The 60948-nt window shown below is 39.6% G+C and overlaps 4 long non-coding RNA genes, 3 other non-coding genes and 3 pseudogenes across 8 annotated transcripts; 9 read left to right on the top strand and 1 right to left on the bottom strand.

Moving 5' to 3' along the window:
• Window positions 1-12893: 12893 nt before the first annotated feature.
• LOC125185188 (uncharacterized) lies at window positions 12894-15433 on the top strand. 2 transcript variants are annotated; one of them, XR_016134421.1, is made up of 4 exons: window positions 12894-13068; window positions 13149-13214; window positions 14543-14604; window positions 15062-15433. It is a non-coding gene; the product is annotated as an uncharacterized LOC125185188 (long non-coding RNA). The 2 variants fall into 2 exon arrangements; XR_016134422.1 differs by lacking the exon at window positions 14543-14604 and having other exon boundaries at window positions 12899-13068.
• A 1619-nt stretch (window positions 15434-17052) lies between these two features.
• Window positions 17053-21085, top strand: LOC148934247 (uncharacterized; annotated as a pseudogene).
• Window positions 21086-21233: 148 nt separating this feature from the next.
• LOC148934248 (uncharacterized) lies at window positions 21234-23631 on the top strand. The gene is made up of 3 exons (XR_016135332.1): window positions 21234-21440; window positions 21521-21586; window positions 23400-23631. It is a non-coding gene; the product is annotated as an uncharacterized LOC148934248 (long non-coding RNA).
• Window positions 23632-40670: 17039 nt separating this feature from the next.
• Window positions 40671-40876, top strand: LOC125185844 (U2 spliceosomal RNA; annotated as a pseudogene).
• Window positions 40877-41172: 296 nt separating this feature from the next.
• Window positions 41173-41359, top strand: LOC125185849 (U2 spliceosomal RNA). The gene has a single exon (XR_007170335.1). It is a non-coding gene; the product is annotated as a U2 spliceosomal RNA (small nuclear RNA).
• Window positions 41360-41805: 446 nt separating this feature from the next.
• On the top strand, window positions 41806-41982 carry LOC125185855 (U2 spliceosomal RNA; annotated as a pseudogene).
• Window positions 41983-43158: 1176 nt separating this feature from the next.
• LOC125185856 (U2 spliceosomal RNA) lies at window positions 43159-43347 on the top strand. The gene has a single exon (XR_007170339.2). It is a non-coding gene; the product is annotated as a U2 spliceosomal RNA (small nuclear RNA).
• Window positions 43348-43779: 432 nt separating this feature from the next.
• LOC148934249 (uncharacterized) lies at window positions 43780-46631 on the bottom strand. The gene is made up of 3 exons (XR_016136705.1): window positions 46315-46631; window positions 45687-46228; window positions 43780-44028 (listed from the first exon to the last, which is right to left on the bottom strand). It is a non-coding gene; the product is annotated as an uncharacterized LOC148934249 (long non-coding RNA).
• LOC148934250 (U2 spliceosomal RNA) lies at window positions 43845-44042 on the top strand. Its single transcript, XR_016134765.1, has one exon. It is a non-coding gene; the product is annotated as a U2 spliceosomal RNA (small nuclear RNA).
• A 58-nt stretch (window positions 46632-46689) lies between the features above and the next one.
• LOC148934251 (uncharacterized) lies at window positions 46690-49901 on the top strand. Its single transcript, XR_016136708.1, has 3 exons — window positions 46690-48721; window positions 48803-49209; window positions 49610-49901. It is a non-coding gene; the product is annotated as an uncharacterized LOC148934251 (long non-coding RNA).
• The last annotated feature ends 11047 nt before the right edge of the window (window positions 49902-60948 follow it).

The following is a 60948-nucleotide window of genomic DNA, read 5'->3' on the forward strand; positions in this document are numbered from 1 at the left end:
TGATGTAGGTGACGGGAACGGCCTCCGGTACATGTTTGAGAGGAAGTGGCCGTCGTTTAGGAAGTATACTCTCGAGTTCCTAAGCTCGTTGAAGGTCACAAAGGATCGCCGGCAAAACATCCCGCTTAGCACCCATTTTCGCCTAGGCAACCGATGGCACTCGCTTACCATGGAGGAGCTTTGCTGAATCTTCCATTGCTTCGACCCAAACCCCAAGACCGATAATGATTACGACTTTGATGAGGTTTGGGGTGCGATGACGAATGAGCACGAACACGCCGCGGGCTACGCCAAGTCCTCTTCAATTCGCAACCCGGTTTTGCGATATCTACACCGAGCTATGACCCAACTTATGTTTGCTAGGGTCGATGGGGGGAGTGTCTCCCAAACAGAGTTGAATGTGATTTGGTGCCTCCTTAACAAGAAGGGATTCGATTATGAAACCCTTTTTACTATCTACGTGGATCGGATCACGAAGAAGGATGGCAGCGTTATGTGTTGTGGTGGTTTGATCACGACAATCGCCGAACATTTGGAGGTTTCTTTCGTCGGTTTGACGGAAGATGGCAGTGAGCGCTTTATCACCTATGAGGTGCTCTTTTCAGTGGGGATTTTGAAGACCGACTATTGGGGTCATGGATTTTTCCTACAAGTGGCGGGGGATCACTTCTCCGTTCCCATCCCGTAGTTGACGAAGGTCGACGTTTGGGCGAACCAAGCCAATTGGAAGCTCAACATCTCGGCACACTGGAGAGCCATTGAGGCTAACCACATCAATGGGGAATTTAGGAAGAGGAATATACCGAGTTGCATCCACATCTTAGAGGGCGATGAGGATTCCCTTTCAATGCTATCGATCACTATACCGAAGAAGGGGAGCACTTGCACGCCCAAGAGAATCAAGTGCCGCCGCCACCGCCGCCCCAACGCCGCCAAGAAGGAGAAGAAGAGGTGGAAGAAGTAGAGGGACATCGCCGCCGGACTAGAGCAAACCGCCGCCGCGGAAGGCCGAACCCCGATGAGGAGTTTCAAGCAAACACCTCCGCCCAACTAGGAGATATCTACTCCTACATGCAAAACTTGTCCAACACTTGGGACACCCGTTGGGCGGAGCAACAAAGGGAGAACGCTTACAACCGCCAAGGATGGACGGCTCAACGAGATTGGCGCACGACGAAGCAACAATTTTGGGAGCAACAAAGTCTAGAAGACGTGCATCGCCGTCAACAAATTGAAGAGCTCCAAAGGATGGCCACCGAGGCTCGACAAGAGCGCCAAACCATGAGTGGCGATATCGTTTATCTTATTGGCGCATTCGACGAACTCAATGCCCGTTTCCCTCCTCCTCCTCAAGATTGAAGATGTCAAGCTCAATGACTTTAAATGAGCATTTGTATCATGTTTTTGGATGTTTTTAAGACAATTTATTTTCTTGTTTTTGACAATTTTTGCCTTAGGTTAAGTATTTTTTGGTTTTAGTTTAAATTTGTGCGTTGAAATTTTTTTCGCAGGCTCGGACCTCTACGTGGCGACCGCCGCATGTGCTGCGGCGGTCCGCCACCTGCTTGCTGGAACATTCAGTTGTTGCGCGGCGACCGCCGGACATGCCGCGGCGGCCCGCCACCTGGGCGCAATTTCCAGCGCGATTTTTCGAACTTTTTCGACATATCGCCCCGTCAAGCCTCGACTAGAAATTTTTCAAGGTACATTTTTTTTTCTGTAGTTCACTCACGTCCCTACCGACTCTACAAACTTATTTTACACTTTGTTGTAAATAAGTTTGGGGGGGATGAAGTGGTGGACCGTGAGTTTAGGATTGTTGTTTTTGCTTTAAGTTTTTGTTTTTGTTTTTTTTCAAAACCCAGTAGGAGAATTTTGTTTTCTAAAAATATTTTCTTGAATCCATGTCGTGAACTTAACATGAAGAACTTAGAAACACGCATGCTTAGGGACACACTTTAGATCGAGTTGCCGATGATATTACATTCCATCTATGTTTAAGTGTGGCTTAACGTTTTGATTTGACGGTTTGGTGAAAAGGTGCATAATTAGTGAATTGCTTGTTCGCCTTGATTCATGCTTATACCTTGTGAGGATTTGAGCCTATTATTTTATTCTTGTGTGATTTATCTGCATGCATGTATATGTTTCCAGAACTTGCTCCTAGTCTTGCCTAAGTTTACATAGTGTTTAAGTCGATTTAGGAGGATGATTGGCCATCTTTTCTTAGCCTACTTTTGTCCAAAATTTTGACCTTCTCGAATTTTAAAATTTTTTTCCCTTTGGAGCCAAGTTTGATGAGCCTTTAAGCCTTTTCTTTGGAAGCCATAATAATGGGGACAATTCCTTGGGTTAGTTAGTTTTTGCTATCTTATTTTGTAAAGGAATTGGAGAGATAAGGAGGAAAGTGTAAAAGTAGTATGCTAAATGTAAAGAAATTACAAGTTGTGAAATTAAGAAATAATTCTAAATATGTGCTTAATCTTAGAAAAGATGTGTATGAAAAAAAAATAAAAAAAAAAAAGAAAAAGTGTGAAAGGTTGTGAAAAGAAAAAGAAAATCAAAGGATTGGAAAGTGAGTTGAAGGAGAAAAATAAATAAAGTGTTAAGCCAGGTGTGTGACAGAATCGCTAGATCCAGGAGATGCTGGAGGAAACGGACTAGCGAAGGAATGAAGGAAAAGTGAGTAGAATTGAAGGAAAAAGTGGCTAGAAGAAGGGAGTCAATAGCTGACGGCAACAAAGTCTATCTATACTTCGCTGGGCCCCACTTCAACGCCTATAAATAGAGGAACATGCAACACACAACATATACGATTGATTCCGCTCTTAGCTCACACACAACACACACACTTGGGAAATGGGAGTTCTGGGGTAGTTTAAGGTTTTAAGGGGTCTCATCTTCAGAGGAAGTCCATCGTAACACCGTCCGCGTGAGGGCGAAGATACAATCTATTTACTTTCGGTTCGTTTGCACTTTATTTCGTTCGAACTTCACTTTCGGAAGTCGATTCGGTCGTTGCTGTTACTGATTATCTATGCATTTCCTTTAGTTTCTGTTATATTTGTGTTATCTCGTGTTGATCTACGTTGATCCTGTTGTTTGAAGTTTTATTTCGGCAAGTTGCATGTTAATCTCTATTTTTGTCACTTTGGTGCTTGATCTGGGGAATTTGGCGGTAGATCTGTGGTGTTGTTGTTGATCGGAGGTTGTTTGGCGATTTTGTAGTTATGGAATGTTTTTGGCTGGAGTTTGTGTCGGATGCTTGGATCCGGAGTGGATTTAGCATCCGAGGTTGGATCTGAACAGGGGAAGTCGAGTTGTGAATCAAGGGCAACAACCATCAAGGAAATCAAGGGAACTATCGGCAGAACCAGGGGCAGAACCAAGGTTAAGGACCGAATTTTAATAAATTCAACTCCAGGCCTCAAAGGAGTTTGGATGACATGGTCTACGACCTGGTGAATTCACAGCAGTTCATGCAAAATAACTTGCATTCCAACAACGACGTGGTGCACAAGTTGCAAGACGCCCAGACAGAACATAAAGCCGCCATGGATATGATGGCGAAGCAACTGTCCCAGATTGCAGTTTCTTTGAATGAGATGAGGGGAAATGAAGGGAAACTTCCTGCCACAGTCAAACCACCGGACCGAGCGAACAATAGTTAAATCACCTTGAGATTCCGGAAAGGCTATGAAGGACCGACCCTGGAGATTGACGAGGAGGTACCCATACAGCCTAGTAAAGGGAAAGAAGGTCAAGTGTTTCAAGGGGATAGCCCTAGACCCAGAGAAGTCCTTGTTCAGGATGACCTCCAGAAGGGAGATTTAGGGAGATCTCTGCCTCGACCAAGTGACCCATTTTTCCTAGATCCAGAACCTAAGGTAGTAAGCAAAGAAGGAAGCAGGGAAGTTGGTGAAACCCAGGTTGGGAGTTCCACAAATGCAGTGAAGCGAGCAAAACCATTTCCATACCGGGGGGAAGCAAAGAAAAAGAAGGATGATATAGAGGATCTCATGGAGATTTTTAGCAAACTGGAAATCAACCTGCCATTCTTGCAAGCCCTGAAAATGCTTGCCTTCAGTAAGTTCATCAAGGAATTCATTGCAGGGAAGACCAAACCAGATGGGAAGATTGTGATCGGGGAAAATGTGTCTGCTGTTATACAAAAGAGAAGGATGCCCTCGAAATGCACAGACCCAGGTATGTTCACATTACCCATTTCTCTAGGGGACATCAAGGTCAAGCATGCTATGTGTGATCTAGGGGCATCTATCAATGTTTTACCGCTTTCGATCTACAAGAAATTGACAGGGGCAAGGATGGCCGCTACCAAAGTGGTAATCCAGTTAGCAGATAGAACTTGCATTTGTCCTGAAGGTGTGTTGGAAAATGTCATAGTTAATGTGCATAATTTTCTATATCCTGTTGATTTCTATGTGATCAAGATGAATGATAATGAGTGATGTGGATCCATGTATTTTGTGATCCATTTCCAAAGGATTTACCCATTTGTGATGCTTGATCTAGGTATTTTTGTGAGACTTGGTTTTCTATTTTATCAATAAAGGCAACCCAACATGAATTAAGGAAACTAAGATGATCAAAACAAGAAGTAACATTGGATAGAGTGGAAATTGTGATACATAGTCATTGATGAGGCAAGCTAAGACACTTACAACATACTAACATGCATCCATGGCTAGATCTTCAAAGGAAACCACAAACCTTGAAGCATACCTCTACTTGATCCATACTTCACTAAGAATTGATGAACCAAGCAACCTAAATCTAGGAATTGGATAGGAAACCCTCTTCAAGAGAAACAAATCTCTCAAGTATATAATTCAGCAAAAACCTAAGGAAATGAAATAACATTAAGAGGTATTTATACTATGGGTCCAAAAATAGAAAGTTGGCCCACAAAATCTAAAAACGGCAGAATCGCCCGGTCGGGCATTTTTCACAGGCAAAAATGCCCGGCCCGGGCGTTTTCCCTGTCCCCGGGCGAATTCCCACACAGAGCCGGGCGCGCGCAACGCCTGGCCGGGCGTCCTCCTCGCGCCTTAATCAAATCGCCCGGTCGGGCGATTTTCACATGTGAAAACGCCCGACCCGGGCGTTTCCTCTAGAACTTTCGGTCGGCCCTCGTTCTTCAGCACGATCCTCAACTTTGGCTCATCCGTCCACCTAGGCTCCTCCCGCTTAGACTTTTGAATGAAAGTTGCGAGTCCATCCCGAAGCCGCCTCGTCATGGGTCCACCACGTGAGGTCGTATCAATGAGTCTGCTGAGTCTAGTGGCGTACTTTTAGGGAGACCATTTTTGCGTACGGCTAAGACCATTATTGATGTCTTCGATGGAACAATTTGTTTAGATTATAATGGGGAAAAATATACATTTAGCATAGATGAAGGAATGAAAAGGCCATTAGATGTTGAGAATCTGTATGCTATTGATGTTATTAACCCCCTGGTCCAAGAATATCTTGAGACGGAATTGACAACTCGGAGTTGAGCCATTTAATTAACAGAGAAGTTGTAGGGTGGTGTGTAGCAATGAACACAACGGAGTTAACAGATGAGGAACTCACCGAAGCCATCATGGAGTTTTGCAGGAATCCTGAGTCAGCTAGACCAAGGGGATCGGCTCACGTGGTTAGTCTGGAGAATTCTCCTGGGTCTGGGAAGGAGGCATTACCGAATCATGGAGTATGTCAGATAATACATGCATTTCACGACATACTGACCAGTAACCAAGGCATAGAATACGACTTATCAAACTGCTCACACTTACCACACGCTTTTCCTCAAGCGTGAAGACAAACAAAAAGAAATAAGTCGAATTCGAGCCTGGTTACTCCCCCTGACCGACTCTACCTAACTAGACTCAAGACTCTGACGCGAAGGAAAAGAAAACAAACAACGACACAAACACATAACACATATAATTAAGTTAAACACATAGAACAGGCTATATTTTCAACCACCCTTATATTTTCAACCACCCTTCCCCTCGAGATCAGGTGCAATCCGGCCTTAGGCAGCCTTGAACTTCCGCCGCCCCCCTTTTCCTCCCTAGTCAGTATATCTGCTTGTCAGGATCACCCATTCCTAGGCCAAAAACTGGGTTCACTCAGTCACTCATTCCTCACAAGGGACGTTAGGACTGTTTTCTCTCAATGCTAAACCACAGATGTTTCGGACTCAGATCTCACGTTCAGCTCCTGTAGGTCTTATAGGCTTGTAACGGGGCTATTGGTTTGTAATTTTTGGGGTAGTTGTCCCTAAGGCTCTAAGGTTCAAAAACTAACTATTTATTTTGATGAGGGAGAACTATGTGCATTTGGGCTTCTGGCTAGGGCTTCTTCTTCGGCTGGACAATTTCTGACATTGGCTTCCAATTGGTCAGTAGCTTCCTTGTGGCTTCGCCACCCTTATTCCTTCTTCCTCCTTTCTCTTTTTGTGGTCAAGTATCTGCGACCATTTTCTTCAATTTTCTTTTCTGTGGCTTTGCCACCCTTATACCTTCTTCTATTTTTGGATCTGGAATTTTTTTCCAGATCGATTTTCTCCTTCTTTCTTTGCTTTTCTTTTCTTCAGCTGGTTCCTTTTGTATGTCCTCCTGGGCAGTTGCCTCCTTGCCTTATGCCTTGCTACACGCGGTCACCTTGCCCTAGACATTGTGTGGTAGCCACTCTTTTTTTTTTTTTTTTCCAGTGTTTAGTGGAAAGCAGTTCCACTTTGGGGCTTCTAACTCACCTTTTAAGAGGGCTTTCGTGTCTGACCTAAGGGATGGGTTTTTCTTCATACTTGCTTCATCTATACTGACTAGGGGTTACTGGAGGGGGTGGTTTCTGTTTTCCGGCATGCGTTATCTCCCTCAATTCCCCTCACCGTCAGTTCGAGGCAGTTGAGTTTTAAGCCCATTCATAAAAAAAAACATAACACATAATTCCTAGACCTAAACAAATCTAAAAACTTGGGAATGGCCATTTGCCCCCCCCACTTCACAAGTGTCTGCCCCAGATACGGGCTGTGAAGTGAAAATTGGGAATGGCTAGTATGACAGACACACATTTATAACAAACACATATTATATCTAAAAACTTCTCACACTTAGACTATGCAATAGGCTAAGTGGGAGAGTTTCAGATATATACCTAGATTTATAAAACAAAGCAGAATGTTTTACAAACATGTTATATAAACATATAAACTCCTCACACTTAGACTACGCAGTAGGCTAACTGTGAGTTAACATGCTTATGGCAGAACACAAAAACATAATAAAAACACATGTACCGAAGTAGCAAACCCTTTACTTCTCACACTTAGACTATTAAATAGGCTAAGTGTTATGAATGGGGTTTGCTCACAATTAATACACATAATTCTACCTATTTAACAAAAGTAAGAAAACAGAACTAAAAGAAAACTAACTGGTCAGTTTGGGGGGGGTCGATCAGACGTTCCTCCTGCTCCTCCTTGGCGCAGGGGTCTGTGCAGGTGGGTCCTTTGGTTCTTCTTCAGTGGGTTCCGGTTGGTTGTCATCTTCCTCCTCTTGTTCATCACCTTCTTTTTCCTCAGGTCCGGTAGTTTCTTCTTCCTGTCCTCCATGTCCACTTGTTCCAGCTCCAGTGCTTGCATTTCCTCTTGCCAATTCCTTTAGGATGCTCTCCATTAGGGTTGTCAGCTTCGCCATCTCTGCCCGTGATTGTCTATTCTCCTCTGCCAGCTCAGTAACTACCCTCTCCAGATTTTCTTGCCTCAGCCTTTGCGCTTGGTCGATCTGCCCAGCTTGCCCCTCCTGGCCTTGTTGTGCCCTTCCACCAGGGGCTTCTCCCATTGGGTAGAACTGGGGTACTCCTTCTCTGCAGTATACCAAGTTGGTGCGGACGAAGAAGGGTATATCGAATAGGCCAGGAGCGTCGACCATTTACATCAGAGATAGGTCTTCTGGCTCTTTGATGATGATGTTGTTGCGCACGAAAGCTCCTAGTATGTGGCAAAGGGACAAGTTCCTAGCTGGGTGGGTGGCTATTAGGTGGCATTGGTAGGCTGTCCAAAATCCCAAATGCAGCTTCCTACCGCGATTAGCGCACCATACCATGTGTAATTCAGTCATGGACGTCCTGGCAGCTGAATTACTCTGTCCCAGTAGGTTATATCCCAAGTAGAGTTGCACCAATCTCAGCATGGAATTGTTGAAGTGGGTGGATCTGGATGTAGTAGAGGCGAACTGACCAGCATCGGGGTGGGTTAGCTCCTCCCAGGCTTCCTGGGGCTCAAAGTCTATGTGTCTCCTAGGTACCCCCCTCTCACGGCTCCTCTATTCTGGTCCTATAGCCTCCTCCAGGCTACACATACCCAGTCGCACAGTCCACTCTATAAGACTCATGGACAGTTCTCCACCGAATATTCTAAAGGAAATTGACACCTCGTCTAGGTCCGTGGTAACTTGGAACCTAAACGTGGTGAAGAACTACTTTGCTAATCTCACAGATATCTCCGGGTCCCTATTTTCTAACAGCCATTCAAAACCCAATGCTTCCATACTGGCCAGGAAGGAATCACGAACAGATAATTCATCCAAAGAGGGCATGTGGAGTACCTTTCCGCATTTGACCTGCTTGCTGCTATCTTCCTTGTCGTCAAATGAGTCTTGAAGCTTTTTGGTGTCGTAGTGCTTCATGTCCTCCATAAGCTCATCAGTGAGCTCTACCCTCCACTGTCGGTACACGATCCTCTCTATCGGAGGGTGGACTAATTCGTGGTGGTTGTCGGGGAGCTGCTGCTCATGGTATTCTTCCCCTTCTATAGAGATATCACTCTCCGAATCAGACTCCTCGCTGGAAGTGTAGTCGCTGTCGCTTAATCTCCCTCTCTCTTCCGGCTCTCTGATCACTATGCTGGCATTCGCAGTGCGTTGTTTCTTCACGGCTTGTTTCTTCTTGACAGGGGATTTCCCCTTTCTCTTCCTTTCCTGGATGTACTTAGATTCTTCGATTTCCATTGCCTCTTCTTCTTCGTCGGCTTGTGTTGAAACGTCCTCCTGGGTGGTAGGTTCGGTCACCGCACGGGTGCTAGTATCACTTCTTGTTGCCTCCTCCCGACCTACTGTCTCTGATGCGAGGTCCAGACCCTCAGCCACCTTGTCAGTATTCTCCTTCTGGTCAGTCGGCGTTGATGATACTTTCCCTGTTGCCATTTGGGTGTCCTCCTGGCTAGCTTTCGAGGGCTCCTCCCCAGGTTTTGTAGGAGTAGTCTTCTCGTCTTTGCTCGAAACCTCCACTGCATCTGCTGCTGTGTTTGCTCCTGCCTTGTTGGACTTCCACTTTTCTAAGCATCTACACTCTTTGGGGTTTCTGCCTCTCTGCCTTGGGGTCGTTTTTCAACACTAGCGTCCTCTTTACTGGCTTGGGTTTAGTTACCACTGAGGCTTCCTCTTGATGTGTGTCTGGCTCTTGCCTCTCCTCCTCAAGTTATTCAGCTTTTTCCGGTTGTTCTTCTGTCCTCTCCTCCACTGATTGGTGGACTACGCCTTCCGACTCTTCTGCTTCCGTGGTTGTTTCCCCTCTCCCTACTACCTGGGATGCGAGGTCCAGTACCTCCGGCACCCCTTCAGGGTTTACCACGATCCTATCTCCCTTGCTTGGAACTCATCATCCATCATTAACACTTGCTTCCTGGCCATTTCGTTCAGGTCTATCTCCTCCCTCTCTGCTTCATTGGTTGTGGCTTCAGTGGCCATTATCTCCTCTGCTTCACCCTATCGCCCTCGCTTGCTCCCCCTCCGCTCTCATTTTCCTCCGTTTCTCCCCAGTTGGGATCTTGATAGGCGGAAAGAGGGCTAACGTCGAGCGGTTCTGTTTGTGCAGTTACTGTTGGGGAGGTTTTTTCGGATGTCGGTTGTGAGGGTTTTGGGGTGGTGGTGGGTGGGGTTACTGTGGTTGCTGAAGGGGGAGGGTTTGGTGTCGCCGGCATTCCTCCGGTCAGGCTAAATTCGGCCAGGGTCGCTGTCCAATCTTTGTTGGGGTCTTGTTGCCTTAGATACGCTGCCAGTGCATCTAAAGGAACCATTGCCGAAATTTGTGTCGTCGGCGTTGGTTGTGATCGTTGTGGACTTGGCAGCTGCGATTCGGCTGTCGCTCGGACTTCTGGCGGGACTTCGCCAGTGGTAGATGCTGGGTTGTTGGTTGCCTTTCTCCTTGCCATGGCTGTATCGGTGGTGGTTCTCTTTTTCCGGTAGTGATTCACGGTGGTTTTCGTAGTGGGTGGTAGTTTTCGGAGTGGGATGGTGGTTGTGGGTGAGAGAATGCAGGTAAGGGTTTGTAAAGTGAAGGGGAGTAGGCGGTGGGGTGTTTTATAGAGGGGTGGGTAGTTGAGGGTTTTGACCGGTTGTAGGCGGTCGACAGGTTGCGACGCTTCGCGTGGAAGGCGGTTGGGCGTTCTCGCAGCTGATTGGACGTCTCCTGTCACGTCCCTGCTCCACGCGCCCTCCCAGTCTCTGCACTCGCCTGCAAAGCAGCAACACGCACCAAAATTCAAATTTTACTCATCTCTCTCTCAACTAGCTAAAAATAGAAATAAAGCAAATAAATGGCTCTTAAATATAATTCAGAGTTTCGCCCAAGTGGTATCCTCGTGGTCAGTACGGACTCTAAATTAATATTTAAGATCCGAAAATCTTTTTGGGGGTTTTCTTTCTTAACTTAAGTTAAATTACCAAATATTCACAATATTTACATCATTACTAAGGGTATTTAAAGTTTTACCTGGTCAATAAGCACAAATCATATTACGTTGACGAGGTGGAACTTTAAACCCCTTTTCTACTGGTCATTTACATGCTATTAAAGTGTAGTGGAACTTCTTCCACTACACACATCTCTTCATTTTTCCTATATATTTTTAATCTATGTCCATTAACGACAAAAGGTTCGGAGTTAGGGATACTCCATGAAATCTTGACCGCTCCATTAGCACGTAGTGCAGTGATAATGTAAGGTCCTGCCCATTTTGACTTGAGTTTCCCAGGCATTAGCTTCAATCTTGACCGGAAGAGTAGTACTTTCTGACCAACTTGGAGATCCTTGGTTCTCAGATTTTTGTCGTGCCACATCTTTGTTTTCTCCTTGTACCACATGGCTGAGTCGAATGACTCCAATCTGAGCTCTTCCAGCTCTTGTAGTTGTAGCTTCCTTTCCTCTTCACAGGCCTTAGCATCTACGTTAACCTGCTGAACTGTCCAATATGCTCGGTGTTTAATTCCTACTGGCAAGTGACACATCTTCCCAAAGACGATGCGATAGGGGGACATCCCGATAGGAGTTTTGTAGGCTGTGCGATATGCCCACAGAGCATCTTCCAACCTTGTGCTCCAATCTTTTTTGGAGGGGTTGACTGTCTTCTCTAAAATGCTCTTTATTTCCCTGTTTGAGATCTCTGCTTGCTCGTTGGCTTGAGGGTGGTAAGGACTAGATAGGCGGTGATGAATTCCGTACTTCTTCATCAATGTTTCGACCGTTCGGTTGCAGAAGTGAGTCCCTTGATCGGAGATGATTGCCCTTGGTATCCCAAATCGGCTGAATATATGACTCTTGAGGAACTTGGTGACTTCCTTAGATTCACAAGTGCTTGTGGCTTTGGCTTCTATCCACTTCGATACATAGTCAACTGCCACCAGGATGTAGGAGTTCCCATAAGATGAGGGAAAAGGCCCCATGAAGTCCATACCCCAGATGTCGAACACCTCACAAACAATTACTGGAACTTGCGGCATTTCATCCCTCGCGGAGATCCCACCGGTCAGTTGGCAACGGTCACAGCCCTTGCAGAACTCGTATGCATCTCTGTTCAGGGTTGGCCAGTAGAATCCGCTATCAAGCACTTTCCTGACAGTCTTCCTTGGTCCGAAATGTCCTCCACATGCCAAGGAGTGGCAGTGCGTTAGTACATCCCGTTGCTCCCAGTCAGGAACACATCTCCTAATGACCTGGTCAGTTTCTGCTTTCCACAAGTATGGGTCGTCCCAGAAATAATACTTTGCTTCGCTCTTGATCTTCATCCTCTGAGCCTTTGTCACGTTTGGCACCATTGGTAGCTCTCCCGTCACTAGGTAGTTGGCCAGGTCCGCATACCAGGGTTCCTGTCCTACTTTCTCCTTGCCCTTGGTTGTTGCGTCCTACCCAGTAAGTCTCATCACTTCTTCCCAATCGATCTTCCTTGCGGAGAAAATCACTTCACATAAATGCTCTTCCGGGAATCGATCTCTCACATCCTCACTGTTCCCTTCTTGTATTGTTCTGCTCAAGTGGTCCACCACTTTGTTTTCAACCCCCTTTTTGTCTTCTACCTCCCAATCGAATTCTTGTAAAAGCAGCACCCATCTGATCAGTCGGGGTTTTGACTCCTTCTTCGCAATGAGATACTTAATCGCCGCATGATCAGTATAGACGATGACTCGGGATCCCAGTAGGTACTGCCTTGTAACACCCGTCTTTTTAGTACCTTTTTCGATTAGTTTTGTTTTGAGAACGAGCGAGTGATAGACCTTAATTAAAATACTGTCTTCATTTTGTTTAGTTGCGAATGGAATTTCCGGATGCTTGTTTTATTGTTGATTAATTGTGTGGTGAAAATAGTCGACGAGATTATTGTGAGAGTCATCGGTGGAAAAGTTGGGCGTTCGTCTAAGTACTTGGAAGAACACCAAAGTACTAAAATAATAAAACACCACAAGTAAATCTAAGCACTAAATTTCATATATTTTTGGGCCTATCACTTTTGTCTATTTTTATTCTTTTCTAGCTCATTTAACCTTATTCAATTAGACTATTGTTAATATAGCCATTTATTCCTAATTCTTATTAAATTACCGCTCAAACTAAATTTCTTCTCCTAAATCCTTTCTATACGTTTTCTTCTCTTCATCAATATCTCCACTCCCTACAATCTCTCCAACTACCAAATCCATGAATATCTCTATCAGTTTTGCCTATAAGATCCCACATTCACGTCCTTTTCAAACTCTACTGCAGTTCTTTCTTCTCTTTCATACGAAGGTAAATTCCCCTCAATTTCTTAAATGTTAAACCTTCGTACAATCATATTGATTTTGTGTAGCCAATTCTTGATATCACAGCGTTGAAAGGGGAAGACCGAGAGAGCTGTGGATTTAATTCATCTTGTCATTCTCTTCTTCCTAAAGGTATCTTTTTCTTCAAATCCATGCCATAGATTCATACATTCACTTTAGTTCACTGGCCGAATCTGGAATAATTTATTTTGAAATTTTCTGCAACTTGTTGAATGATAATCCCTTTGAAAGCTTCGATCTTTAAAGCTGTAGAAGTAACCTCTTGTTTCTCTTGAATTCTAATTCATAAATTCAATTCCTGCCCATAAATATTTGAGACGAACCACTAAAATTTATAATGGGGATTTGAGAATCAGAGAGGGGAGGGAAAGAGTTGTTGTTCGTTGTGGAGAGAAAGATGTATAGTGATTAGGAGTAATTTAATATGTTTTGTTTAGTTTTTGTGGCAGAGATATAAGCGTAATTCATAGGAGTATACCTTTTAAGTTCTCCTCTTTTCTGTTCTTGCTAATGTGCTGAGTTGGAAATATTATATGTATACTGGTTTGTGAAAGGAGTTTATACGCGGTGGCTGGGAGACTTTATGTCAAATTCTTTTTTTTTTTAAATGGTGGTCTTTTTCACTCTGTGATGGATAGGAGTAGACGTGTAGAGTGATGGGAGAGAAATTTATCAGTTTAGGCTCTAGAAAAGGGAGTTTATAATTCTTTTCATTCCATTCCCTTTATTAAATTGTGTCTATTTTAGTTAGAGAAATAATAGTAGTACAGCAGGGTTCATATTTGGGAAGGAGCCTTCTTGATTTTTGTTTAACACAATTACGTGTGTTAAGTTGTGTGTTAAGTTGGGAGTATATATATATATATATTGCTGACTCCTTTTCCTTTTCTATTTCTAAGTTTAATTGTGGAACACTACTAATCATTTATTAGATGGACCAATTAGTTTTAGTGTATAATAGTTTTTAAAATAGGAAATTCTTATTAATCTGTGTACATGTTCTGTGAAAGGGGTATGTATACGGAAGTGACTGGGGGTGTATTTCTTAATCCTTTTATTAATGATTTGTGATAGGGAGTGTTGACGTGGGACGTTTGGGAGTATATAGATAAGTATATAGATTTAAAACTATTTTTCTTAGTTGTATGTTTCTGTCCTTTTAAATGTTGAATGCTGGACTGACAGAGGGAGCAGTGTAGACGTAGAGCAAATTTGTGTCGTTATGTATTTTTATTTTGGATTAGTTTAATACAGATTTGGTGGGGATTTAATTAATTGATTTCGGTCAGTTTGGATGATTTAAATCTGGAAGATATAAAGACTTTATATTTATGTTCTTTTTATAAATGATGAGTTGAGCACGCACTTAGGATGCATGCATTGTCAAATTAATTTATTTTGCAAAGTTTGATTTTTGCATATTATGTTATTTCAAAAAGGGTGAGCTTGTACACGTGGGTTGCGGTTGGAAAAGGAAGTGATTGAGGAGTAACCTGGTGAGGTGGGCTTTCGTTTTAAATAAGGACTATGTCCTAAAAACTATTTTTTTTTTTGTGAAAGGAGGTGAAAATTGTTTGTCTTGCATGTTTTGTGTTTGAATGAACCTATCTGAAGTGGCTATGCCATGTATGTTTAATCGAATTCGGGTCCCAGTAGGGCCGCAAACCCTGCTCGGACTAGTGTACACCCAGTAGATCGTGTGCTATCTCTTTGGAGTTGGCCGGTCTAGTGACTTGGTTCGTGGCCACGTTCCTTGTCATGTATGTTCAGATATGGTGATGTTGATGTGGATGGAAAATGGTTGCAACCGAATTTTATGTGAAAATGCTTTTAGTGACTTGGGTTCTTTTCAATTAAAACCCCAGGATCACTCGTTATGGCTTGACAAACTGATTTGGCATGTATCCATTGAGTGCATCAAGTACTCAGCCTTGCATATTTGTTTTCTTAATGTGCAGATTGAGCGACGACGGGCGTGGAGGATGTTGAGCAGAATTCATGGATTATTTATGTTTGGCTTAATATTGTTGGATATGTCGTGTCTTCATACTCGGCATTTTCCGTGTCTTGAACGCTTCCGCTAGGTGTCTTTTCTTTAAAATTGTTTTAGTATTGAGAACCTAACTCTTTTCAAAATTGTCTACTTTCTAGTCTTTATTTCCGTCGCCGCTCAACCTGAAATGAGGTAAATGTTTTGGTAATGGAAATGATTAGTTGTGCATGGTGAGATTCGATTGGCAAAAATATTCATGTTGTGGGAAAAAAAAAATTGGTGAAAATTTTGGAATATTTGAACTTTAAGTGAGAGCATGCTAGTTCTTTTTTTTTGAGATTTGAGGAGTATAATATTGTTATATGTTGAGATATCTAGTGATAATATTTGTTTACGCTTCATTATGCGGTCTATATTTGATGATTTGAGTCATGACTCGTGGATATTGAAGGATAATAGTATGAACTCTTTGTGTGGTTGTTGACTATTTTCGATGAACGTTAGATTTGATAAAATCGATTCTAGTTGTATGTAACAACTCAATTAGTGCCCCCTCGAGAAATTAAATGAACGTGGAATATCGAACCACAGTGAATCTCTAATACCAAAGGATATAAAAAAATAAAAAATAAAAAAATAAAAAATAAAAAAAAAGAAGGAAAAAAAAAAGTAAATATAAATGTTCGGAAATTGTGATTGGAAGTTGAGTGACGATAATTAGCGTTACCTTGGCATATATACCGTATTCTTTTTCCCTCTTTTGTACTCACCTCAAATTTACGTTGGTACCCTTACCCTTCGCATAGATGGCGCGTAGAACTCGAACCCCACGAAGGAGTGACCCACCGGAGGCACAACAAAAACTTAAAGCATATCGAGTCTATCAAAAGAAAGACAACGTACCATTGCTAGAGTTTGTCGCACATTTCGACACCCTTTGGAAGGGTGCTCACGAGTTTGGGGTGACGGAGCATGATGGTATAGAGAAGTTGATTGAGCTGCTCCCCAATAGTTGGAAGGAATGGGCCACAACGACATCAAAGCGTTACACATGGTACCAGGACGCAAGTGATGACATGAAGGGAGACTTGAAAGGCTTCCGAAAGGCAATATATTGCGCCTTAGTTGACTCCGAAAATGATCTACCCCCACAACCTGCTGATGAGGAATTTGAGGATAAGCAAATGATAGAACCTGAGGCCGAAGCGGAGAATAGAGATGAAAGGGGATTAGGGATGGTCCCGGGTTACGAGGAGGACTACGAAGAGGACCCCGAAGAGGAACCCGAGGAGGACCTTGGAGGGAACCCCATAGAAGATTCCGATGAAGACCCAGAGGAAGGACCCATGGAGGAAGATGATTAAGTAGTTGCGTTAGATTTTTTTTAAGTAGTTTAATGTTATCTTTTTCTTTATCGAACTTGGTAGTAATCTTCTTTATTTCTATTGGTTTTTGACGCGAAGTCCTCAGTGAGACAATTGTTTATTCTTTGATCCCAGTTATGAGAAGTTAGAATTTGATACCTCTTATACGTGCTACTTAACTGTTATACATGAAAATACATGAAGAGATTTATGAGAAAGTGGTGACTTATGGATAAAAGAATTGTAATAATTATGTGTCTTGAAGCAGAATGCCGCCGAGACGTGGTCCACGAACAAGGCGCTGCGTTGGGGAACAACCGAAGAGAGTGTTGGGGACCAACCCCCACCACCACCACCACCGCCGCCGCCACCACCACCACCGCCACCACCACCCCCACCTCAGCCAAAACGATACATCGAGACTTTCATGAGCCAAAAACCCCCACAGTTTGATGGACTGGGAGAGCCATCAACGGTAGAGACTTAGATACGCGCTCTCGAGCGTATGTTCGAGTTTATGGAGAGCACTAATAAGGAACGACTCGCTTGTGTGAAATTTCAATTAACTGGGCCCGCCGATTATTGCTGGGATACCAAGCTAAGGACCATGGACCCTGCACGCCGTGAAGCGCTGACATTGGAAGGATTCAAGGAGGAGTTGAACAATAAGTACGTCCCCATGAGTTATAGGCGAGCAAAAGTAGAGGAATTTCACACCCTCAAGCAAGGACGCATGACTGTGACAGAGTACGACGGGGCCCTTTGTGAATTGACCCGATATGCGCCTGAGTTAGTAGACACGGATGCGAAGATGGCGGAAAAATTTCGTGCTGGGCTCAGACACGATATAAGAGCAGCTGTGGCTAGCCGTAGAGGAATCACATACACGGAGGTTTTGAGTTGCGCCTTAGACGTTGAAGAGGCCCTGCCCAAGGATAGGACAATCATGAAAACTACATCACCTCCACCACCTCAGCAACAACATTTCAGAGACAAGAGGAAGTGGGAGGGAGATCGAGCTCCATACGATAATAAGAGACAACAATATATGAGAAACCCACCACATATGGAAGTAGGAATGCTCCCTATCAGAGGGGTGACTTTCGGCCTAGGCCCCTCACTGTGTTAATTGTCTCAAGAACCATTTTGGGGTATGCAGAGAGAAGAGCAATAAATGCTACACTTGCGGTGGAAATGGTCATTTTTCTAGAGAGTGCCCGAATAGGAATGTGGGAATGGGAGCAAGGCATAATAATCAAGGGTTCCGTCTGCAACAGAGGGCACTACAAGTCGAGCCAAGGGGATATTTACCCGGCCCGCAGCAGCAGCAGCAACAACGTCGTCAAGGACTTCCCACTCAAGCAAGGGCATATGCTTTAAAGGGAAAACAACCGATAATTGGGCAAGGAAGTAAGGAGCAAGGAAACTTGGCAGGTATGGGCACACTCCTCAACATGCCTATTATTGTTTTGTTCGATACGGGTGCATCGCATTCTTTTATTTCAGCGTCATGTGTGGATACATTAGAACTGCCTACCAATAAAACTGAACATAGAAGTGTGACTTCACCAGTAGGAGGAACTGTAGATATTTCACAAACTTGCTCGAATGTTGAACTTACTATGGGAGAACTTAAGTTAGTTGCACATAATTTGCAAGTTATGTCGATGGGAAGTATAGATATAATTTCCAAACCCCGGGAAATGAGCCTACTATATTTTATGGGATTTCAATGAATCAACGCAAGTCCATAATTTCTGCGCTTCAAGCAACTACTATGATGAGGAAAGAATGTCCAGCGTATCTCGTCTATCTTAATGGAGAGGAGGGGCAAGAAAGAAGAATAGAAGATGTGGCGGTAGTGAAAGAGTTTCCAGACGTTTTCCCTAATGCTTTGCCAGGACCACCTCCCGATAGACAGTTGGAGTTTACAATTGATTTGGAGCCGGGATCAGCACCGATATCTAAGGCACCATACCGGATGGCGCCTAAGGAATTGGAAGAGCTTAAGATACAACTGCAAGAGTTGCTCGACTTGGGTTTCATTAGACCCAGTGTGTCGCCGTGGGGAGCGCCAGTGTTGTTCGTGAAGAAGAAGGACGAAACATTGAGGATGTGCATTGATTATCGAGAGTTGAACAAGTTGACACTCAAGAATAAGTACTCGCTGCCGAGGATAGATGATTTGTTCGATCAACTTCGTGGAGCTGGAGTTTTCTCGAAAATGGATTTGAGATCGAGATACCATCAACTGAGAGTCCGACGAGAAGACGTACCCAAGACTGCTTTCCGAACTAGATACGGCCATTATGAGTTTATAGTGATGCCTTTCGGATTAACAAATGCCTCGGCTGTATTTATGGATCTCATGAATCGTGTGTTCCATCCATATTTGGACAAGTTCGTCCTAGTTTTCATAGATGATGTACTTATCTACTCAAAGAACGAGGAAGAACATGAAGAACATTTGAGGACCACCTTGGAGGCGCTAAGGGCCGAGAAACTCTATGCTAAGTTCAGCAAGTGCGAGTTTTGGCTTAAGGAAGTAAATTTCCTTGGACACATAGTGACCGCGGATGGAATTCGAGTGGATCCTACAAAGGTGGAAGCGGTACAACAATGGAAGTCACCGACTACACCAAATGAGATTCGAAGTTTCTTAGGACTGGCGGGATATTATCGGAGATTCATTGAAGGATTTTCAAAGATAGCAAGACCAATGACTCAACAATTGAAGAAGGGAGTCAAGTGAATTGGACACCGGAATGTGAGGCGAGTTTCCAGTTGTTGAAGAAAAAGTTGACCACCGCACCGATTCTCGCTGTGACAGAGCCCGACACTAACTATGTGGTGTATACTGATGCATCGAAGGTTGGACTTGGGTGTGTACTTATGCAGAATGGGAAAGTGATTGCATATGCATCAAGACAGTTGAGGCCACATGAGTTGAACTACCCGACGCATGACTTGGAGTTGGCAGCAGTTATACATGCCTTGAAGATTTGGAGACATCATCTTTATGGAGTTCGTTGCGAGATATACACGGACCACAAAAGTCTCAAGTACTTCTTCGAACAGAAGGATTTGAACATGCGCCAATGTAGATGGCTCGAGTTGGTGAAGGATTACGATTGTAGCATAAACTACCACCCAGGAAAGGCGAACGTAGTGGCTGATGCTCTAAGTAGAAAGTCTCAACCTCAATTAGCCACTTTTCTCACAAATGAAGAGCACTTGATACGAGAGTTCAGTAGGATGCGATTGGAAGTCGTGAAGGCGCCCGAGACAGTGCAAGGAAGGATCGCCACCTTGGTGATGGAACCTGACTTAAGAGCTAGAATTGTCGAGGCTCAAAGACGCGATACTTTACTAGAGAAAATCCGTTCGGGAACGAGGGCAGGAGAGCAAGAAAATTTTCACGAGGAGGCGGATAATGCCCTCACCTACAAGGAAGGTTGTGTGTTCCTAAAGACGAAGGACTTAGAAATGAAATCATGAGGGAAGCGCATGAAACACCATATACTACGCATCCGGGGAGTACCAAGATGTATCAAGTTGAAGAAACAGTTTTGGTGGGATGGCATGAAAAAGCATGTTGCGGCATTTGTGGAGAGGTGTCTAGCATGTCAACAAGTGAAAGCCCTACATCAACGACCCTATGGAAGGAGTACCAAGATGACAGGATTACCGAGATCTCAACGAGGAAACACGGTTATTTGGGTGATTATTGATCGTCTCACCAAATCTGCCCACTTTGTGCTGGTTCGTGATACTATTGAGCTAATAAGTTGTCTAAGATGTATGTGCGAGAGATCATACGCTTACATGGAGTACCGATGACTATTACATGTGATCGTGATTCGAAATTTACATCTAGATTTTGGATGAGCCTGCAGCGGGAGTTAGACACCAAGTTGAATTTCAGTACTGCATTCCACCCGCAGACTGATGGACAAACAGAGAGGACGATACAGACTTTTGAGGACATGTTGAGAGCTGTAGTGCTAGATCGGGGAGTAGGTTGGGAGGAAGTATTGCCACTAATAGAGTTCGCTTACAACAATAGTTATCAGGCAACTATTAACATGGCACCGTATGAGGCATTGTATGGGAAGAAATGTTGATCTCCACTTTATTGGGATGAAGTGGGTGAGAGAAGAGTCCTTGGACCCGATTCTGTGGAAGAAATAATAGAGATTGTTCGACAAATCCGTGGGAGGATCAAGGAAGCTCAGGATCGACAGAAGTCATATGCTGATGTTCGAAGAACCGATCTACAGTTTGAAACAGGTGATAAAGTCTTTCTAAAAGTAGCTCCGTCTAAAGGGATAACTCGGTTCGGTGTGAAGGGCAAGTTAAGACCACGATTTATTGGACCGTATGAGATTCTTGATAGAGTAGGTCCCGTAGCGTATAGATTGGCGTTACCACCATGCTTTGGGAATGTGCACGATGTCTTCCATGTGTCACAATTGAGGAAGTATGTGTTCGACCCTAGCCACATAATTCATCAAGAGGAGATGATGATCTTGAATCCAAATTTGAGTTATAATGAGAAGCCTGAAGCTATTATTGTGAGAGTCATCGGTGGAAAAGGTGGGCGTTCGTCTAAGTACTTGGAATAACACCAAAGTACTAAAATAATAAAACACCACAATTAAATCTAAGCACTAAATTTCATATATTTTTGGGCCTATCACTTTTGTCTATTTTTATTCTTTTCTAGCTCATTTATCCTTATTCAATTAGACTATTGTTAATATAGCCATTTATTCCTAATTCTTATTAAATTACCCCTCAAACTAAATTTCTTCTCCTAAATCCTTTCTACACGTTTTCTTCTCTTCATCAATATCTCCACTCCCTACAATCTCTCCAACTACCAAATCCATGAATATCTCTATCAGTTTTGCCCATAAGATCCCACATTCACGTCCTTTTCAAACTCTACTGCAGTTCTTTCTTCTCTTTCATACGAAGGTAAATTCTCCTCAATTTCTTGAATGATAAACCTTCGTACAATCATATTGATTTTGTGTAGCCAATTCTTGATATCACAGCGTTGAAAGGGGAAGACCGAGAGAGCTGTGGATTTAATTCATCTTGTCATTCTCTTCTTCCTAAAGGTATCTTTTTCTTCAAATCCATGCCATAGATTCATACATTTAGTTCACTGGCCGAATATGGAATAATTTATTTTGAAATTTTCTGCAACTTGTTGAATGATAATCCCTTTGAAAGCTTCGATCTTTAAAGCTGTAGAAGTAACCTCTTGTTTCTCTTGAATTCTAATTCATAAATTCAATTCCTGCCCATAAATATTTGAGACGAACCACTAAAATTTATAATGGAAGCTTGGGATTTGAGAATTAGAGAGGGGAGGGAAAGAGTTGTTGTTCGTTGTGGAGAGAAAGATGTATAGTGATTAGGAGTAATTTAATAAGTTTTGTTTAGTTTTTGTGGCAGAGATATAAGCGTAATTCATAGGAGTATACCTTTTAAGTTCTCCTCTTTTCTGTTCTTGCTAATGTGCTGAGTTGGAAATATTATATGTATACTGGTTTGTGAAAGGTGTTTATACGCGGTGGCTGGGAGACTTTATGTCAAATTCTTTTTTTTTTAAATGGTGGTCTTTTTCACTCAATGATGGATAGGAGTAGACGTGTAGTGATGGGAGAGAAATTTATCAGTTTAGGCTTTAGAGAAGGGAGTTTATAATTCTTTTCAGTCCATCCCCTTTATTAAATTGTGTCTATTTTAGTTAGAGAAATAATAGTAGTACAGTAGGGTTCATATTTGGGAAGGAGCCTTCTTGAAGTTGGGAGTATATATATATATATATTGCTGACTCCTTTTCCTTTTCTATTTCTAAGTTTAAATGTGGAGCACTACTAATCATTTATTAGATGGACCAATTAGTTTTAGTGTATAATAGTTTTTAAAATAGGAAATTCTTATTAATCTGTGTACATGTTCTGTGAAAGGGGTATGTATACGGAAGTGACTGGGGGTGTATTTCTTAATCCTTTTATTAATGATTTGTGATAGGGAGTGTTGACGTGGGACGTTTGGGAGTATATAGATAAGTATATAGATTTAAAACTATTTTTCTTAGTTGTATGTTTCTGTCCTTTTAAATGTTGAATGCTGGACTGACAGAGGGAGCAGTGTAGACGTAGAGCAAATTTGTGTCGTTATGTATTTTTATTTTGGATTAGTTTAATACTGATTTGGTGGGGATTTAATTAATTGATTTCGGTCAGTTTAGATGATTTAAATCCGGAAGATATAAAGACTTTATATTTATGTTCTTTTTTGAAAGATGAGGATAATTTTTTAGTGCACACTTAGGATGCATGTATTGTCAAATTAATTTATTTTGCAAAGTTTGATTTTTGCATATTATGTTATTTCAAAAAGGGTGAGCTTGTACACGTGGGTTGCGGTTGGAAAAGGAAGTGATTGAGGAGTAAGCTTGTGAGGTGGGCTTTCGTTTTAAATAAGGACTATGTCCTAAAAACTATTTTTTTTTGTGAAAGGAGGTGAAAATTGTTTGTCTTGCCAAGTTTTGTGTTTGAATGAACCTATCTGAAGTGGCTATGCCATGTCTGTTTAATCGAATTCGGGTCCCAGTAGGGCCGCAAACCCTGCTTTGACTAGTGTACACCCAGTAGATCGTGTGCTATCTCTTTGGAGTTGGCCGGTCTAGTGACTTGGTTCGTGGCCACGTTCCTTATCATGTATGTTCAGATATGGTGATGGTGATGTGGATGGAAAATGGTTGCAACCGAATTTTATGTGAAAATGCTTTTAGTGACTTGGGTTCTTTTCAATTAAAACCCCCAGGATCACTCGTTATGGCTTGACAAACTGATTTGACATGTGTCCATTGAGTGCATCAAGTACTCAGCCCTGCATATTTGTTTTCTTAATGTGCAGATTGAGCGACGACGGGCGTGGAGGATGTTGAGCAGAATTCATGGATTATTTATGTTTGGCTTAATATTTGGATATGTCGTGTCTTCATACTCGGCATTTTCCGTGTCTTGAACGCTTCCGCTAGGTGTCTTTTCTTTAAAATTGTTTTAGTATTGAGAACCTAACTCTTTTCAAAATTGTCTACTTTCTAGTCTTTATTTTTTAGAATTGGTACCTTGTTGAAATGATACTATGTTGTTTTCTAAGTTACTTTATTTATTTAAATATTTTGGTCAAAGATGTGTGTTTCTCCCTTTCTTCCCCTCTTCTTTAATCATCCCCTAGTCGCGATCAACCGTATTTTCTATCCTTAGAAAATACGGGCGTGACATGCCTGAACTTTTCGAATGAATAGACAACCACCAACATCTCCTTCTCGGTGGTGTCATAATTCCGTTGGGCTTGATTCAAGGTCTTAGATGCATAGAATATTACGTACCTTTTCCTATCGATCTTCTGACCCAGTACGGCCCCTACTGCATAGTCACTAGCATCGCACATCACCTCGAAGGGGTGATCCCAGTTAGGAGCCTGAATAATCGGTGCAGAAATCAATTTTTCCTTAAGGAGGTTGAAAGCAGCCTTGCAATGCTCGTCAAAAACGAACTCTACCTCGTTCTGGAGAAGTCTGGTAAGGGGTTGGGCAATCTTGGCGAAATCCTTGATAAATTTTCGATAAAATCCAGCATGGCCAAGAAAACCCCTTATTCCTTTCTGATCAGTAGGGAATGGTAGTTTGGATATGACATCCACCTTAGCTTGATCCACCTCGATTCCCTTTTAGGGAAGGGTAGTTTGGATATGACATCCACCTTAGCTTGATCCACCTGGATTCCCTTTTCTGACACCACGTGTCCTAACACAATTCCTTCTGTAACTATAAAGTGGCATTTCTTAAAATTTAAAACCAGACTCTTTGCTTGGCACCTTTCTAGTACCACATCCAAATGTTGCAAGCACGAGTCGAAAGAGTCTCCATAGACAGTGAAATCATCCATAAAGATCTCTATACAATCTTCAATCAAATCCGAGAATATGCTCATCATGCACCGTTGGAAAGTACCGGGGGCGTTGCATAGGCCAAATGGCATACGCCTATACGCATAGGTTCCAAACGGACAGGTGAACGTGGTCTTATCCTGGTCCTCCGGGTTCACGTAGATTTGAAAGTAACCACTGTACCCATCCAAAAAGCAGAAGTACTTCCTCCCAGCTAGTCGCTCCAGCATTTGATCGATGAATGGCAGGGGGAAATGGTCCTTCCTGGTTGCAGTGTTAAGCTTTCGATAATCTATACACATTCGCCATCCAGTGACTAGTCTGGTGGGCACTAGCTCATTCCTCTCATTCTTAACCACCTGGATTCCTGATTTCTTGGGGACCATATGGATTGGGCTGACCCATTCACTATCTGGTACCGAGTATATAATGCCCAGCGAGAGTAACTTCAAGATTTCCTTCAGTATCTCTTCCCGCATGTTTGGGTTCACCTTTCTTTGAGAATCTCTATGTGCCTTGGCTCCATCTTCTAGCCTAATGTGGTGCATGCAGACGTCTGGGCTTATCCCCACCAGGTCCGTAAGGCACCATCCAATAGCCTTCTTGTTTTTGCTCAGCACAGTTAGTAGTCTTGCCTCTTGCTCTTCAGTCAGCCCGCTATTGATGATTACAGGGAATGAGTCTTCCTCCCCTAGGTAGGCATACTTAAGGTTCGCTGGCAACTTTTTCAACTCCACTTGCGGGGGTAGTGTGTCTGTAGGCAGAGGGTTCTTCTTTGAATCCTCCTCTTGCTCTTGTTCAGCATCTGATTTTTCCTCCATACTGGCCGGTAGCACGGCCCCTACGGATCCCGCTAGTTTCGACTTCTGACAAAATACCGTAATTGCTTCTTCGATCTCCTCGTCAGTCAAACCTCGGCTACTGATCAGATCACACCATGCAGCTGCTTCCACATCAGCCTGGGCATACACATCCAAGGCTTGGAGCTTTTCCTGCAATAATTCGGTCTCAAGAAATTCTTGGACTAAGGGGTCAATTACATCAACATAACATAGATTTTCAAAATCTATTGGTTTTTTCATGGCTTCATTGATGTCAAAGACAAATTTCTCACCATTAAAGTCAATGCAGATTGTCCCCTCAGCCATATCCATAATTGTCTTAGCCGTTCTTAAAAATTGTCTTCCTAACAATATCCCGCTAGACTCCCTAGCTTCTGGTTCACTCATTTTAATGACATAAAAATCAGCGGGATAAGTAAAGTTTTGTATCCTGACCAACACATTTTCTAACACACCCTCAGGATTTTTACATGACCTATCAGCCAGTTGGATCAACACCCTAGTATTTGATAATTTTACCCCCTTTAACCGATTATAAATGGATAACGGCATAACATTGATAGATGCTCCTAAATCACACATTGCATGCTCGATTTTCACATCTCCAATTGTTATGGGTAAAGTAAACATACCTGGGTCGGCTCTCTTGGGTGGTAGTTTATCCTGTACAATGGCTGACGTTATTCCTTCCACCATGATTTTTCCATCCTCCTGGGCCTTTCCGGCTATAAACTCCTTTATAAACTTCCCCAGAGGGGGCAGTCTCACGGCTTGGAGGAATGGTATGGTGACATCCAGCTTTCCAAAGATCGACATGAAATCCACAGGGTTTTCCTTCTTCCTTTTCGTCACAAACCGGTATGGAAACGGTTTTTCTCCCTTAGCCTCTCCAGTTAGTCCGTGTGGACTTTCCCTTGGTTCCTCCTGGGTTTGAGGTTCCGATGTGGGCATTGCTCCTTCCGGTTGCTTTTTTCCAGGTTGTGTTTCTCCCTCCTTTCCTTCCGCAGTAGGCTTCTCGTTTAGAAAAAAATGGATCCTCCATCTGAGGCAGGGGCGTCTTGAGCTCTTCCGCTGAGATGGTGTCGCTCAGCACTCTTTCTCTACTAGATTCCCCAATAAGGTTCTTGAGTTGAGGTCCATTATAGGCTGTCCCGGACCGCAGTGTAATTTTACTCACATTTGCCTTTTCAGGTACATGGACTGTAGATGGGAGTTTCCTTAAGTTCCCTTTCATTTCGCCCACCGAGTTAGCAAGCTGGGCCAACTGCCTGTTCATCATATCTATATTTGCCCTATGCTCCTTCTGGGCACTTTGCATTCCTTGCATTGTTTCATTACTGGACTGCAAGTCGCTTTTAATGCTCTGCTGCGAAGCAAGCATCTCTCCCATCATGTCCTCCATAGACCTCCTCGACCTGTTTGGGTGATGGAATTGGTTCGAGCCCTGGTGCTGGTTATACTGGGGTGGTGGGTTTGACTGGTAGCCCGAGAAATTTTGTTGGTTTTGGTTCTGTGGGTAATGGTTATACTGGGCAGGAGGGTTGTACTGGTCGTGGTTGTGCTGGTACTGATTTTGGTTTTGGTTGTGGGTGTTTTGTTGAGGCCCTGGGTTAAATTGGTTCTGGTTTTGGTTCTGGTTGTTTCGCTGATGGGGTGGCACATAGGCAGGGTTTGGGTTCTGGTTTTGAGGGTTTTGGTTCTGAGGATGCTGGTTTCTTCCTACCCAGTTAGACTGGTAGTTAGGGTTTGTTGGGCCACGGTTGGAATTTTGGTTCGGGTAGGGGTTGGGTTGATTTTGAGCCTCATTTTGGTTCTGTTTCTGATTTCCATCTCCCCATCGAAAAATTTGGTGGTCCCTCCACGGTGCATCCCTCTGCCTTCCCGGAATCCTGCGGCCTTTGCTTGTTCCACGTCTAGCGAGTTGTCCGGCTGATCATATGGTAGTTCTGGGGCCTCTTTGCCTCCAGTCGGAGAAGGTGGTGGAGTGTTCTGCTTGATTGCAGTCATCAACTCCTTCTTTAATTCCTCCATCTTCAAATCCATCCGTTCCTCCTGGTCAGTAGCCGAAGCACTTGCTACCCTTTCTCTGCTGTATCCATCCCTTGCATTGTCGTACATCTTCTTCGCATTCAACAGCTTGCGTAACACCTTTTTGGCTTCACTGACTCTCAACTGGGTGAAATCGCCTTCGGATGATGAATTCGCCAGATCCTTGGTTTCCTTGTTCATCCCCTCATAGAAGGTGTGGTGCACCTCTATCTCCTTCATGCGATGGTTGGGGCACGACTCCAGCAGGCTCATGTACTTCTCCCATTACTCGCTCAGTTTCATCATATTCTTGCCTTATGCACGATATTTTCCTCTTCAATGCACTTGTCTTCGAAGACGGGAAGAACTCTGCTAGGAAAACTGACTTGAAATCGGCCCATGTGTTGATGGAGTCGGCTGGCAGGCGCATGAACCAGGTATTGGCCTCTCCCTTTAAGACAAAAGGTAGGGCCTTCAGTGTGTAATCGTCCTCGCTTGCTCCTGCTGGCCACCTCTGCGCCTTACAGATCTTGCAGAACTCATTTAAGAACTCGTACGGTCCCTCGTAACTCTTCCCACAGTACGCCGGTAGGATTGCAATCACGTGGGGTATCACATCACAGGCGGTCTAGCCTGGGGTGACCACTATGGCTTGTGGGGGATCTCCGTCGGCGTGTGCGGTAAGTGTTGCGAGCTCGGGATCGTCCTCACCTTGGTCAGCCATTCTCACTAGTGTTCTTACTGGTTGGGGTGGAAGCTCCGGGAGTTGGTACTCTAGATCTTCTTTCTTCTCGTCGCTGCTCGTGCCTAGGTCGGACAGTGCTGTCGACAGGCCAGAACGAGTGGTAACGAGTATTGTTCCTCGGGGAAGTATCCTTGGTCTCCACTGGCCAGGAGCCGAGCCACTTCTCATAAATTGAAAACAAAAAGAAAAGGAAAATTATAAACAGTATGTACACCAAAAAGATCACACACAATAACAGGTATGAACGCCATCCATCCCCGGCAACGGCGCCATTTTGAAAGGTTCCAGGTTCTTTCCCTAGTTTTACGTATGTAATTTGGAGTGTATCCAACTGATCAGGAAGAGATTCCCGACCCAGTTGAGTCGTTGGTATGACAACCGGGACCTGGCTTCAAACAAGTTTCCCCAACCCACTTCTACTGATTAGTATAGTGGAGGTAAGGGTCGAATCCCACAAGGATGGACACGTTTGGATAACTGCGGTGACTTTCCTGTGTGTTTTTGGTTAGCTACCACGCTTGGGTTGAGATTTTACCTAGGCAAGAAATAAAGGTGGTACTCTACTGACTAGTGGGTGTGAAAATAACAGGCATGTGGTGGTGTTCGTGGAAATAGGGGACAAGGTGTCTCAGAGGCATATGAAAAGTAGACAGTTACTAAAAGAGGAAATTTAGACTACAAGGCATATCTGGTGGCTGGGTGGCTCTCTGACAGGTCTGGATAGTACAACTGAAAAGTAGAGAACAAAAGCAAAAGTAACTTAAAAGTAAAGTGGTCCAAACTAAAGTTGATTTTGACGTTTTCTTCTTCACCAAGTATTAACAAAAATCAGATGAACACAAACACCATAACTAAACTCAGATTCACAACCTCAAACTCAAGATCCATTGATTTAAAACGCTCGAACTTAAAATAAACGGTGGAACTGCAATTTACTTTAACTGACTAACATGCAAGGCGGTGATCACAGCGCAGAACAGAAACTCATGCACGAAAATTAGACTGAAACATAACTACAACCTCAGATCCACAACTCCAGATAAGAAAACACTTAGAAATTAAAAGCAACAACTAGATCTAACTTTCCTAGGCAGAATGAAGCGAACTCGAACCAAAGCGACATGCGAAATAGAAACTTCATAACGTAAACGTTGGAAAATCACAAAGTACTTCAAAAGGCAACAACGATGAGTGTTTGCAACAAAACCAACGACGAAAACAAGTAAAGATTAAACTAGAAAGCAAAATAACGATTGTTTTGCCACTCCGGGCGATGATACTGCTATACTACTACGGCAACTGGCTGGAACGGTGGATCGATGACTTCTCCGGCAGACTCTTGGACGTCAAGTAACCATGGCTGTGGCGAGGAACGAGAGATGGACAATGCTGAAGGACTGATCTTCTAGAGAGAATTCTACTAAGTGTGTTTTGAGAACCGAGAACATAGAACTCCTAACCGTACTCTAAGGAACCTTCTTTCTCTCTCCCCAAGTGGCTTCTTTTATATGGAGGCTTGCCCTTGCTTTTAGGGTAGACTTTCTTCATGTTTTGACCTTTCTGCCCTTGTTAATGATCATCCCAGCTATCCTTCTTCTCCATCTCGAGCCTTTTCTCTGGCATGCATCCTGGGCAGTATTGCACCCTTCTGGCGCCCTTTTCACTTGCGTCCTGAATCGTCTCCTACTGACTTGGATCCTTTAATCCTGCACACTTGAGCAACTGTCCCCACATGCATAATTGACAAAGGCAAATCCACCGCGGACAAATCCAACGGGGTGAGGGGGTTAAATCCATATACAACTTCAAAAGGAGACAATTTAGTAGTGGAATGAAAAGTCCTATTGTATGCAAATTCGGCAATAGGTAGACACTCCTCCCAAGACATATTATTCTCAAATACTAGAGCACGAAGGAGGGCTTCTAAGGACCTATTCACTACTTCCGTTTGTCCATCCGTTTGGGGATGAGCGGTAGTAGAAAAAAGAAGCTTGGTTCCAAGACTTCCCCAAAGGGTCTTCCAAAAGAAACTCAAGAATTTGACATCCCTATCACTCACAATTGTTTTTGGAATCCCATGCAATTTGACCACCTCCTTAAAAAACAAATTTGCAATGAATTTAGCATCATTCGTCTTCCTACATGGAATGAAATGAGCCATCTTGGAGAACCTATCTACCACTACCAAAATACTATCATTCTTTCGAGAAGACATGGGTAGGCCTAGCACGAAATCCATGGAAATGTCCACCCAAGATTGTGTAGGTATAGGTAAAGGAGTATAAAGCCCAAAGTTACTAGACTTAGACTTGGCTTGCCTACACTCTATGCATTGACCACAAAATTTCTCAACAAGTTTCTTCATACAAGGCCAAGAGAAATGTTCACTCAAAATATCAAAAGTTTTTGACACCCCAAAGTGTCCCATCAAGCCTCCCAAATGAGATTCCTTAATCAACAAGTCACGAAGAGAGCAATTAGGAATGCAAAGCTTATTCTCTTTGTACAAGTAACCATCCATCCTATAATATTTATCAAAAGATCCTTTTTCACATGCTTCAAAAATAGTGGCAAATTCGTGATCATGCTTATGTAAGTCCTTAATGAACTCAAAGCCAACATACTTGGAAGCACACACAACAAGCACTTGTTTTCTCACATGCATCATATGATTATCAATTAAGACATCATCACTTGAAAGAGCATGAGGCTTCCTAGAAAGGACATCGGCAACAACATTTTCCTTCCCCTTTTTATATTTGATCACATAAGGGAAAGTTTCTAGAAAAGCACTCCACTTAGCATGTCTTTTATCAAGTTTATGTTGTCCCCCTAGGAACTTAATGGATTCATGGTCGGTGTGAATTACAAGCTCCCTATGCATGAGATAATGTTGCCAATTCTCTAAACACCTCACTATAGCATACAACTCCTTGTCATATGTGGGGTAGTTTAATTGGGCTTGGCCAAGCTTTTCGGAGAAATAGGCTATGGGTTTCCCCTCTTGCATGAGCACTCCCCCTACCCCCACTCAACTAGCATCACACTCAAGCTCAAAAGTCTTGTCAAAATTGGGAAGGGCTAACAACGGAGCATGAGTAAGGTCATTTTTCAAGGTGTTAAAAGCTCTTTCTTGCTCATCTCCCCACTTAAACTCGACATTCTTTTTCACAAGGTGATTAAGGGGATATGCCTTAATAGAAAAATCTCTCACAAACCTCCTATAGAAGCTTGCAAGACCATGGAAAGATCAAACTTCACTCACACTCTTGGGTGTAGGCCACTCCCTATTCGCCTTCACTTTCTCCTCATCTACTTTCACACCATCCCTCCCCACAACAAACCCAAGAAAAACAACCTCATCAACACAAAAAATGCATTTGGATAACTTGGCATATAAGGCATGCATTCTTAACACTTCAAGCACATCCCTAAGATGATTAGCATGCTCTTCTACACTCTTACTATAAATCAAGATATCATCAAAATATACCACCACAAATTTTCCAATAAAAGGACGAAGCACATGATTCATCAAACGCATGAAGGTGGAAGGAGCATTAGTCAATCCAAAAGGCATAACAAGCCATTCATATAAGTCAAATTTGGTTTTAAAAGCGGTTTTCCATTCATCCCCTTCTTTCATGCGAATTTGGTGGTACCCACTTGCTAAATCAATTTTGGAGAAACAATTAGAGCCACATAAATACTCAAGCATATCATCTAACCTAGGTATAGGGTGTCTATACTTAATGGTGATCTTATTGATGGCTCTACAATCCATGCACATTCTCCAAGTTCCATCCTTCTTAGGTACCAAAATAACGGGTACGGCACAAGGTGAGAGAGATTCTCGAATCAAACCTTTGGCAAGGAGTCCCTCGACTTGCCTTTGAAGTTCTTGAGTCTCCTTTGGGTTGGCTTTGTATGCCGCCCGGTTGGGAAGAGAGGATCCCGGTACAAAGTCGATTTGGTGCTCAATCCCTCTCACGGGTGGGAGCTTGTTTGGAAGCTCGTCCGGGAAGACATCCTTGAAACCTTGCAAAACACTTTCAATCAACAAAGGACAAGGATTAGTGTTAGCATTTAAACATAAATCATTCCAAACCATGAGGAGGATGGTTGATCGGCTTTTTAGTGCCCACCCAAGGTCGGGAGCCCTAGCTAACAAGCAACCTTTTCCCTCCTTTGCTTGTGGTTTTTCTTGCTTGGGTACTTTATTTTTACTCTCACCACCCCCTCTCTCACTTGGCTTTTTTAACTCACCCTCTCTCACAAGCCTTTTCTCTCTATCCCTTTCCCTTTCCCTTTGTAGATGTTGGTGTGCTTCAAACACATCCTTAGGTAAGAGGGGCTTCAACCTAACCTCCAAACCATTCACCATGTAGAAATATTCATTGGTGAAACCATTCTTATACACCCTCCTATCAAACTCCCAAGGCCTTCCCAACAACACGTGACAAGCCATCATTGGGATGATATCACACATCACCCCATCCTCAAAGACACCATTCTTCAAAGGAACGAGACATTGATCCTTCACCTTTAGCTCCCCGGACTCCCCTAGCCATTGAAGCTTGTAAGGATTGGGGTGTTTGTGAACCTTCAACCCCAACTTGGCCACCAATTGTTCACTCACTACATTAGCACAACTACCTCCATCAATAATCACCAAACAAGTTTTAGAGTATACCTTGCAATTCATATGGAAGATGTTGCACCTTTGTTCTTTATGCTCCTCAAGATCGGGTTGTACATTGAGCATCCTTAGCATCACCAAGGACTTTGACCCCTCATCCTCTTCTCCTCCACTAGAGTATGACATGAGTGGCTCTACACTCGCCTCCTTGTCTCCTTCCACCACGTCTTCCTCATCTTCACTATGCACGCTACCATCTTACCCAATAACCATGACTCTTTGGTTAGGACACTTACGAGCATAGTGACCATAGCCCTTACACTTGAAGCAGTGTACCTTACTACTCTCCGTTGAGGAAGGGTTCTTGGTAACTTGTGGACTTGAGCTTGGAGATCCCTTGTACGGTGCTTTGCCTTGAGTAATAGGTGAACTCTTTATCTTCTTGGAAGGGGTACTCCACTTGTTTCCTCCCGTCCCGATTTGACTAGACGCCACCCTTGCCTTGTTGAGAGCCACCTCTTTACCTTGCCTCTCAAAAGTCTCGGCAAAACTTAGTACTTCTCCCAATGTGATTCCCCTCAACGCCTCAATTTGGACTTTATGCTTCAAGGACGTGTTGAGACCATGGATGAAGCGGTCTTGAGTGGTTTCCTCCGATTCATTTACTCCAATCTTGTTCATCAAAGCAAGAAGTTCATAGTAGTAATCCATCACACTCATGGACCCTTGGCTTAGATCTTGAAGCTCCCCACGAAGTTTAAGATAATAGGACCTCGGTACAAAGGACTCCTTCATGATTCGGCATAACTCATCCCATGAACGCACTTCCCCCATCCTAGCTATCCTCATCTTTCTCAACACATCATTCCACCAAGTGTTAGCATTACCCCTAAACTCGGCCAAAGCAATCTTCACCTTATCTCCCTCGGAATAGTTGTGGAGGGAAAATATTTTCTCCACTTGAGATTCCCACTCCAGGTAGGCTTCGGGATCGAACTTTCCATGGAATTTGGGAAGGTTGTGTTTCAAGGTCTTGGACGGATCATCAAACCTTGGTCGGGGCTCCTCCTCATAATACCTATCCCTCCTAACTCTATCCCCATAAGGCTCCATCCCTTCATATTGATTTCCTCCTCTATAGCGACCATACCCCCCATTTCCTCCTCCCCCTCGCCTATTGACTCCATTTCCCCTCCCAAACCTTCCATTCTCCACATTGTTAACCCTATCCCGAACATTCCCTCCTTGCCACCCCTCATACTCCTCCTCTTCAACATTTTCCTCCGGAACCTCATTAGGCACAAAATTGCCCATAGGAGTGGGAGGCCCCGTCCCCTGCTCTCCCTTCCAAGTGTTGAACTCCTCAAATAAAGTGTTTTGGGCGGCAAGCATGCGGGCTTCGGATTCTTTTGATTGAGCAATGGATTCTTTTGCTCGCACATCCATCTGGATCATCATCTCTTGTTTGAGTTCCTTCATCATTCGGGCCATCATGGTCACAAGGTCCCCATCGGGTATAGGGTGAGTCATGCTTGTTTCCTCCCCTTCCGCACTTGTCCCCGCCATTTTGTTGGACCGGGTGCGAGGAGGCATAGAGTAAGTACCTACAAATCAAACAAACACTAGGAACTAGTCCTAGAGGTTAGTAATAAAAGAAAGTAGAATTTAAGAAGATGAACTCAACCTTGATGTCCCAAACCCCCCCTCAAATCACTCCCCAGTAACTCTCGACAAAGGCTTAGAATATTGTGAGAAAGGTGGATTCACTCACACTCACAACTCCAATTCCAAGATTTAAGTGCTTGAGGTGGATCAATCAAGGTATACTCCTTGGTCAACAAAATCAAGAAGACAAAGCCATAAACTCATATTAGCAAGATGCAAGTCAATGAAAAACAAACAAGGGGTGACACTTTTGCTGAAATTTGGCTTATCTTTATGATTTTTTTTTGGTATTGATTCCCACGCCCAATTTGGATGAATTTTGGTGGATTGATTCCCAAACAAGTCTAGATCAAGGGAAAAATGGTCATATATAGTCAGATTTTATGGTTGGATATGTTTTGTATGGTTTTCCCCAACTATGCCAAAACAGCGCAATGATGTTAATCTCCACGGTTAATTAGGCAAACGAACGAATTTTTTGATGAAATTTTGCAGGCACGTAGTTCACATAACATAGATCATACACACCAAATTTCAGCTTAATCCAATCATCCCAACAAAACAGAGCAAAAACAAAAGACAAAAAGGAAAATAACCCAACCCAAAGCAACAATAGATCAAACAACTAGTGGGTACTAGGCTCTAGATACCAAATGATGTGGATCCATGTATTTTGTGATCCATTTCCCAAGGATTTACCCATTTGTGATGCTTGATCTAGGTATTTTTGTGAGACTTGGTTTTCTATTTTATCAATAAAGGCAACCCAACAAGAGTTAAGGAAACTAAGATGATCAAAACAAGAAGTAACATTGGATAGAGTGGAAATTGTGATACATAGTCATTGATGAGGCAAGCTAAGACACTTACAATATACTAACATGCATCCATGGCTAGATCTTCAAAGGAAACCACAAACCTTGCTTAGTTTAACTCAACTTTGTAGCCCCGGCGGAGGAATTGACGACTCCGACGTCGGGATCACTTTTAATTTCATGTTTTCAAGGCTCTAGTGTATATTAACATGGTGTTGGTCGTTTCGACGGTGGAATTGACGCCTCCATCTTAGAAGCTCCTTCACCCCCTCACTTTGTAGTTAGATTTAATGGGTTTGACAAGGGAATTGACGACTTCGGTGTTGGACCTCGCTTATTTCCAATTTTATAAAGCTTTTGTTTATTTTTATGTTGATGATGCTATTTTACTTGTATTTCTTGGATGCTTTTCGCAATTGGTAGTTTAGCTATGTAGTTTCGATGGAGGAATTGACGACTCCGACATTGGGATTACATTTAATTTCATGTTTTCCATACTTTAGTGCAGGTTTACAGTGTGTTGGTTGATTCGACGATGGAATTGACGACTCCGATGTTGGATCCTTACTTTCTTTACCGCTTTTGAGATGCTGCAGTTAGATCCTGAGTTTCAATGGAAGAATTGACGACTCCGCTGTTGGGACCCAGTTTAATTCCAGTTTTATGTTGCTTTAGTTTATTTTCATGTTTTCAATGTTTCAGTGCAGGTTTACAGTATGATGGTCGTTTCGACGGTGGAATTGACGCCCCCATCTTAGAAGCTCCTTCACACCTCGCTTTCTAGTTAGATTTAATGTTTTCGGCAGAGGAATTGACGACTCCGATGTTGGATCCTTGCTTTCTTTACCGCTTTGATTTACTTTCATGTTAATGATTTAGTTGCTTTCATGTAGCTTAACTCTATAGTCTCGGCGGAGGAATTGACAACTCCGACGCCGGGATTACATTTCATTTCATGCTCTATTAGTTTAGTTTAAGCTCCCAATCCCTGTTCTCATGCTTTAAAGTTCAGTTTCCCACTCTAGTAATTAGATCCATACTCCAGTGGTCAAGGCGTGGTGGGTAACACCAAACCCGTGTTGTAGAAGCAATCTCGAGTATGTCCATGGTCTCTGTGGTTTGACCCCTCTCTTGCCACTAATACTTAGTAATATTTGTTGCAAAAGTGGGAAACTATAAATCTTGTAGAAAGGAGGGACAAGTGCCCACGACACACGTGCAAAACCCCTTCACCACTTTTAACACTTTTTTACTTTGTAGGCATTTTTTGTTAGTTTATCCCAACCGGGACTCCTAAAGTGGGACACCCAAAATTGATCAACTGAGACTCCTAAAACGGGACGGAGGGAGTATAATGGTTCAAAATATCGAATCTGTTTTCATTTAGATTTCTCGGATGGAAATATGTGGCCAATAGAGCTTTTAATTTTATGTGTTTTGGAGTTGAATGGAGATCTAATGTTGGGGATCTTTACTGCGTAGAATTGATTAGGGGTGAGAAAAAAAACCGAAATACCACACTTATCGTAAAGAAAAAAAATACCAAAAATACCAATTTTTTGCTACACCGAAATCTTTTGGTATGGTAACATAATCATTTTTCCTATATAGCGGTGTATCGCATACTTGGTGTATACCGAAAGATCGGTATATGTTAAATATTACCCCCCCCCCCCGGTCCCACTTTAAGAGTCCCATTTGAGTTCGGCACAGGTTTTAAGAATTGTAAAGAAAAGTTGGTGAAAAAGATAGTGGAATGTGGATCCTACTTTTATATATTAGTTTTATAATAAAATGAGAGTGAAAAAAGGTTAGTGGAATGTGAGGCCTATTACCATTTATGTAATATTCCAACCGGAACTCCTAAAGTGAGACACCTAAAAAGGTAAACCAGGACTCCTAAAGTGGGACGGAGGGAGTATATTATATTTAATATATTTATATATAAAATATAATTTAAAAAAAAAACTCCGAAAATCCTACTCTTAAATATTTTGTGTATAAAACAATTTTTTTTTTTGCATACCGTTGTTACTGTGTATAGTACTTCGGTATATCGTAAAAGTGCGGTAAAGTAATAGTCTCAAAACTAAACTTTACCAAATTTTTCTTATACTAGATTGCGATATACCAAAAATTCGGTCTTGTATCGGTATGATATTTTGTCATACTGCAATTTTTGGTACAAGATGCGGTATAACGTTCTCGTACGATATAACGTACTGACCCACCCTAGATTAATAGATAGGTTTATAGAAATTCCAGACTTGCAATTTAGCTTTTATATGCTTTTGGAACTTGTATAGTGACTATGGGTGGTTATTCGGTTGGTTAACTGACCCCAAAGTTTTATAAAAAAACTAATCGGAACCGACCCGATCTCAAGTTGGGTTACTTAATTAACCGACTCGGTTAGAACCGGTCGGCTATCGGTTATAACCAAACTAATCGAATTGAAATTAGAGTTATTATTATTATTATTATTATTATTATTATTATTATTATTATTCTATTTACATGTAATACATAAATTTTCTCCAATAATATGTGAAGGGTTATCCTATTTTTAAAATAGTAGTAATGCTTAAGCACTTTATTGACTTTGAGAGATCTTATTTATATAAAATAATATTTAGAAACTTTATAAACTTTGAGATATTATAAGTGATAGTGATACAAATTAAAATAGACTTTTTTGACATTGCAATATGAGACTTTGACGTAATTTGGAAGTAAATTACAATTTCATCTATTGTGACAAAGTTTTAAAGTAAATTACAATTACTTTTATTATTAATTTAAAATATAACTGAAATTAAAATTATTTGTGATATTAACTTTTAACTTTTCATCTACTTATTATTATTATTATAATTATTATTTCTATTATTAATTATTATTATTATTATTATTATTACTATTATTAATTATTATTATTGTTATTATTATTATTATTATTATTATTAATATTGTAATCTTATTTACAAGTAATACATAAATTGTAAAGGCACTTTTAAAGACTTAAACTTTAAATGATCTTAAATTTAAAAACTTTTATCCTATAATAAGTGAAGAGTTATCCTATTTTTAAAATAGTAGTAATGCTTAAGCAATAAAACTTTATTGACTTTGAGAGATCTTATTTTTAAAATAATGTTTTAGACTTTAGACATTTTATAGACTTTGAGATATTATAAGTATAACTGATACAAGCACAAATTAAAATAGACTTTTTCGACATTGCAATATGAGACTTTGAAGAAATTTGGAAGTAAATTACAATTTCATCTATTGTTACAAAGTTTGAAAGAAAATTACAATTACTTCTATTATTAATTAAAAATATAATTGAAATTAAAATTATTTATAGTATTAACTTTTTAACTTTTCATCTACTTATTATTATTATTACTATTATTAGTTATTATTATTATTATTATTATTATTATTATTATTATACTTTTCTTTACAAGTAATACATAGATTGTTAAGACATTTTTCAAGACTTAAACTTTAAATGATCTTAAATTTAAAAACTTTTTTCCAATAATAAGTAAAGAGTTATCCTATTTTTAAAATAGTAGTAATGCTTAAGCAATAAAACTTTATTGACTTTGAGAGATCTTATTTTTTAAATAATGTTTAGACTTTAGACACTTTATGGACTTTGAGATATTATAAATATAACTGATACAAACACAAATTAAAAAAGACTTTTTCGACATTGCAATATGAGACTTTGACAAAATTTGGAAATATATTACACTATATTGTTGCAAAGTTTGAAAGTAAATTACAAATTTTCTAGTATTAATTAAAAATATAACTCAAATTAAATTGAATTTAACTTCAGTTATCAGTTATACCCGATAACCGACTTGGAGCAAAATGTCAAATCGGAACCAACCCGAAAACTGTTTACCCACCCCTAATAGAGACCCTATGCATTGCACTATTGCAAGGGCCTGACGCACCTCACTAATTCAAGTTCAATCTTTACTTGGGTGTCTCACTTTATTGTACTTAATATTTTTTTTTATTATTTATTTTTTGAGTGAAAGTTGCTTCTTTTGCACTTGCGTTTATAAATAGTACTCCCTCTGTCCCAATATATTAGACTCGTATACCACTTTGGGGTGTCCCAACATATTTGAGCCATTTTTATTTATGGTAAAAATTACTTTACTACTAACTCCACTTACACCACTAAACAACACCTCCTAAATTCCTGTGCCCAAAAGAAGTGGGTCTAATATCTTTGGACGGAGGGAGTCTAAGATAAAATGCAGTATGATCAAGTAGACTCTCTACATGGGTCAAGTTAAATCTTAGACCTAGCCTCGTGTTGTTGGATGTCTAATCCAAGCGTTTTCAAAACCTTAACTCACTTCTACTGGCTATTATAGGGGAGTAAAGATCGATACCACAAAGATAGAGGGCTATCGAGAGCTGTTTGTATGAAAAGGATGTTCTAGGAAAGGTTGGGAAACGAAAGTGAACCCTAGCTACTTGACAGCAATGTAACCTAGCTACTTGACTTGGGAAACGAAAGTGAACTCTAACTAACTAACCAACTAGACTATAGAGGTACAGAAAAAAAATATATGAAAATATTTTTTATCATTTTAATAAAACATGAAAACAACTAAAAAGCAAAATTGCAACGACTTTCCTAAAATGGTCATGGAGCTGAAAAAAGTGAAAAGAGGAATACTACTTTATCTAGTCATACTGAATGGAAAAACAAAATCATGTAATGACAAAAACAATTAAACTTAAGCTACTTTTCAGATTTTGTTGCGATTTTCTACTTCATCTTACTCACCTATATACACAAAATAGAGCTTGAAAACACCATGGATGAACTAAAATGCGAGAAAACAGAGCATGATTGAAAAATGTACGGAAACACGAAATCAACACCGGAAAACGCAGATCTACGCTAACTGCCGACTAAAAATCACGTAAACAACATGGATCTAAGTAGCTTGCTACTTGGGTCTTCAATTGTCGCCCATACGTTGCACTATTGCACGGGCCCGGCGCACCCCACCTATTCAAGTTGAATCTTTACTTGGGTGCCTAACTTTATAGTACTTAATTGTATATTTTATTTATTATTTATATTATGGGTTTCCATTTACAGTGTATTTCTGATATTGATTTTGAGTTGTAATTGATCTTGGGTCTCTTTCTTTACGTAATTGTTTTCACATATGACAATGCTTGCAATTAGCATATGGATATTTTAGGTTCACACTTTAGATTTTATAGTTTTCTAGCATAGAGTTAAATCTCACTGTAGACAAAATATTACAAGAATATTTTTGCTGCAGGTTCGTAGTTTCCAATTCGTTTATATACCCGATGAAGCTACGTTAAATAGGCAAAATTTTGATTCAAAACAAAAAAGTTCATATTATCCCACATCCAACACGAGAAATAAAGTTGGATTCAAATCAAAAGTATAAAAGAAGAGGTGCGTAGATGTTGAAGCTTATGCCTTTCTCAGCCTTTTGGTTAAGGCTAAGATCAAGTGTAGTATTTGTTCTTATCAGTTTAATATCTGATATGTGGGCCATAGGCTCACACGATATTAAATTTATTTTTTGAGGATGAAGATCCATCAAAGTAGCTTGCTAGCTACTTGGGTTTTCAAGCGTCGTCAATGTGTTGTACTATTACACGGGCCTGACGCACCCCACCAATTCAAGTAGAAATTTTACTAGGGTGTCTAACTTTATAGTAATTAACTTTTTATGATATATATTATTTATTTTATGATTTTCCCTTTATAATGTGTTTTTGATATTGATCTTTAGTTATAACTAATTTTGGCGATCTTTTTTTACATAATTGCTTTTCACATATAGGTTTATGGATATTTTAGGTTCACAATTTAGATTTTATAGTATTCTAGCATTGAGTTCATTCTCTCTATAGTTTTCTACCATTGATCTCAACTCTCTATAGAAGAAGAGGTGTGTAGATGTTGAAGCTCATACCTTTTTCGGCCTTTTGGCAAAGATCAAGTGTAGTATCCGTTCTTATCAGTTTATGTGGGCAATCAGCTCACACGATATTAAATTTATTTTTTTAAGGTTGAAGATCCATCAAAGTAGCTTGCTAATTGGGTCTTCAAGCATCGCCCATGCGTTGCACTATTGCTCGGGTCTGGCGCACCACACCAATTCAAGTTGAATCTTTACCTGGGTGTCTTCCTTTATAGTAATTAAATATTTTTTATTTAATATTAATTTTATGAGTTTCCCTTTACAGTGTGTTTTTTTATATTAATTTGTAGTTATAACTATCTTGGGATCTTTCTTTACATAATTGTTTTTCACATATCGGTTTGTGGATATTTTAGGTTCGCAATTTAGATTCTATAGTTTTCTAGCATTGAGTTCATTCTCTCTATAGACAAATCTCTTTGTGAGTCATTGTCATATGCTAATTAGAAGATTTGTGATGCAGGTTTGGAGTTTATAATTGTTTTTATATCGATGAAGCTACGTTAAAAAAGCATAATTTTGATTCAAAACAATAAAAGTTTATATTATCCCACATCCAACATGAGAAAGAAAGTTGTATTCGATTCATAAGTATAAAAGAAGAGGTGCGTAGATGTTGAAGCTCATGATCAAGTGTAGTATTTGTTCTTAACAATTTAATATCTGTTATGTGGGCCATCGGCTCCACGATATTAAATTTATTTTTTGAGGGTGAAGATCAATCAAAGTAGCTTGCTACTTGGGTCTTCAAGCGTCGCCCATGGGTTACACTATTGCACGGGCCTAGCGCACCACACAAATTCAAGTTGAATATTAACCTGGGTGTCTATCTTTGTAGTAATTAGGAATGTGATCAAATACAAACTCTAAATATTGTACAAACTCAAAACTATGATATGGACCGTTAGAAAATATCAAAAGATGATAAAATAATACTCCCTCCGTTTTACTATGGTTGAGTCATTTTTCCATTTCGGGAAGTTTCTTCATAGTTGAGTCATTTCCATATACGGTAACTTTTTTCTTTTTCTTACTTTACTCTCTCTTACTTTATTCTCTCTACTTTATTCACTTTATACTTTATTCTCTCTACCTTTTCCTCTCTCTTGCTTTTTTATCCATTTATTTAACACACCCATCATCCCTTTCTTAGACTCCGTGCCCTAAAGTTCCGCCTCAACTATAGTGAAACGGAGGGAGTAGCAAAAAAAAATGTCAATACAATGTCAACGGTTGATGATATGTTGAAATTGTGTTGACATCAAAATCTTGAAATTTTATACTATGTTGACATTGTATTGATTTTGTGTTGATAATGTTTTAAAAAGTTTGGAGTTTGTACAATATATGAGTTTGCATTTTATCACTACCCATAGTAATTAATTGTTTTTTTATTTAATATTAATTTTATGAGTTTCCCTTTACAGTGTGTTTTTTATATTAATTTGTAGTTATAACTATCCTGGGATCTTTCTTTACGTAATTGCTTTTCACATATCAATTTGTTGATATTTTAGATTTAGAATTTAGATTCTATAGTTTTCTAGCATTGGAAATGAAGGTTGAACCCTTTGTGAGTATTGAAGCTAAATGACTTTCTCGGATGCGTCGTTGGGTTATATTAATTTGTAGTTATAACTATATTGGGTTCATTCTTTACGTAATTGCTTTTCGCATATTGGTTTGCGAATATTTTAGGTTCGCAATTTATATTCTATAGTTTTCTAGCATTGAGTTCATTCTCTCTATAGACAAATTCCTTTGTGAGTCATTTTCATATGCTAATTAGAAAAGTATTTGTGCTGCAGGTTTGTAGTTTATAATTCCTTTTATATCCGATGAAACTACGTTAAAAAAGCATAATTTTGATTCAAAACAATAAGAGTTTATACTATCCCACATCCAACACGAGAAAGAAAGTTGTATTCAAATCATAAGTATAAAAGAAGACGTGCGTAGAGATGTTGAAGCTCATACCTTTCTCGGCATTTTGACTAAGATCAACTGTAGTGTCTGTTCTTCTCAGTCCGATATGTGGGCCATCGGCTCACGCGATATTAAATATATTTTTTGAGGGTAAGGATCTATAGAAGTAGCTTGCTACTTGGGTCTTCAAGCGTCGCCCATGTGTTGCACTATAACACGGGCCTGGCTCACCAAACTAATTAAAGTTGAATCTTTACCTGAGTGTCTATCTTTAAAGTAATTATTTTTTTTATTTAATATTAATTCTATTAGTTTCCCTTTACATTGTGTTTTTTATATTAATTACTAGTTATAACTACGTTGGGATCTCTCTTTACGTAATTATTTTTCACATATCGGTTTGTGGATATTTTAGGTTCGCAATTTAGATTCAATGGTTTTCTAGCGTTGAGTTCATTCTCTCTATAGACAAATCCCTTTGTGAGTCATTGTCATATACTAATTAGAAGAATATTTGTGCCGCAGGTTTGTACTTTACTGTGAGTCATTGTCATATGCTAATTAGAAGAATATTTGTGCTACAGGTTTTTACTTTATAATTCTTTTTATATCCGATGAAGCTACGTTAAAAAAGCATAATTTTGATTCAAAATTATCCCACATCCAACTCAAGAAAGAAAGTTGTATTCGAATCATAAGTATAAAAGAAGAGATGCGGTAGATGTTGAAGCTCATACTTTTCTCGGCCTTTTGGCTAAGATCAAGTGTAGTATCTGTTCTTATCAGTTTAATATCTGATATGTGGCCCATCGGCTCACACGATATTAAATTTATTTTTCGAGAGTGAAGATCCATCAACGTAGCTTGCTACTTGGGTCTTCAAAAGCGTCAGCCATGCGTTGCACTATTGCACGGGCCTGGCACAACCCACCAGTACAAGTTAAATCTTTATGTGATTCTAAATATCTATCATATTTTTAAAAGATTATATCCTTGCTCTAAATCCCCAACTAAAATATATAAACAAAATACAGTTAAGATAATGCAAACACTAGTTCCAAATTTATTTAAACAACTTGGCCTATAAAGTATTAACTCTTCTTCATTTTTCTTATTCTAGTAATGTAGTAAATATTCAAACTTATTTTCAACATCTTTGCAAAAATCGTCAAAATTCCCTTTAATATAGAGGCTGTTCCAACATTTTCCTACCAAAAATACATATTTTGCTCACCATTTAGATTTAGATTATGCTAGCAAAGCAAATTCTGTCAATCCAAGGTAGCAACACAATTTCCATTAATTATATTGAAGAACTTTACGCCAACACTTCATCTTAATAACAAGATCATAGTTATCTTCCATCTAACTTCCCAACCATAACTAGGAAAAGAAATCATCCATTAAAATATCAAATAGGAGGATAGAGGACAAGCTTTGTGGACAGAATTTTCTGTTTAAAGTCCAGCTGAAGGATCATTTTGATTATCCAGTTATCCATCCATTTACTGTGAACAAAGCCTGTAAGACTCTTGAAATTGTTGAAAAATATATCCCTGAAGGTTTTGTTTCCGAACCTATTAGTTCTCAGGTGAAGCTATCAGATCTATTGTTTAGAGATGATCTTGCTGAGGTATTTATTTCAATTATTATTCTTCTTCTATGTGTTTTAGATGTTATTAAATTTTTTACTTTACAGGTCTCTGAAAAAAGCTTTCAAACACCAGACTTGTCCAGTATAGAGAATGATAATAATTCTAAATGGATTGAGGTAGGCACTGTGAAGAGATGCTTGGATATGGAGTTTGATGCGTGTGAAGATTACATTGATTTTGAGGCTCTTAAAAGGCAGAAAGTGAATGGTGGAGAGTAGATCCTTATAAAGATATTTGGCTTGTGATTTGATGTTAAGACGATGTTTAAGTTTTGTTTTTTGGGATCATCTTTTTGGCTTATTATTGAACTATTAAGATTATGACTTACAATTATTTAATGTTATGTTTTATTCTTCCGTGATATTCTATTTAAGTTTTTTTTACAATTGTTCATTATTCCAGTTTTATTTTATGTTTTAATTTTAATAGGAATGTTTACATATTTTTAATCCATTTTCTCTTAAGTTTTCAGAGGTTTTGGCATAAGAGATAAACAAATTGATTACAAATTAACACATTGACCACAAACTGGCACCTGACCTCAAATTAACAAACTGACCACAAAGTTGCAAATACTACAGAGAAATTATGTAAAGCATAACATGATGTTAACATAAAATGCCATAGTTTGAAAATCAGAATTTCAAAATCATAAGGTTTTTGTGCTGAATCTACTTATATGGATCCTCAATTCTTAATCATGATTCAATACTCTCACTTTACATGCAGGCTGAGTAGTAATCATTTACAAATTTTTGGATTTCTTTGGAAGGTTAGTAAACACTCCTTAATCATCTATAAATAAATCCTCATCTGTTGCAGCATTTTGTGTTTTACATTTTTGTGTGTTTACAATGAAAAAGTAGAAGAGTTCCACAACTATAAGCTTTATCAACTGAAGCTTCAGGTTAGTATTATACCTCTGTTTAGCTTGCTGAATTGACTGCAGAATCTTTTTATCCTTCTTCTTCTTGCATATATCATTGTCTTTCAAATATCTTTCCTGACATTAAACAAAAGTAAGTATTTTTTTTGTAAAAAAATTTGCAGTATCGTATAATCTCCTTTCACAACATCTATAGAATGTATATTCATGTAGAAAAAGCATTGGTATCATGTAAATTGTCATAAAACCTTTTATTTCTAATAGATAGCAAGTCTTATACAGATTCTGAAATTCTATAAAATGCTCTTCTATCCAATGGTGTTGCATCAAAATGAAATCTCAGAGTGATATAAAAATTTTTCTATATTTGGTCACAACTGTGGATCTCTACCTAATAAAGTTTGTCAACAACATTTCAACATGTAATTGCTCAAAATACTGATGAACCGAACTTAGTGTGAGAAACTTATCTGAGTAGGCATGTAATTATAGGGTTTTCGATTTTTTGTGGTCTTTTTTTCCAATATTTCGATCAATTTGTTGAATCATTGAAAGTCTTCTACTACTTCTTCGAATCTGAAAAAAAACCAAAATGAAAAGAGGCAGATTAGATCTATTGTTCGACATTTTTTAATATTAAATGGATTTTCTCACGAATATACCTTTAACCGAAACCGATTTCGATGTAATTGCTGAAATATCAATGGATTTTTGCTCTATTGAAACGGATTTTACACCACTCTTCGTCTTCTTCGTTAAACCGATGACCTCGATAAGCTTTCGGCGAACAGAATTTAGTCAGGCATCTAAATCGTCGAATTTGTAGTTTTTGAGATTGTTTTGGTAGTGCTTTAGGTTCAAATCTTTGGATTAACAGTGGTAAGGAGTTGGTAAGGAGTTGTAAGGTGTGCTGGTGTCATCCCCGGCGGCGATTCGGTGGTAGACGACGGATTTTCCGGCGAATTGTAATGGAGAAAGTTTAGGGTTTGCGCCGACAAGGAGGGAGGAGAGAGAGGAGTGAATGACTTATATATGGTGTATAAATTATGGTTTTGTTTCATAAGCGTGTTAATTATATTTGATATAGTCTAATTAAGTTAATTAGTTCCCAACTAATGATAATATTGTTATTGGACTTTTGATTTTCTGGGCCTGCATTATTTAGATGCATGGGCCAATTTAAAAAATCGAATTGGGCTTATTCCATTCTTTTTTTGCGTATGTGTTTTAATGTGTTGGGCCATTTAATTGTGTAATTAAAGCTTTATAATGAATGTATAATAATTGTTTTTAATATTTATATGTATATATGAGAATTTTATTTTTATTATATATTGTTGTTTTTATTTATTTAATAAATTTTATATTTATCAAAAAATATGTTTTATTTGTTTTATTCATAATTATGTAATTAGATATAACATGTAACATGAGATTAAACTATTTACATTTTTTTCCTTCTTTAATTATTTTATTAATTAATATGTATTCTACAAAATTTAATATTATATATTAAATTTTTTACAATAGGATTGGGTTTTGGGGTTGAATTAATTGGGTTTTGGCTTATAAATGATGTTGATCGTGATGAACTTGATACGTCTAATATGGAAGGCAATACTGTTGCATTGTCATGTTTGTTTCAATCTGGAGGTATTTTTCTATCTATATTTAGATTGAATTATATCAATTTTATAATTTTTTTTATTTAGATTGAGTTCGAAGGAGTACGTTTTCCTTTTTTAATTCTTGATAATGTTATTAAATATTTATACTATTGTAATTAAAACATTTTTATAATCATAAACACCATTGTTATTCTCTTTTTTTCTTTATTATTCAACATCATCTTTTGAAAATCGTTTGGCCCGTGCATAGCACGGGTTTTAACACTAGTTTTGGATAAAAGTAGGCCACGACGATCTTTTATTTACAGCCCAAAGAAATAAATAAATCTGGAATCGAGCCTCTATTAACTATTTATTGCATCTGTCTCTTATCAAATTGTAAATGGGGTCAGATTTATTTCTTACCTCTCTAACCCAAACAAATAAATTATTAGTCCAATAAGAAAAGAACTCATAGGGGAGTGTTATATTGCTAACTCAATGCTTAATTGCTAACTACAACTCAATAATAGTCATTAGATATTCAAATTAAAGGTCTGGATCATTAACCACAAAATGTCAATACGATAAAAAAAACGTCAATAAGGATTAATTCTAATAAAAATCAATAGGGGTATTAATGTCAAGTTAGTTATAACTAACTTTTAAAAGAAATCCCAAAACTTTAAATTCATATAACATATATCAAATTAAAGATAATTTTATAAGGATTCCAACGATATACTACATGCATATGTTCCGACGTCAAAATTTGAAAAAAAAAATCTAGAATTTTCGTATTTTTTTCGTACACAGGCTAATGTCAATACAGCTAAGATAATATGTCAATATAAAGCATATACAATGTCAATCCTAAATTTGTGTTGACATTCTCAAAGCATTGTGTTGTTATTTTCGAAACACTATATTGACATTTTTATCCAAAACCCTAATTTGGTTTTTTTTTAAATTTTTTCGATTTAATTAATAAAAACAAAAATTACACGTGGCAAATTGTAGACCACACGTTTTTTAAAATCATGTGGTCTTAAATTAGTTGTAGTTAGCAATTGATCACTCCCCAAAACTCATATATGTAAATACCCAAATTCATTATCTCTCATCATTCAACCTAACCTTAATTTGATGTGAGAGAAGCTCCTCCCACTCACTACCTGATGCCGCCGTCGCTACCCTGCCGGCGCCGCCGTCCGCCGCAGCCTCCGGCGGCGTCCCTCTCTCTCTCCGATGCTCCCTCTCTTCTCTCCCTTACCCCTCCTCTATCTCTCCCTCTCTTCGGCTCTGCCGCCACCGTCCCTCTCTCTCTCGGATCCGCCGCCGCCACTGTGCATGCACAGGCGGCGGCTTCGGCCTCCTCCGTTCGTCGTGCTGCCGGAGCAGGTTCTCGGCGCCACTCCAGCCCGGCCGCTGCCTCCTCACCAACTCCCGAGAGGTAAATTAGGTAAATTCCATTCTATTTCCTTTTTGGTTTTATTTCTAAAGATTTGATCTTTGATTTAAAGGTTTGGTGTGTAACTTGTAGATGGTGAAACTAATGACGGATCGGAGATATGGGGTTTCCACCGTGTCACGGGGAGCCTAAGTTCAGTGGCCGGAATCTGGCAGATTCATATTCAAGAGATAAGATTCTTAATTTATGCTTAGCTTGGTTGTAGGACTTGGATTATACATATTATATGAATTTGAACAATTATCTTGCTATTTGAAATTTGATGGTGAAACATGGTGTTAAACTTGCTGTGTATTGTTGATTTCAGATTTGGGCAGATTCTACTTTCTCTTTAGATATGCAAATGCTTGTACATAAGAAGGAAAGAAAGGCTTGGGATTTACCTTTCGATGTGAAAAAGTATCGTTGGATCGTTGGGCTCGACTCTACTATTGTGTGCAAATCTCCATCCTTGTACTCCTCTATTCTATGTTGTGCTGGTATGTGGGTGTGAAGAGAATTTTAGAATGTTTGATAGTGATGTGTGCTTGAAGTGCAAAGCCTTGGGGTTTATATAATTGATGTTCCTTTGCAAGTTGCTATGCAAGTGTGGGGGGAGCTTAAACTTGGGGAAGGTTTTAACATGGGGGAGTTTTACCTTGGGGAGTTTTACTGCCAAACAAAAAAAAATGTTGTAATCTTATATTAGGATTATAGCATTTAATGCTAAGTTGATAATAACCGTTAGATATCACACTACTTGCATCTCCATTGCCTTCATGAAATCTCTATGGATTTGATCAGAGATTTCCAAATCTAATATGATTTTTAAAAGATTTCTCTTGATATGAATAATAAATGCTAGTATCTTACTCCTTCTAACTCTCTCTCATCACGTAGGAACACTCATTTGAAGAACCTTGGCTATTCCTTGGAGTAGGGTGCAACCATTGAACGAGCGATCTGAGGCTTGCATCTCTCTCCTCAAATTGTAAAAGATTAGAATTTGATTCTTTTGTAATAGTATTAGATTGTATCGGGCATTGAGAACTTTTTGTTTTGGATTTATTCTTGTATTTTCACTTGAAATAATCGGGATAGAACAACAACTATGTCTCGTCTTGATTCCTTTATAGCTCAATATTGATTCATTCAAAATATAAAGGGCAGGTTCTTGATTTTACAAGAATCACTTAGTTGATATTATTTACTGTTAAGCTAATAACAATAATAGTAATAGTAATAATCATACGTTTTGAAGGTTTGGGTTATTACATTCTACCCCCCTTAAAATAAATTTCGTCCCGAAATTTGTGGTGCTCTTAAGATGAAATATTCGGTAGCTGCCGATTCTTGAGATGTCTCATTCCTACATGGTCTCTTCACTGCATCTAGCCTTTCAGCTTTGTGCTTCTCTCTGGACCAACCCCGACTGTTGGTAGCTAATTCCTCTATCACCTCCATAGCAGGAACTCCTCCTTTCCTCAAGAATCCTCCATTATCTCCTTGAAAGTGCTTTTTCAACTCTCTCAAAATGGAATCTGAGTTAACATTTGAATTTTGATTCTTTTAATCAGATTACAAAAATCAAAATCGAAAAAAAAATAGGTAAGGTTTCTCCTAATCTATCAGATAGACGGAACTGATACAGAAGGTCATATGAACACCTTTGTTAAGAATTTTTAGGCGAACCTAGGATTGGTCGAGGAACCCTGCATGCATTATACGAATGGACGAGCTCAAAGGGGGGAGTGCGTCAAGAACCATGCTTTCAGAGAAGTGGTGGTCCGAATCTTATCTGAACTGCGAGAATAACTGACTGAATCCAACAAACTAGAGATTTTTTCGTTAAACCCATTATAAAGGATTCCTACCTGATGGTCTATTCCAAAACCATGGTTCGGGCATTTGCGGAGAAGAGCTTTGAAACGTGCAAGAGCTTCATATAGAGGGTCATCGGATCCTTGCACGAATTGAAAGATCTCACACTTAAGCTTTAGGATAGTGCCAGGCAGGTAGTACTTGTCGAGGAAGAGGACCACTAGATCCTTCCAATTTGTGGTTTTATCTGCAGGCAGACAATCATACCATTCTTTAGCAGCATCAGTTAAGGAAAAGGGAAAAAGTCTTACCCTCACAATATCATCATCAACACCATTGATTCTGATTGTATTAGCTATTTCCACGAACTTGGTGAGATGTCGACTTGCGTCCTCGGTGTCTCTTCCTGCGAAGGCATTTTGTTCAACCCTATTGATTAAGGGTATCCACAACTTGAAGTTGTTGGCCTCTATCTGCGGACCTGCGGGAATGTCCACAATGTTACCATGACTAAACATATTCAAGATTGGAATTACCTCCCTTACACGTTTTTCTTTTTCATCTTTTGCCCAAGCTCTTTCTTCTCGCATCTCTTCCAACTCCTTTCGGAGGGCGATGATAAGATCGTGGTTGGTAGGCTCCGCCATCTTATTTTCTCCACAAGATACGCAAGTCTGCACAACCTGCAGAAACTAAAAAAAAAGGAAAAAAAAAAAAAAACGAAAAAATAAAATTGAAAGCATTAAAATCCAAAGTAGTAAAATTATCCGTTTGAAGATATCACTCCAAAGTGAATTGTCTTCCCCGGCAACGGTGCCAAAAACTTGATGCACTATTTTTTAGCACTAAATAAACCCGCAAGTGTACAGAGTATATATAGTATAGCTAAAGGTCAGTACCGGATATCGAACACGGGGAAGGGAAGGCAAACACAAAGTGTCTATCCTCTACTAGTACTCAATTACTATCTGGCAGATCAAGAGATTTTGAAAACTTTTGAAAACAGAAAATATTTGAAATCAATAAACAACTAAATGCAAGCAAAACAAATAGACAATCGATAGAGATAGAATCCCAGGGATGTGCATTCACAGTTGGGGTTTCCACCTTGTCACGGGGTGCCTAAGTTCAGTGGCCGGAATCCGGCAGATTCATATTCAAGAGATAAGATTCTTAATTTATGCTTAGCTTGGTTGTAGGACTTGGATTATACATGTTATATGAATTTGAACATTTATCTTGCTATTTGAGATTTGATGGTGAAACATGGTGTTAAACTTGCTGTGTATTGTTGATTTCAGATTTGGGCAGATTCTACTTTCTCTTTAGATATGCAAATGCTTGTACATAAGAAAGAAAGGCTTGGGATTTACCTTTTGATGTGAAAAAGTATCGTTGGATCGTTGGGCTCGACTCTACTATTGTGTGCAAATCTCCATCCCTGTACTCCTCTATTCTATGTTGTGTTGGTATGTGGGTGTGAAGAGTATTTTAGAATGTTTGATAGTGATGTGTGCTTGAAGTGCAAAGCCTTGGGGTTTATATAATTGATGTTCCTTTGCAAGTTGCTATGCAAGTGTGGGGGGAGCTTAAACTTGGGGAATGTTTTAACATGGGGGAGTTTTACCTTGGGGAGGTTTACTGCCAAACAAAAAAAAATGTTGTAATCTTATATTAGGATTATAGCATTTAATGCTAAGTTGATAATAACCGTTAGATATCACACTACTTGCATCTCCATTGCCTTCATGAAATCTCTATGGATTTGATCAGAGATTTCCAAATCTAATATGATTTTTAAAAGATTTCTCTTGATATGAATAATAAATGCTAGTATCTTACTCCTTCTAACTCTCTCTCATCATGTAGGAACACTCATTTAAAGAACCTTGGCTATTCCTTGGAGTAGGGTGCAACCATTGAACGGGCGATTTGAGGCTTGCATCTCTCTCCTCAAATTATAAAAGATTAGAATTAGATTCTTTTGTAATAGTATTAGATTGTATCGGGCATTGAGATCTTTTTAGTTTGGATTTATTCTTGTATTTTCACTTGAAATAATCGGGATAGAACAACAACTATGTCTCGTCTTGATTCCTTTATAGCTCAATATGGATTCATTCAAAATATAAAGGGCAGGTTCTTGATTTTACAAGAATCACTTAGTTGATATTATTTACTGTTAAGCTAATAATAATAATAGTAATAGTAATAATCATACGTTTTGAAGGTTTGGGTTATTACATTCTACCCCCCCTTAAAATAAATTTCGTCCCGAAATTTGTGGTGCTCTTAAGATGAAATATTTGGTAGCTGCCGATTCTTGAGATGTCTCATTCCTACATGGTCTCTTCACTTCATCTAGCCGTTCAGCTTTTTGCTTCTCTCTGGACCAACCCCGACTGTTGGTAGCTAATTCCTCTATCACCTCCATAGCAGGAACTCCTCCTTTCCTCAAGAATCCCCCATTATCTCCTTGAAAGTGCTTTTTCAACTCTCTCAAAATGGAATCTGAGTTAACATTTGAATTTTGATTCTTTTAATCAGATTACAAAAATCAAAATCGAAAAAAAAATAGGTAAGGTTTCTCCTAATCTATCAGATAGACGGAACTGATACAGAAGGTCATATGAACACCTTTGTTAAGAATTTTTAGGCGAACCTAGGATTGGTCGAGGAACCCTGCATGCATTATACGAATGGACGAGCTCAAAGGGGGGAGTGCGTCAAGAACCATGCTTTCAGAGAAGTGGTGGTCCGAATCTTATCTGAACTGCGAGAATAACTGACTGAATCCAACAAACTAGAGATTTTTTCGTTAAACCCATTATAAAGGATTCCTACCTGATGGTCTATTCCAAAACCATGGTTCGGGCATTTGCGGAGAAGAACTTTGAAACGTGCAAGAGCTTCATATAGAGGGTCATCGGATCCTTGCACGAATTGAAAGATCTCACACTTAAGCTTTAGGATAGTGCCAGGCAGGTAGTACTTGTCGAGGAAGAGGACCACTAGATCCTTCCAATTTGTGGTTTTATCTGCAGGCAGACAATCATACCATTCTTTAGCAGCATCAGTTAAGGAAAAGGGAAAAAGTCTTACCCTCACAATATCATCATCAACACCATTGATTCTGATTGTATTAGCTATTTCCACGAACTTGGTGAGATGTCGACTTGCGTCCTCGGTGTCTCTTCCTGCGAAGGCATTTTGTTCAACCCTATTGATTAAGGGTATCCACAACTTGAAGTTGTTGGCCTCTATCTGCGGACCTGCGGGAATGTCCACAATGTTACCATGACTAAACATATTCAAGATTGGAATTACCTCCCTTGCACGTTTTTCTTTTTCATCTTTTGCCCAAGCTCTTTCTTCTCGCATCTCTTCCAACTCCTTTCGGAGGGCGATGATAAGATCGTGGTTGGTAGGCTCCGCCATCTTATTTTATCCACAAGATACGCAAGTCTGCACAACCTGCAGAAACTAAAAAAAAAGGAATAAAAAAAAAAACGAAAAAATAAAATTGAAAGCAGTAAAATCCAAAGTAGTAAAATTATCCGTTTGAAGATATCACTCCAAAGTGAATTGTCTTCCCCGGCAACGGTGCCAAAAACTTGATGCACTATTTTTTAGCACTAAATAAACCCGCAAGTGTACCGAGTATATATAGTATAGCTAAAGGTCAGTACTGGATATCGAACACGGGGAAGGGAAGGCAAACACAAAGTGTCTATCCTCTACTAGTACTCAATTACTATCTGGCAGATCAAGAGATTTTGAAAACTTTTGAAAACAGAAAATATTTGAAATCAATAAACAACTAAATGCAAGCAAAACAAATAGACAATCGATAGAGATAGAATCCCAGGGATGTGCATTCACAGTTGGGGTTTCCACCTTGTCACGGGGTGCCTAAGTTCAGTGGCCGGAATCCGGCAGATTCATATTCAAGAGATAAGATTCTTAATTTATGCTTAGCTTGGTTGTAGGACTTGGATTATACATGTTATATGAATTTGAACATTTATCTTGCTATTTGAGATTTGATGGTGAAACATGGTGTTAAACTTGCTGTGTATTGTTGATTTCAGATTTGGGCAGATTCTACTTTCTCTTTAGATATGCAAATGCTTGTACATAAGAAAGAAAGGCTTGGGATTTACCTTTTGATGTGAAAAAGTATCGTTGGATCGTTGGGCTCGACTCTACTATTGTGTGCAAATCTCCATCCCTGTACTCCTCTATTCTATGTTGTGTTGGTATGTGGGTGTGAAGAGTATTTTAGAATGTTTGATAGTGATGTGTGCTTGAAGTGCAAAGCCTTGGGGTTTATATAATTGATGTTCCTTTGCAAGTTGCTATGCAAGTGTGGGGGGAGCTTAAACTTGGGGAATGTTTTAACATGGGGGAGTTTTACCTTGGGGAGGTTTACTGCCAAACAAAAAAAAATGTTGTAATCTTATATTAGGATTATAGCATTTAATGCTAAGTTGATAATAACCGTTAGATATCACACTACTTGCATCTCCATTGCCTTCATGAAATCTCTATGGATTTGATCAGAGATTTCCAAATCTAATATGATTTTTAAAAGATTTCTCTTGATATGAATAATAAATGCTAGTATCTTACTCCTTCTAACTCTCTCTCATCATGTAGGAACACTCATTTAAAGAACCTTGGCTATTCCTTGGAGTAGGGTGCAACCATTGAACGGGCGATTTGAGGCTTGCATCTCTCTCCTCAAATTATAAAAGATTAGAATTAGATTCTTTTGTAATAGTATTAGATTGTATCGGGCATTGAGATCTTTTTAGTTTGGATTTATTCTTGTATTTTCACTTGAAATAATCGGGATAGAACAACAACTATGTCTCGTCTTGATTCCTTTATAGCTCAATATGGATTCATTCAAAATATAAAGGGCAGGTTCTTGATTTTACAAGAATCACTTAGTTGATATTATTTACTGTTAAGCTAATAATAATAATAGTAATAGTAATAATCATACGTTTTGAAGGTTTGGGTTATTACATTCTACCCCCCCTTAAAATAAATTTCGTCCCGAAATTTGTGGTGCTCTTAAGATGAAATATTTGGTAGCTGCCGATTCTTGAGATGTCTCATTCCTACATGGTCTCTTCACTGCATCTAGCCGTTCAGATTTTTGCTTCTCTCTGGACCAACCCCGACTGTTGGTAGCTAATTCCTCTATCACCTCCATAGCAGGAACTCCTCCTTTCCTCAAGAATCCCCCATTATCTCCTTGAAAGTGCTTTTTCAACTCTCTCAAAATGGAATCTGAGTTAACATTTGAATTTTGATTCTTTTAATCAGATTACAAAAATCAAAATCGGAAAAAAAATAGGTAAGGTTTCTCCTAATCTATCAGATAGACGGAACTGATATAGAAGGTCATATGAACACCTTTGTTAAGAATTTTTAGGCGAACCTAGGGTTGGTCGAGGAACCCTGCATGCATTATACGAATGGACGAGCTCAAAGGGGGGAGTGAGTCAAGAACCATGCTTTCAGAGAAGTGGTGGTCCGAATCTTATCTGAACTAGGAGAATAACTGACTGAATCAAACAAACTAGAGATTTTTTCTTTAAACCCATTATAAAGGATTCCTACCTGATGGTCTATTCCAAAACCATGGTTCGGGCATTTGCGGAGAAGAGCTTTGAAACGTGCAAGAGCTTCATATAGAGGTTCATCGGATCCTTGCACGAATTGAAAGATCTCACACTTAAGCTTTAGGATAGTGCCAGGCAGGTAGTACTTGTCGAGGAAGAGGACCACTAGATCCTTCCAATTTGTGGTTTTATCTGCAAGCAGACAATCATACCATTCTTTAGCAGCATCAGTTAAGGAAAAGGGAAAAAGTCTTACCCTCACAATATCATCATCAACACCATTGATTCTGATTGTATTAGCTATTTCCACGAACTTGGTGAGATGTCGACTTGCGTCCTCGGTGTCTCTTCATGCGAAGGCATTTTGTTCAACCCTATTGATTAAGGGTATCCACAACTTGAAGTTTGTTGGCCTCTATCTGCGGACCTGCGGGAATGTCCACAATGTTACCATGACTAAACATATTCAAGATTGGAATTACCTCCCTTGCACGTTTTTCTTTTTCATCTTTTGCCCAAGCTCTTTCTTCTCGCATCTCTTCCAACTCCTTTCGGAGGGCGATGATAAGATCGTGGTTGGTAGGCTCCGCCATCTTATTTTCTCCACAAGATACGCAAGTCTGCACAACCTGCAGAAACTAAAAAAAAAGGAAAAATAAAAAAAAATAAAAAAAAAAAGAAAAAAATAAAATTGAAAGCAGTAAAATCCAAAGTAGTAAAATTATCCGTTTGAAGATATCACTCCAAAGTGAATTGTCTTCCCCGGCAACGGCGCCAAAAACTTGATGCACTATTTTTTAGCACTAAATAAACCCACAAGTATACAGAGTATATATAGTATAGCTAAAGGTCAGTACCGGATATCGAACACGGGGAAGGCAAACACAAAGTGTCTATCCTCTACTAGTACTCAATTACTATGTGGCAGATCAAGAGATTTTGAAAACTTTTGAAAACAGAAAATATTTGAAATCAATAAACAAATAAATGCAAGCAAAACAAATAGACAATCGATAGAGATAGAATCCTAGGGATGTGCATTCACAGTTGGGGTTTCCACCTTGTCACGGGGTGCCTAAGTTCAGTGGCCGGAATCCGGCAGATTCATATTCAAGAGATAAGATTCTTAATTTATGCTTAGCTTGGTTGTAGGACTTGGATTATACATGTTATATGAATTTGAACATTTATCTTGCTATTTGAGATTTGATGGTGAAACATGGTGTTAAACTTGTTGTGTATTGTTGATTTCAGATTTGGGCAGATTCTACTTTCTCTTTAGATATGCAAATGCTTGTACATAAGGAAGAAAGGCTTGGGATTTACCTTTTGATGTGAAAAAGTATCGTTGGATCGTTGGGCTCGACTCTTCTATTGTGTGCAAATCTCCATCCCTGTACTCTTCTATTCTATGTTGTGTTGGTATGTGGGTGTGAAGAGAATTTTAGAATGTTTGATAGTGATGTGTGCTTGAAGTGCAAAGCCTTGGGGTTTATATAATTGATGTTCCTTTGCAAGTGTGGGGGGAGCTTAAACCTTGGGAAGGTTTTAACATGGGGGAGTTTTACCTTGGGGAGTTTTACTGCCAAACAAAAAAAAAATGTTGTAGTCTTATATTAGGATTATAGCATTTAATGCTAAGTTGATAATAACCGTTAGATATCACACTACTTGCATCTCCATTGCCTTCATGAAATCTCTATGGATTTGATCAGAGATTTCCAAATCTAATATGATTTTTAAAAGAATTCTCTTGATATGAATAATAAATGTTAGTATCTTACTCCTTCTAACTCTCTCTCATCATGTAGGAACACTCATTTAAAGAACCTTGGCTATTCCTTGGAGTAGGGTGCAACCATTGAACGGGCGATCTGAGGCTTGCATCTCTCTCATCATATTGTAAAAGATTAGAATTAGATTCTTTTGTAATAGTATTAGATTGTATCAGGCATTGAGATCTTTTTATTTTAGATTTATTCTTGTATTTTCACTTGAAATAATCGGGATAGAACAACAACTATGTCTCGTCTTGATTCCTTTATAGCTCAATATGGATTCATTCAAAATATAAAGGGCAGGTTCTTGATTTTACAAGAATCACTTAGTTGATATTATTTACTGTTAAGCTAATAATAATAATAGTAACAGTAATAATCATACGTTTTGAAGGTTTGGGTTATTACATTCTACCCCCCTTAAAATAAATTTCGTCCCGAAATTTGTGGTGCTCTTAAGATGAAATATTCGGTAGCTGCCAATTCTTAAGATGTCTCATTCCTACATGGTCTCTTCACTGCATCTAGCCTTTCAGCTTTGTGCTTCTCTCTGGACCAACCCCGACTGTTGGTAGCTAATTCCTCTATCACCTCCATAGCAGGAACTCCTCCTTTCCTCAAGAATCCCCCATTATCTCCTTGAAAGTGCTTTTTCAACTCTCTCAAAATGGAATCTGAGTTAACATTTGAATTTTGATTCTTTTAATCAGATTACAAAAATCAAAATTGAAAAAAAAATAGGTAAGGTTTCTCCTAATCTATCAGATAGACGGAACTGATATAGAAGGTCATATGAACACCTTTGTTAAGAATTTTTAGGCGAACCAAGGGTTGGTCGAGGAACCCTGCATGCATTATACAAATGGACGAGCTCAAAGGGGGGAGTGAGTCAAGAACCATGCTTTCAGAGAAGTGGTGGTCCGAATCTTATCTGAACTGCGAGAATAACTGACTGAATCCAACAAACTAGAGATTTTTTCGTTAAACCCATTATAAAGGATTCCTACCTGATGGTCTATTCCAAAACCATGGTTCGGGCATTTGCGGAGAAGAGCTTTGAAACGTGCAAGAGCTTCATATAGAGGGTCATCGGATCCTTGCACGAATTGAAAGATCTCACACTTAAGCTTTAGGATAGTGCCAGGCAGGTAGTACTTGTCGAGGAAGAGGACCACTAGATCCTTCCAATTTGTGGTTTTATCTGCAAGCAGACAATCATATCATTCTTTAGCAGCATCAGTTAAGGAAAAGGGAAAAAGTCTTACCCTCACAATATCATCATCAACACCATTGATTCTGATTGTATTAGCTATTTCCACGAACTTGGTGAGATGTCGACTTGCGTCCTCGGTGTCTCTTCATGCGAAGGCATTTTGTTCAACCCTATTGATTAAGGGTATCCACAACTTGAAGTTTGTTGGCCTCTATCTGCGGACCTGCGGGAATGTCCACAATGTTACCATGACTAAACATATTCAAGATTGGAATTACCTCCCTTGCACGTTTTTCTTTTTCATCTTTTGCCCAAGCTCTTTCTTCTCGCATCTCTTCCAACTCCTTTCGGAGGGCGATGATAAGATCGTGGTTGGTAGGCTCCGCCATCTTATTTTCTCCACAAGATACGCAAGTCTGCACAACCTGCAGAAACTAAAAAAAAAGGAAAAATAAAAAAAAATAAAAAAAAAAAGAAAAAAATAAAATTGAAAGCAGTAAAATCCAAAGTAGTAAAATTATTCGTTTGAAGATATCACTCCAAAGTGAATTGTCTTCCCCGGCAACGGCGCCAAAAACTTGATGCACTATTTTTTAGCACTAAATAAACCCACAAGTATACAGAGTATATATAGTATAGCTAAAGGTCAGTACCGGATATCGAACACGGGGAAGGCAAACACAAAGTGTCTATCCTCTACTAGTACTCAATTACTATGTGGCAGATCAAGAGATTTTGAAAACTTTTGAAAACAGAAAATATTTGAAATCAATAAACAAATAAATGCAAGCAAAACAAATAGACAATCGATAGAGATAGAATCCTAGGGATGTGCATTCACAGTTGGGGTTTCCACCTTGTCACGGGGTGCCTAAGTTCAGTGGCCGGAATCCGGCAGATTCATATTCAAGAGATAAGATTCTTAATTTATGCTTAGCTTGGTTGTAGGACTTGGATTATACATGTTATATGAATTTGAACATTTATCTTGCTATTTGAGATTTGATGGTGAAACATGGTGTTAAACTTGTTGTGTATTGTTGATTTCAGATTTGGGCAGATTCTACTTTCTCTTTAGATATGCAAATGCTTGTACATAAGGAAGAAAGGCTTGGGATTTACCTTTTGATGTGAAAAAGTATCGTTGGATCGTTGGGCTCGACTCTTCTATTGTGTGCAAATCTCCATCCCTGTACTCTTCTATTCTATGTTGTGTTGGTATGTGGGTGTGAAGAGAATTTTAGAATGTTTGATAGTGATGTGTGCTTGAAGTGCAAAGCCTTGGGGTTTATATAATTGATGTTCCTTTGCAAGTGTGGGGGGAGCTTAAACCTTGGGAAGGTTTTAACATGGGGGAGTTTTACCTTGGGGAGTTTTACTGCCAAACAAAAAAAAAATGTTGTAGTCTTATATTAGGATTATAGCATTTAATGCTAAGTTGATAATAACCGTTAGATATCACACTACTTGCATCTCCATTGCCTTCATGAAATCTCTATGGATTTGATCAGAGATTTCCAAATCTAATATGATTTTTAAAAGATTTCTCTTGATATGAATAATAAATGTTAGTATCTTACTCCTTCTAACTCTCTCTCATCATGTAGGAACACTCATTTAAAGAACCTTGGCTATTCCTTGGAGTAGGGTGCAACCATTGAACGGGCGATCTGAGGCTTGCATCTCTCTCATCATAATGTAAAAGATTAGAATTAGCTTCTTTTGTAATAGTATTAGATTGTATCAGGCATTGAGATCTTTTTATTTTGGATTTATTCTTGTATTTTCACT

Source organism: Salvia hispanica, chromosome 1 (assembly GCF_029641045.1).
Source record: "Salvia hispanica isolate PSC_SH4W2 chromosome 1, Shi_PSC_v1, whole genome shotgun sequence".
In the NCBI taxonomy this organism is placed as follows: Eukaryota; Viridiplantae; Streptophyta; class Magnoliopsida; order Lamiales; family Lamiaceae; genus Salvia; species Salvia hispanica.